This window comes from Cryptomeria japonica, chromosome 3 (genome assembly GCF_030272615.1).
Source record: "Cryptomeria japonica chromosome 3, Sugi_1.0, whole genome shotgun sequence".
Classification (NCBI taxonomy): domain Eukaryota; kingdom Viridiplantae; phylum Streptophyta; class Pinopsida; order Cupressales; family Cupressaceae; genus Cryptomeria; species Cryptomeria japonica.
The window spans coordinates 1005051235-1005123323 of record NC_081407.1 but is presented as its reverse complement, the minus strand read 5'-3'; the positions used below and the strand labels follow the sequence as shown (position 1 = coordinate 1005123323).

General features: G+C 36.3%; 1 protein-coding gene across 1 annotated transcript; it reads right to left on the bottom strand.

Annotated features, from left to right (window-relative positions):
* Nucleotides 1–26779: 26779 nt before the first annotated feature.
* LOC131048478 (heat shock protein 90-5, chloroplastic) lies at nucleotides 26780–60318 on the bottom strand. The gene is made up of 18 exons (XM_057982435.2): nucleotides 59681–60318; nucleotides 59480–59553; nucleotides 32898–33026; nucleotides 32707–32800; nucleotides 32530–32610; nucleotides 32250–32393; nucleotides 32055–32171; nucleotides 31804–31911; nucleotides 31469–31573; nucleotides 31205–31345; nucleotides 30899–30991; nucleotides 30421–30498; nucleotides 29448–29702; nucleotides 29250–29352; nucleotides 28452–28626; nucleotides 28239–28344; nucleotides 27525–27614; nucleotides 26780–27402 (listed from the first exon to the last, which is right to left on the bottom strand). Exons 1-18 carry the CDS (start codon nucleotides 59969–59971, stop codon nucleotides 27205–27207), a joined length of 2382 nt encoding a protein of 793 aa, XP_057838418.1. The 5' UTR covers nucleotides 59972–60318; the 3' UTR covers nucleotides 26780–27204.
* Nucleotides 60319–72089: the final 11771 nt, after the last annotated feature.

Here is a 72089-nt window from a genome sequence, read left to right as displayed (position 1 = left end):
AGTTGATGCTATTGTTGTTACTGATGGGATTATCAGTGTTGTTGATGTTGTTGTTGGGATTATTGGTGTTGTTGGTGCAATTGGTGCTGCAGATGCTACTGATGGGATTATTGTTGTTGTTGATGTTGTTGATGGCTTTGATGCTACTGATGGGATTATCATTTTTGTGGGTGCGGTTAGTGCTATTGATGCTACTGATGGGATTATCAGTTTTGTTGGTGCAGTTGGTATTGTTGGTGCCGTAGATATATTCAAGGATGGCCTCCTTGGAGTAACTGGTTGATACATGGGTTTTCTAGGTTTTCCTTTTAATCTAGGCTTAGGAAGAGATTCCTTTTGAAAACCTACTTCAGTTTTATCTTTGGGTTTCAACTCCGGTTGCAAGGGCTCATGTCGGCCTTGTTTGCAATGCCCCAAAGCACTCTAGCCATTATAGCCCATTATTTGCATGATAGTGAGTCCTTTTCCATATTTATCAGTGGGAAGCTTAGCCTTTGGGCTTTCTGTGTTGATAGGGTCTTTGTAGATCCATTCTGCCAGGTCCTCATCCCGGGTTTCCTCTTCTTGACTTTTACCAAGGATGAATTGCACCAAAGTGCATGCTTGCTTGGCCAATGGTGTTTGAAGCAACTTTTGGGGTTTGCTATAAGTTCTAGGGGAGGTGAGTAATTTCCCAACACAAAAGAGTTGGCTAAGATTATATTCCTCGGGACCTTCCTCAGCCATTTTCATTTTCAACTTCTCTTGCTTTGGTATAGGGGTGATTGAGTTGGAAACTGAGGTTGGATTAACATCTGATGTGGAAGGGATAGTTTCTTTGTTTTTAGGTATACTGATCTCTGGCTGATGGTTAATATTGTTACAATACGCAAATGGATTTGCATTGCCAAAGATTGTGATTTCTACACTGTTATGGGGAAACTTGATACACTGATAATAGGTAGATGGAACGGCTTGCATGGCATGTATCCAAGGTCTTCCTATCAAAACATTATATGGCAAATGAATGTCTAGAACTTGGTAGATGATATGCTTCACCACTGGTCCTACTTTGATAGGTAATACAACATCTCCTCTGGAAGAATGCTCTGCATCATCATAGGCTTTAATGGTTATCTTTTTGCTGGGATCCACTTATTCTACCGCATATCCCAATGTTGTGACCAACTACAAGGTGCATATATTCAAGCCATCTCCATTGTCAATCAAGACTCGCTTGATTCGGTGTTGGTTTACAAATCTGTTGTTGGAATGAAGCATTGTCACTTTCAGAAAAAGTGAGGCATGGTGATGACCTGAGACTACCAACCATGGCTTGAAATTGATCTTTGTTGAGGTTGGCGAGGACTGATGCTTCTTGGAGAGCTTGATCCAAGATTGTTTTGTGTGAAGGGGATAAGCGCAAAAGCTCTAATATGGAAATGAGTGCGGGCGTTTTATCCAATTCTTCCACAAGATTATATTGCTTGGGCAGGTGTGTCGTTCCTTGTGGTACTTCTCGAATGGTAATCTTGCTACAATGCATAACAACATTGCATGCAAGATTTGGAACATTGATGGTGAGAGTTGCAACTTGTTCACTAGCATCATAGAGGTGACTCACAATGTGATTGTATGCAGCTTGTGTATAATTAGTTGTAGTATCAGTGTTTCACCCTGAGGTGGAAGGACCTCTTTGATCATGTGATGGAAGTGGATTCTTGAACATTAGGTGATCGTCATTGGATGTTTTAGGGTCATGTCCTTCTATTTCAATTTCTCCTCTGTCAATAAGATCTTGCACAAGCTCTTTCAGTCGATGGCAATTGCTCGTTTTATGCCTTTTTCCCTGGTGAAATTCACAATGTTCATTATCTCTCCACCATGGAGGTTTGACCTGAGGTTCATAGTTAGATGTTTTCGGTAAGGTCACAGGATTGGAGGGAACCAATTGGTGCGAGATTGTTTCAATGGGTTCCCCTAAAGGTGTGTACGTACGTTTTGGTTTGTAGTTCTGTTATTGTTGTCTTGGTTCCTCTTATGGCACATTGCAACCTTGATTTTGTGGATGACTGATAGAGTTGTTTTTAGGAGGGGGATTTTGTCCTGCAAACCTAACCACAAGTTGTGCAATTTTTTCCGTTCGTGCATCCACTATCTCGTCATTGAAAACGTTCTTGTTCTTGTTCAAGAAATTGGGTTTAACACTATTATAATGTGGATGAGAACCATCTGTGGGTTCATTGTAGATTTTAATAAGTCCCTTTTTGATAAGGGCTCATTCACATTTTAATCCTTGAGTGATCATCTCTTCAAAGAATTATGTACCCTTCATGTCTAAATGGAATTCCATCTCATCATTCAAGTTGGAAATGAATATTTCCACTAGTTTTTGTTCAGACAAATGAAGAGAACATCTACTAGACAGTTGCTTCCACCATTGCAGGAAAGTTGAGAACAACTCCCCTGGTTTTTGTTTGGTACTGCATAAATCTGCCATGGTAACATCTCGTTCTATGTTATGTGCATAATGAGCAATGAATTTTTGATCTAGTTCCTCAAATGTTCTAATGCCACCTGGTAATCGAGAAAACCATTGTGTGGTTGTACCTCCCAAACTCTGAGGAAAAAGGCACATTAGATAGGTATCCTCATAGGCCACCTCTAAAAAAGCTGAGTGGAATTCTCGTAAATGATCTCTAGGGTCTCCTTTGCCCCTATACTTTTCAAACTTGGGTGTTTCAAACCCTCACAGAAAAGGTGGCATATGCATGTTCTCATCAAAAGGATAGGGACAAATATCGTTAAGTGAAAATTGGGTAGTCTTGACACCACTATTGAATTGTTGAACGAGATTTTTTACTTGTTGTCTCAACATGTCTATTTCTGAATGAGGAGGAGGTGGAAGATTCCCTTGATGATTAAGGTCATAGTGGAAGTAATCTCTACCTCTTCCACCATCGTTACAACTATGTCGTTCTGATGTTTGTCATATCTGTGCGGTATCAAAGCTAGAGGGTAGTTTAGCACCCTCTTGAGCAAGTCTCAAAAAATGAGCATCTGCATTGTTTCTAAGGATTTTGTCAAAAAGTCTATTGAACTTGGGATTGTGTTGTGCTATTTCTATATCTTCGGGAGTTGGAGTGCTAGAATCATCATCATTTGTGCCTCCTCCAATGGCTTCTTGAAAATCATTGAGGTTTTCTTCCTCCTTGTCTTCGATCTCTGGTTGTCGATTTCTCATTGATCTTGTTTGAGCCATGTTGTTTGAAAGTTTTGAGGTTGGTGAAGGTGATTATGAGTTGGTGATGAAATGTTTGATGGAAGATAAGTGTTTAGTGAAATGTTTAGAAGATGGATCTCTAACACTGAAGGTTGTATGCCAAATTTCTTTGTGAATTGCTCTTGTGTTTTCAACAATTTTGATGTGATAAGGTATAGCAAGGTTTGAGATGTGTTACAAACCAAGCTACCTAGGAATGAGAGGATGCACTCATAAACTAGTTTTAACCTGTGTAGAAATGCCTCTTAGGATGATTGATCCTAGATGTAGAGACACTCTAAAAGTGATTTGCTAGTTTGATTTAAGCAATATTTAAAAGAACTTAGGACAAGACCTTTTTGTGTTTTGAGAGTTGAATGGTTTTGTGATGTGTGAAGGTGAAAGTGGATAGAATATGGACCTCAATAAAAAAATTACGTTACAAAGGGGGTTTCTACTTCTTCCTCTCTCTCAAGGGTTGGTGGTTCCCCTCGAGCTACATTGTAGATGATACAAATTTTTGGAAAGAAAGCAGGGTTGATCTTGCCTCCTTTGTTTTTTTGATAATCCAAGGCTCTATACTGAGTAAAATCTCTATCTTTCAAAGGCTCTTTGTCGAATTCGTTGGATTTGCCTTCAAGATATAAGTGCATATGGCGCAAGAAGGCTCTATGTGAGAGAAAAATTTGTTTATTGATATAGAAAAACTTCCTTCTTTTGAAAAGAACTTTTAAACTCAATTGTCTCTTTTTCAATGTGGTCTTTTGATGGAGACTCCCTTTTCTCAAAATGTGAGTGATGGTCACACAAATTGATACTTTATTTCACTTTTTGATGTTTTTCGTTTATCAATGTTTGAGGTGGATTGTGTTGGATGAATAGTTGGTTTAAAATTGTTTTGAATTTCATTGACAAGAAAACACAGCAAGCACACAAGCACAATAACCTTTCCCTTTTTCAACAAAAGGCAAAAATAGGTGTGGGTCTAAATCAACCCAATCATGAACTTTATTGACCTTTTTTACAAATTTATCTTATGTTTCCCAAAGCCTGAAGTTGGCTCAAATTGTTACTGGTCTGACACAAGACGAAGATAACTCAAACACTTTTTATCCCTAAGGTCAATGGCCAGTTGTGATAATTTCAGCCCACATCATGATATTTCTTCAACTTTGCTACTACATACCTTATGAATCTTGTCCTGGCAGATAAGGATGTGATATACTAAGTCTTGTGCGAGCATAACAGATAGATGATCCCTATGATGGGGGAGTCACCACTTTTATCAAGCTACAAGTAGCCTTTCAAAAAGACTTGTTTCTACTCAAGGAAATATGTATGGTGAGTATCTTGGGAGAAAAACCATCTATCCTCTTGCACTAAACTTTTTACAAATATCCTCAATCAATCGAATGGGTGGGCTTCTATAATAAAAGGCGTTTAGTAATGTTTGATGTCTTTAGATGTAAGTTCATTCTGCAGTGACTCACTTAAGATCCTTGTAACTTGTGGTGGGCCCATATGCCCTTTCGGCAAGTTACATTGTAGGAACTGCTACTGCTTTCGCTCTCACCTGATTTCTATAACGGCTCGAAGGATTTACCGCGCAAGGTCGTTCCCAAGAGTGATGTGTCTCTTGGCAGACTTCTCTTAAAAAAAAAAAATTTCAAGCGTTATTAACACTTTTCTCTTGCACCTAGGACCACGAGAGCCAAGGGAGAGGATAGTGTGTGTTAGAAATGGGACCAGTCTACAGATTTTTGCACAAGTGTGCCAAACACTGAAAACACTTGTTCTTTTTAACTAGTTTATTGCAATGTGATATATATGTTATTTGGAGATTTTGCTCCAACAAGCATGGTGTTCTTTTTAACTTCATAAGACAATTTGTTTTTTTAACTAGGAAATTGAAAATCCTGGTCAACCAAACTAAAAGAACGTTACTCAAAGTAAAAGCGAGTTTGTAACAAAAACTGGACAAGTTGTTTGTTCTTTTTAACTTGCAAAATAGTTGATTGTGAATTTTATCCTTGTAAGAAATGAAATTTGTTTTGTTTGTTTTAAGCACCAAAATGAAAAATTTGTTCCTAACTTGCAAAAGAAAGCAAATTTTGTTTGTTTGATTTTGTGGTTCTTTTTAACTTTGTAAAATGAAATTCATTTTAAGCCCCAAATTGAAAATTTTGTTTATTTTAGTCCAAAAGGAAAAATGAAGTTGATTTTAGTGCAAAAGGGAAAGTGAATTCTTTTTAATCCTAACTTTAAAAGCAAAGGTTAGAAAGAAAGAAAAAAGAAAATAAACTTTCTAAATCCTTAACTCCTCAAATCCTACAAAACAAGAAGTTCGCAAAACCTGCACAAAAAAAACAAAACAATTAGTGAAAAAGAAAGTTTTTGGTGGGCTTCTACAAGCCCAAAATTTTGATTTTTGGGTTACAATATATTTTTTCACTCTCTGTTACAAAAGCGCTACTTTGTGTAAACACAGAAGCGCTACTTTAATACAGACACGCTAAAAGACTAACAAAAGCGCTAAAAGAACGCCAACAACACTACTATATGAATGGACGCACTAATTAAAACTGTCAAACAAAATGAAATCTCTATCAGACAGAGAGCACAACAGCGCTAAAAGAGTTACAGTAGCGTTATTTAACCAACAATAGCGCTATAACTTAGACAAAGGTGCTACTTCTCTAGCAGAAGCGCCAGAACTCTAACAAAAGCACTAAATCCTCAGCTATCAAAGCCACTAAAATGCGTTCAATAGCACTAAAGTGCAACATGTGTGTGGCAATTTGGCAATTTTACAAAAAAGTTAGTTTGTTTTAATCAGAAGGTTGTGTGTTCGATTCATGTCGGGTTCACCAAATGATGCACTCCAAAAAGGATGTTAGGAACAAGACAAGTCATTCAAATGTTAGTGTTAGTAGTATCAATCATAAACGAAATATAAATGAAACTACAATCCTAAGCATGCATATCAAGAGAGATATCAAACATATTATAGAAAACACACAAAAACGGAAGAAAGACACTAAACCCTCCCAAATGCTCTACAAAATGCTCATAGTTGCTCCTCCCTTGTTCCTCTCCTCTCCAAGTTCCACATGAGTGTAGCCCTCATCTTTTTGCACTAATATGGATATCTTATGGAGATTCAAGATTTATGAATAATGAAGATAAAAGACTATGCACATGCAAACAAACTAGATATGAGAAAATACCTAATTAACCTTTATTGATTTTAGCCAAAATAACAAACTAGATATGATTTGCTCCTAAATTCTCTCTCAATTTTACTATAGGTTAGATGCATACAAGATTTCAAGATTTGGATTAAGAAGGAATGGGCTCTATTTATAGAAAAAACAGGGCAATGGATGGTTGAGATTAAGTAATCTCAAAAAGGGGCAGGATTGATGGGTTTATGATCCACGTGAGGGCTTTCAACCCAATCCCAAGATGACAAATGTCAACATGAGATGGCTTGAGAGGAGAGGGAAGAAGCATTAAATGCTTGAAATGACATGAAGGTTAGCTTGGGAGGTAAGGTTAGGCTTGAGTTGAATGAATAAAGCCTTTTATCCAATGAATAATGCCTTTATCCAATGGATAAACTCTTGTGCAAGAGTTAGTGAGGATAACCATGGTCAAAGCAATAAATGATTGAAGAGACCCATGAGTCAAATGAGGGTTGAGTTAGAGGGAAAGTCTCTAAGCATGTGGGTGAGTTGAGTTTAACCATAAATGGTTATGTAAGAGCCATTAATGATTTGGAAGACTTTAGGGGTTAACTTGTTGAAGACATAAAGCCTTTAATGCATTTCAAAGACTTTGAGGCTTTGAGAAGTGACTCTAAGCTGCTTAGGAATGTGACAATAATTAGGGAGGGTGGTTAGGCTAATTAGGAATGGTTTAGAAGAATCTAGAATGGGTTAGAAGAGTCTAGAATGGGTTAGAAGAGTCTAGTGGGTTTGGTGGGTGAGAGAAAATAGGATTTTATTTAAAATAAAATTCATTATTTCAACTAAAATAGGTTCAACTTGCATTTGTAGGAGAATGCAAGTGGGGGGGATAGTTTAGGGATTTAAATAAATATTATTTACTTAAATGAGGAAAGGGGGTTAAATTAAATAAATGTGCTTTATTTATTTAATTGATTTAGAGTGTGGCTTAATGAATTAGTTTAAATAAATTTAATAATTTATTTAATTAATAGGAGAAGAGGTTGAGGATGAAATTAATTAAATATTAATTTAATTAACTAATTATTGATGGTTAAATAATCAAATAAATAGTAAATATTCATTTAATTAAGTGGACAGATTTATGTGACTACAAATATAATGATGGTTAAATAATCAAATAAATAGTAAATATTCATTTAATTAAGTGGACAGATTTATAAAACTTAAATTAAATTGCGAGGATGGAAGGCGAAAAAAAGTCGAAGAATTCGTAAAATGAAAATCACGGCGAGGATGGAATAGCAGATGCGAAATCTGGCGAAGACAGAAGAGTGATTCAAGTCATAGATTTAAGCGAGGAAACAGAGGAAGATATAGAATTTTTAAAGGACTTAGCGATTATCTGTAGATTTATAGGCCCAAGAGCGGATAGAAAAACAGTACAAAGGTGGATCGAGGATACATGGAAGATGCCACAGATAACAAAGTTTATGCCGAAAGGGTTCTTCATTGTGGTTTTCACTACGGAAGAAGAACGGCAAAAGATATTAGATGGGGGATTATGGACCATGAAAAATAAACCATTATATATACAAAAATGGTATCAAAATTTCAATCCACTCAAAACGAAACCCTATGAGAATCCAATATGGATTCGCCTGAATAATTTGCCGATGGAATACTGGTCGGAAGAAGCCTTAGAAAAGATTGGGAGATCAAAGGGAACCTTAATGGAGATAGACGCAGAAATTGCTACTGGGAATTCATATCTGTATGCAAGGATGAAATTAGCGGCAGTCAGGAGAATCCCACAAGTGATAAAATTGAGAAGTCACGGGTTGGATTGGTTACAAGCAATTGAAATAGAGGAAGATAAACATTTCTGCTCTATTTGTGGAAGGAGAAATCACAACATAGACAAGTGCAGAATTAATAAAAAAGAGAAAAAGATCTAGAGGGCAAAACAAAAATCAGAAAATAACAACCCAGAAGAGCAGCTCCAAATCATGGATAGAGAACATGTAGAAGAAAATCATGGCAATAAACAAAGTATGGAGATACAGAGTGAGGAGGAGGGAAATAATAAAATGAAAATAGATGAGAAATCAAGTAATAAGGAGTCAAACTGCCCAACTGACTTCGGGTTGGAGGAAGGAGGAATTTATGAGGAGGAAGATGATAATGATGAATTAGATATTACCGACACAAGGAATATAGGCCAGTCCATGCTTATACCAATAGAGAAAGGGAATAGAGGCAAGGGGCGGAAATCCAATAAAACACAAAGAGAAGAGGTGGCTGACAAACGCCGAATGTTAAAGCGACATTTGGCCAAGATTGCAAGTGATATTGTAATGATCCAAGAAACTAAATGTAGTATTGATGATAGTGATAAGTTAATTAGGTATTGCAAAGACTGGAAAGGCATCTTTTCACCAGCAACGGGAAGAGTTGGAGGGCTTGGGATACTGTGGAATTCCTCATCGGTAAATATTACTAAAAGTTCTGAAGGGAAACAGTGGTTATCTTGTCAGGTTCAGTATAGACCCAGTATGCTGGAATTGTAACTATGGAATATATACGGCCCTACAAATTCGCAGGAGAAAGCAAAGTTGTGGGAGGAAATCAAGAGCTCTGTATCCTTCAATGGGAATAAGAAACTTATTATTGGTGGAGATTTCAATGTGATATTGGATTTAGCTGATAAACATGGAGGCATAAGGAAAATTACCAAGGACATATTAGATTACAGGAATTTTGTACAGAAAATAGAGGTTGTGGATTGCAAGCTGAATGTTGGATGGTTTACATGGAATAATAGGGGGCAGGGACATGACAATATAGCAGAGAGATTGGATAGGTTTTTTATAAGATCTTACTGGGAGGAAGCAAATATAGCAACTACAATCAAAACATTGCCATACAGCATTTCAGACCATTATCCGGTACAAATAGATATTGGTACAGAGATTCAGGGAGAAAGCGGGTATTTCAAATTTCAAAATATGTGGTGGCGTGACGAAACATTGATAAACAATTTGGAAAAATGGTGGAACCAATGTAACGACATCAAAGGTATGCCTAGCTTTTGGTTTACAAAAAAACTGGCTTACATTAAGAATCAATTAAAAATATGGAACAATAAGGTTTTCAAAAACATCTTTTCTGAGAAGGAAAGAGTTGAGTCCCAATTGGAAGCCCTGAATCTTAAAATTATAAAAGAAGGTATGGATCAAGAAGATTTCCAACAAGAAAAAGTATTAAAGACCAAATTAACAGAGATATTAATTAGAGAAGAGATTTATTGGAAAGACAAAACTAGAGAGCTATGGATTAAGGAGGGTGATAAATATACAAAAAAAATTCATGCATCGGTCAAAGCTAGAAAAGCCCAAAATATAATCAATGAAATCAGAAATGAAGATGGCAAATACTACAAAGATAGAAATAGTATTGGACAGGCTGTTGTAGCTTACTTTAAAGGAATTTTAAACGCTAACAATCGGAGGGAGGAGATATGTTCAAAAAACATGTTAGAAGCTTTGCCTCGGATGGTCACTGATAGGGATAACCAGATGATGTTGGAACCTTTCACAGAAAAGGAAGTCCGAAAGGCAGTCTTGGGCTCCACCCAGATAAAGCACCAGGACCAAACGATATGACTGCAAGATTTTTTCAGAACTGCTGGGAATTCTTAAAAACAGATTTATTGGAAGTAGTGGAGCAGGTTAGGAAGAAAGGCAAATTTGTTAGAGAGATTAATAATACGATTTTGGTGATAATTCCCAAAAAAAAACCAATCCTACTTCATTTGAGGAATATCGGCCTATAGCTTTATGTAATATAGTGTATAAGATAATCAAGAAGGCATTAGCAAATAGGTTGAAAAGAGTATTACCAAATTTGATTTCCTTAGAGCAAAATGGTCTCACACCAGGGAGGGAGATAATCGATAGCATAATCCTTACAACTGAAACTTTACACACAATCATGCAAGATAGAAGGAAAGTGATGGTGATTAAACTTGACATCTCTAAAGCCTACGAAAAAGTAAGATGGGAGTTTTTGATAGAGGTAATGCAGAAAATGGGGTTCGCACAAAAATGGATAGAAATCATAAAGGTATGCATATGCACCCCTCATTTCTTTGTGGCAATTAATGGATCTTTATTTGGTTTCTTTGAAAGTCGGAATGGATTGAGACAGGGAGACCCAATATCTCCTTTTTTGTTCGTTATTATGGCGGAAGCTTTAAGTCGCTATATTGCTAAACTTCGGGAGGAAGAGATCTAGAAGGGGATTAGAATTCATGCAGAATTGAAACCAATTACTCATTCACAGTTTGCCGATGATACCACACTGTTTGGGGAAGCAACTGTATTTGAGGCAAGGATATTTAAAGATGTTATGGATTATTATGCCAATGTAGCAGGACAGTGAATCAATAATAAGAAAACCGAAATTTTTTTCTCTAATACAAAGAAGGATATACAAACAAAAATCTCAAAGTTATTTGGCTGGTCAATTGGCTCATTACCAGCAAAATATTTAGGAGTACTTATGATTGCGGGGAATGCAAAATCAAAAGTATGGGAGGAGTTGATTTCAAAGTGTAGACAAAAAACAGAGGCCTGGAAACATAAATGGCTAGCTCTTCCGGGAAGAATTCTTTTAATTAAAACAGTGTTATCAGCCATGCCGATATATGCAATGTCAATTTTTAAACTATCCTCCAAAGCTATACAGACTCTAGAAAGTTTCTTCAAAAGGTTTCTCTGGGAAGGAGCTAAGTAGGTTAAACAAAATACCACTCATTGGATGGGAGACTGCATGTAGCTTGAAAGAGGAGGGAGGAGCAGGGCTTAGAAATTTAGAAATGCAGAACTTGGCACTTGGAGCCAAATTAATATGGAAAATATACCGCTCGCTTGAGAAATTATGGTGCACAATTATACAAAAGAAATATTTAGATAATGATGATCCAGCTAGAATACTAACAGCTATTGACACCAATGGAGGATCTATGATATGGAAATTCATAAAAGAATGCAGATATATTATAACCGACCATATTTCATGGAAGATTGGGGATGGAAGAAGAGCCAAGTTTTGGGAGGACTCCTGGGACGGACAGGAAAGTATCAACAAAATATTTGGAGATAAGGAGTGGATTATCGAGGCTAAAAGCAAATATGGGGAATATGTGGCAGATTATGCAAGAGAAGTCTCCCCTGGGAGTGGGATATTCGAATGGAAATCCATACAATTGAAAAGTATAGAAGACAGTGATTACAGAAAACTCACTGAAATTTTGATAAGCAGAAGGATTGTTATTAGAGATTAAAAAAGATGAAATTATTTAGTGTGCAGCACAGTCTAGTGAATATTCGGTTAAACTTGGCTACCAAATTCAAGAAGTGGCTAGGAAGAAGTGTGCTTGGCCCTCCATATTATGTTGGAATAAACAAGTAGCCCCGCGGGTAGGCACATTCTTATGGACTGCCCTTCACGAAAGGATTCTAACCAGTGAACGATTGAAGATGTATGATATACAGGGTCCCAGTATATGCATACTATGCAAACAAATTGAGGAATCAATAAATCATCTATTGCTTGACTGCCCCTTTGCCAGACAGTGCTGGAATTGGTTATGCAATAGTCTTGGCTGGGTGTCTGCCAATGAGATCAGTTTTAAAAAATGGATTATCAGCTGGCCTATTTTGTATCAGAAATCTCTATGGGGTTCTTTGTGGATTATTGGCCCATCAATGATAACTTGGCAGATTTGGAAAGAAAGAAACAAAAGAATCTTTGAGGAAAAAGAAAATACGATGGAAAAGGTTATTGAAAAAATAAAACTCAGTATTTGTGAGGTGGCAAGTGCAAAGGCTTACAATAGAAGAATTGAATATATAAATGATTGGGACAAAAAAATACAGACGGTATGGGACTCGTTAATCCCGCCTAACATTAATGTGGTATCAAAACAGGTAAAAAGGGCTAATGCCTTCTGGGAACCTCCAAAGGCTGGATGGTGCAAGCTCAATTTTGACGGTGCTACTAATGGTAATCTCGGATTAGTGGGTTATGGAAGCATCATAAGAAATTAGGACGGAGACATATTGGGAAGTATAGCCGACAACATGGGTTTTGCCTCCAATAATGAGGCTGAAGCATTTGCTATGGTAACGGGTCTCAAATTTTGTGTTGACCAAGGTTATACCAATGTAGAAATTGAAGGCGACTCACAATTAATTATTAATGCAACCAAAAAAGAAGCAACTCCCAATTGGAAATTACAGCGCTATTTGGCCGATATAATACATAACTTAAAGCGATTACAACAGTACAAGATTACACATGTATATCGTGAAGCAAATAGAGTTGCGGATCAACTGGCAAATGAAGGGATTACATTGGGAAAAGGAGCAGAGTTAATCATAACGAATGGTTGGCACAGAGACATAAGTCAGATTGTGAAGGAAGATTATGACATTTTTAGAAAAAAGAGTAGAACAGGAATTGGATAGGCGCCATCAAAGAGTACATGATTGTCTAGTCTTGAAATAGAGATGTCAGGGCTAAGACAATCCGAGGTAGATATTTGTAGGTTAAGGCAGATTAGGCATTGTTGGGTCTGTTATAAGCAATCATATATTAATGAGGAATGAGATGTACAGGAGTTATCCCCCTTGGATAACACTTATTAATTAAAAAAAAAAAAGTGGACAAATTTATGTGACTACAAATATAATGATGGTTAAATAATCAAATAAATAGTAAATATTCATTTAATTAAGTTGACAGATTTATGTGACTACAAATATAATGAGTCAAATTTACAATATAATGAAACAAATAATGTGGAATCAAGTTGACACTATAAGCCCTCAAGTTGACACTATAATGAAGCAAAGAAACTTGAATCAAGTTCACACTATAATGAGTCAAGTTCACACTATAATGAAGCAAATAATTTGGAGTCAAGTTCACACTATAATGAAGCAAATGATTTGGAGTCAAGTTCACACTATAAACCCTCAAGTTCACACTATAATGAAGCAAAGAAAGTGGAGTCAAGTTCACACTATAATGATTAAAAAGCAAATCCATTTCTGCATGTACCAATGAGTACAAATCCATCATTGAAAACCTTTGAACAAAAAAAAAGTGTTGTGTGTGTGTGTCTGTGTGTCTGTGTGTGTGGACAATAATCATATAGGCACATTAAATTGTAAGAGAGCATTGAAATGAAACTGTAAACTACATACAAAGAAATTGTCAATATACAAAGCATAATGCAGCTATGAAGGAGCATAAACCATCATTGGACATCCAATATGGTTGTTATTTACAATGACTATATTGAAAGAAATGTTGGTTTACTGAAAACGGTATAATTTAAATTGAAAGATTTATAACATTTAACATTGACTGCAGAAGGAATTTAGTTATTCAGTGTGTACCAATTTGAATGAGCGCCCTTGAATAAGGAATATGTTGTTGATTACAGCAAGTTTTGTGGCTATATGGTTTTTTTCCATATACACTTACACATTTATATAGACAATAACCATATAGCCACAGAACTCGAAACAACCATCATTATAGAACATATTATGCTATTGTGTGTGTTTCTTCATGTATATATATAGTATATATATACATGAATATATATACATATACATGTGTGTGTGTGTGTGTGTGTGTGTGTGTGTGTGTGTGTGTGTGTGTACATGTATATGTGTGTATATATATGTATGTGTATACATAGATATGGACAATAACCATATAGGCACAAAACTTGAAACTGTATGTGACAAGGAGACAAACTAAAAGCATGAGATGCGGGAGTAAAATATGTAACTAGGATGTGATTGAAAACTGGATATTGTTGATATTCTATTAGATATTGAACAATTCCATCATTGAACATCTTTCAACAAAATAAAAATGCTACTGTGTGTGCTTGTATAAATATATATACAAAGACAGATCATTGAAATGAAACCCTCAATGCCATTGAGATAAATGATGAAAAAACAAATCAATTTATGTAGGACCAATGAGTACAAATCCATCATTGAACATCTTTGAACAAAATAAAATGGTGTTATATATGTGTGTGTGTGTGTGTGTGTGTGTGTAGGGGAAAAAGCGAGACTAGGCTAACATGTCCTAATCCTACCTTTTGACACACATTGCGGAATACGAAAGAGCCTAGAGGTATCACACAATTGGCTACTTCTTTTTGTGAAAGAGAGAGCCACGGGCTACCTATTAGGGTTTCTATTCCTTTGTTGTAATTGAAAGATAAAATGATGCAAGTTCAATTCCTAACCTCAAAGTGCAAGCATGAACTACTAACAAAATTGCAAAATTGAAGTTAAACAATGGAAAGCTATAAACACAAGGACAAGACAAGAATGCAGATGCGTACCCGGAGTTAAAATCTGAGTGAAAATGTTCGAGACGGGGGCGCGAGCACCACTGTCCTGATTCTGCTCCTGAAACTGCACCTAAAACTGCTATTTTGCAACCTGGAAAACTGTCGGAAATGATTTCTGACAGAAGGACCAGGGCGCCCAGCGCCCCTATCCCAGGGACCAGGGTGCCTAACGCCCCTATCCTGGCAAGACCAAGGCACCCCACGCCCCTGTCCTGGTCTTTTGCTCTGAAATTTGGTGTGAAGTTCAGTCTCTGTCTGCTTCCATCGGATCTGCAACTTGCGGCGTCGCCTGAATCCCGAAACCTGCACTTATATCTGAAAAGGTGTTTTGGGCGGCTATATAGGGTTTTGCCTTAGTCAAACCCCCGCTTTGGTGATTTCCACCTCCACGAATAGCCAAGTTGTATTGTAAAAGTAGTGTGTGTGCAGACCTTGTGTGTGTGCAAGATCCTAAAATGCAAGTAAGCAAACTAGAGCAACCTAGAAAGTAAACCCTAATTGCTTGTAAATGATAATGTGAATGCTCCAAACCAAGATGCAAAGTGATCTAAAGCATGAATGCAAATGATATAATGAAGCTTATGCAAAGACATGAAAAACAACATGAAATCATACCCAACCCCAAGGGAGGGGTACAAGCCAATCTTCAGTCGGTGATCCCTTATTGCTCTTCAATGCCTTCAAAGCCCTAAATGGATGAATGAAATCAATGAATGCTTGATGGATGGATGTTGAATGTTGTTGAAGTCTTCAAAGATCTGCTCTTTCGCTGCATAGAAGGTCCCTCAAACCAAAATTCCCCTCCCTTCAAATGAAGAAAGAGAGCTCTTATATATGAAACCCTAGGTCTTAATTTCAACTTTTGGCCGACCTAGAGATTGAATCTCCCGCCAATTTCTTGGGGTTAAGCTTTATTTTATGATTGGATCGCGCTCCTAAAATTTCGGGAAAAATGTCCGGGACCATGTGCACTCCGGGCGCCATGGTCCCGACAACTTTTCACCAAATTTTCAGGGCCGTCGGATATGATGATTTTAGAGAGAATCTCGAAGTTATAGGTGATTTCGAGATGTTTTGACCCCCGAAATCAAGCCCCCAAGTTCAAAATAGGACCTAATTAGGGTTTTTTATTAAATGATGTGTTGGAGGAATAAAATGAAAGGGGCACACTTTAATGAAAGGGCCCAACTTTATGATGTGAGAGATGATAAAATAGAACCTTAGACCTAATTACTTTAATTAATTAAGTGCTAAAGGGGAAATGCAATGCAAAATGCAAAATGCACCAAGGCGGGTGCTAAACTAGGTGTGAAATTGTACTGCTTTAGCAAGTGTGTACAATTTACGACGTTACAATATATGTGTGTGTGTGTGTGTGTGTGTGTGTGTGTGTGTGTGTGTGTGTGGACAATAACCATATAGGTACAGAACTTGAGACATTATATATCAAGCAGAGAAATTAAAAGCACAAGATGCAGGAGTGAAAGATGTAACTGTGATGTGATTAAAAGCTATCTATATTGTTGATATTGTATTAAGATGCAAATTCATTTCTCAAATGACTAATAATTGAATGGTGTTGTTGTATTTCTCATATGAAATTTATTGGAAGTAATATAGTGTATGTTTGATAATATTATTTACAGTGAGTATATCGGAACTAGAATTCCATTCATATGCCTACCGAGGCACCGTCTATCTCATCCCACCCCCCCCTGGAGGGGGTTACACCCATGTACAGCCACCATCATCCCATTTTGATACGCTTATGCCTGTCCTTAAAACTGTGTACTCTCCTTCTGCAATCCCAACTACACCTCCAAACAATTCCCTCATCCGGCCCTCTGCAATAGTTCGAAAAGGGTTATTAACAAATTGAAGGCAGAGAAAACAATGAAAATGCCTCAAAAAATCTTCATTTCCCAAACTTTTTAGGGTAATGTAGTTGGTGGTAATTCGTGCCAAGTGGCCCATAATGTGTATGTGAGAAGGTTGTTATATGTCGACAATAACACACACACGCGTACACACACACACACACACACACACACACACACACACACACACACACACACACACACACACATGAGGACAACAACCTTATAGCCAGTATCAGGCATACACATTATTGTAATGATAAATAATGAAGGTGTTTCAAATAATTATGAACAATAATCATTTTTTTTGCTTTCTCTGTAATTATTTTGGCATTATAAACAAAGAGACACCATTTAACAATGCACCCATAAAATGAAATGATAAATAATTAAGGGGTTTCGAATAAAACAAATAGATAATCTTTTTTTTTGCCATTCTTTGTGAGGATTTTGATATTATTATATTGTAAGGATTTCGGCATTATTAAACTGTAACAGAGCATTGAAATGAAACATCGAATAATTATGAACAATAATCATTTTTTTTTGCATTCTCTGTAATTATTTTGGAATTATAAACAGAGAGACGCCATTTAACAACCCACCCATAAAAAAATGATAAATAATGAAGGGGTTTCGAATAATTATCAACAATAAACAATTTTTTTTGCACTCTCTGTAATTATTTTGGCATTATAAACAAAGAGACACCATTGAACAACGCACCATAAAATAAAATGATAAATAATGAAGGGGTTTCGAATAATTATGAACAATGATCAATTTTTTTTGCATTCTCTATAATTATTTTAGCATTATAAACGGAGAGAACCATTTAACAGCCCACCCATAAAATAAAATGATAAATAAAGAAGGGGTTTCGAATAATTATGAACAATAATCATTTTTTTTTGCATTCTCTGTAATTATTTTGGCATTATAAACAGAGAGGCGCCATTTAACAACCCGCCCATAAAAAATGATAAATAATGAAGGGGTTTCGAATAACTATCAACAATAATCAATTTTTTTTGCACACTCTATAATTATTTTGGCATTATAAACAGAGAGACACCATTGAACAACACACCCATAAAATAAAATGATAAATAATGAAGGGGTTTCGAATAATTATGAACAATAATCAATTTGTTTTGCATTCTTTGTAATTATTTTGGGCTTATAAACGGAGAGAACCATTTAACAGCCCACCGATAAAATAAAATGATAAATAAAGAAGGGGTTTCGAATAATTATGAACAATAATCAATTTTTTTTGCATTCTCTGTAATTATTTTGGCATTATAAACAGAGAGGCGCCATTTAATAGCCCACCCATAAAAAAAGGATAAATAATGAAGGGGTTTCGAATAATTATAAACAATAATCAATTTTTTTTGCACTCTCTATAATTATATTGGCATTATAAACAGAGACACACAATTTAACAACACACCCATAATATGAAATCATAAATAATGAAACCCTAACCATTCTCTGTGAGGATTCCAACAGTAATAAACTGTAACATATCATTGAAATGAAACCCTAACCTGCATACAAAGAAATCATCAATAGACAAAGCATAATGCATCTACGAAGGAGCTAAACCATCATTGGACATCGATAACACATGAAGGAAGAGTGTCGACCGTTACCTGGAGCCGAAAGGAGGCATTGCAGAGATGGAGTTGAGGCGTTGCAAAGACGGAGCGTCGACAACGAGGAGGAGAAACCACGGCAAGGAGGAAAAATCAGACGAAAATCCGCCCTGCAAACTTGTTTTACCTAAGTTTTTAAGGCAATGTAGGTAGCGGTAATTTGTGTCACGTGGGGCCGTGAGCGGTACGCGGGAATGCGGTCATGGGTGGCCAATGAAATATTTGACCACCCATTAAAAACTTTATTATATTCAAACATATTTTTTTAATATTCATTACATATTTTAAAAACGTTTTTTTGTGTGTTGTAAATATATGATAAATATATTATTTATTAGGCATATAATAAACATGTATTGGTGTTTTCATGTGCGGGTATTGGCGCAAAAAGGTGAAGTATCAGTCATCACTTCGAAATGACCACTTTTTGACCTTTCGACGCATAACAACCCATAGAGATCGGATCGTTACTACCCAAAAGCCAGATCAATAGCTTTAAGCAGTTAAGTTGCATATGAAGACAACCAAAAAAAAAATTGAAATCCGATGTACCATTTAGGATCTGTAGGTGCGCGAAGTTAGCTATGACGGCTATTGGTGCTCTTCCCCTATGCATTAAGTGATACAAACAAATTTTAGGTAGTGATGCCACCACATATATTATACATGGTACAACCAATCATTAGTCATGTCAAATATATAATGCATGATGTATGATGGATGGCTCACCAAACCCTAATTTTATTACCATGTTCCAACCAAGGAAGAGAGGATGCTCGGACAATTTTATATTCATTATGATAGATAGAAAGATAACACAACACTAATATCTTTGATTTTGGGTCCATAACAATTCTCAAATACAAGTTATTATAAAGTACCAATTTCTCTTTATTTTATCAAATTCCAAACTGTAGGTGTAGACAACACACCATTTGCTCTTTATTCTATGATAATACTCAGCCATCAAGATAAATTTATGGTTGTCACACATAGGAGCGATTTGTGAATACTTTGGAAAGTTCATGGTTATTGAAATAACCTTAGGCCAATTCATAGTGTACTACTAGGTAAGCTATATACGCAATGTGGGCCATGAGGATTGAAAAAACTACAACTTTTTTTTTAATATTCGAGGTAAGAAAATTGAAAGGAATTTTAATCCTATATTAAACCATTTTTTATGTTTTAATATAATTATTTGGATTGTATTTTCCCTTTTATCCTAGTAGGAGCTAAAAATTATGAATTTCCTCTCCATAAGTTCCTTGCATAATCAAGTTTTAGGACCTAACTAATTTCACCAAAAAAATTACTCAAGTTATACATATGGTAAAGATAGATAAAACTATGTTAATTAAACATTATTGTAATTTGATTTGAATTTTCAAATGTAACTACACAATTTTAAGTGAATATTAATGAGTTGCATTTCATACATTGTCATCCAGACTAACTATATATAACTATGTGATTGTGTGTAGGGATTTCATGCATATCACTCTTGCAAGGATAAACTCTTCTTCCTAGTGATACTCTCTCCCATATGAAATTCAACACTTGTCCTATCGTACTCACAAGGCAAGAACAATAGTTAGTCATTTTCAACTTCAAAATATAATCACATTATTGTAACTTTTATATGAACAAAATATAAAGGCTTAGACATTCTTAAGTTAGTACATGATATCAAATGCATCTCGTGTTTAACATAATCAAGCTCTTATTATTGACACTTGATGGCAAAACGCTCTCTCTCGCTCCCTCCCATGCACTTTGCATTCAAAAATTCTTGTCGCACCTGGGTCAAACCCTTGACTTTTGCCTATTGTTTTATTTCCTACAACACCTCCTACTATGCCCATGTTCAAGATTGGATCTATGGGAGGGGTTCTTAGTGGACGGGATTTTCCCTTTGTGGGTGCATCATTGCCCCCTTTTTTTGACAATGTGGGGGGTTTTGGGTCAGCTCTACCTGCTTCAATTGGTCTCGCTACTTCTAATAAAGGGAGATGTTCTCTTGGTGCTTTTGTTGGGGTCGTAAGTGATCGTGCCCCCCTTTGAGACCTATTACTTTTGGTGGCGATCCTAGCTTTACTCATGTTTCCAATTCTATTGTTATCCTTCTAAGGGGAAACCTTGTACTTTTCTTTGTATCAAACCCTCCCTTATTATGATGTGTGGCCAAGATGTGAAAAATGAGGACTTTTACCAATGTTGTGATTTGGTGTGTACGTTCTTCAATATTTAGCCTTCTCTTTCGAATCTTCATAGTTAGGTGTTTAATTCTTAGAAACCTTAAGTGTTTGGTAAGATTAAACTCTTCCCTTATAATAAGGGCTTTTCATTCCTTTTGCTTCTTTCAAAGATAGAAACTTGATGTTGAATAAGTTGTGGGCTTGGGAAGTACACTTTTTCACCATCAAACCTTGGACAACTTCCAACCCTCTTACTAAACCACTCAATGTGTGTTTGATGTAGCTTCAACTTCCTAATCTTCCCCTCCAATTTTAAGAGGTTTCTTGTTATAAGGCCATCAGCAACTCTGTCAACTATTTCTTGAAGGTCAATGATTCCACTTCCTTCATGAGACATTCTACTTTTGCTCACATTTTGGTAGATATTGACATCTCCAAACCTCTCTATGTGAATGTGGTTTTGATGTTTGGGGATAGGTCGTGAACTCAAATGCTAGATTATGAGGTCCTCCCTTTTCGATGTCATCATTGCTTCTCAACTCGTCACTTGGCCACAGATTGTTCTCTCTTGCGTTGTAAAGGTGTTGTTACTTGGTGGAAGAATGCTAATGGTAATCACTTAACTATCTAGGATTCCATTTCTTCTAATGACTCCTCCCAGGATGATGATGAGCCTCTTGTTGGTGGTGTGGCTTTCCCATGACATGTGGGCCCTGTTAGGGAACCTCTTGTCTCATGCTTACAACCTACATTTCATGTTGCTCATGTTCAACTCCAACCTATGGTGTAGGATGTTCACCTTTTGCCTCATCGGCCTACTACCTCTTTGTGTTCTAATAGCCCCTCTGTGGGGATTTACCCTCTTGCTTCCCCTTGTAATGGTGTTGTAGATGGTATTATTGCTTGGATTGTTGTTATTCAATGAAGGAGAGGTCTTTCTTCCTCCTCTTCCCAAATTCATCCTCAAGTTGTGGGTGAAAGTTTAACCCACTCTTGATGTGGGATTGTTTGTATTTATGTTTATGTGTTGTAAGTGGTATGTTAATTGCCTATGTAACTCTGTAAGTGGTCTATTATTGGCCTATGTAACTTTTCCCTTGGGTTTTTGGTTGCTACAATTTCAGCACCCTAGTTTGCTACTTATTTTTAATCAAAAATATAATCAAGCCCTTATCCATAAGTTAACATAGTGATTATGGTATCCACTTCAAAAATTAACTCCTTATATAAGGTTTATAAAGTGGTAAAAATTAAGTTTGTGACACCTTGCATGATCTTCCTAAGAATGCCATATTAATTTTAGTAACACACTTATTTCCTATCCATGCCCCATTGAGGGACTAGAACTAGGAAGATCCCTACCTTTCTTTTAGCTAACACCCTTCCTAACAAGACCTGCTATATATTGGTTTCAATCCAATCTTGTCCTCTCAAGTTCATCTACCTTTCTAGTGGCGCACTCTCCACTATCTAGCTACAACAGAAGTGGCAACCTAGAGTTGCAACCAAACCTATTATAGATAACTTTAATATAATGAGGTGTGAGGATAGTTATAAAGAGAACCATATTATCACCTAATTGAATGATCAATGATCAATCAAATCTTTTCTTTTCCCGTTGCATTGAGTCTAGACCTACCTTTGAAGAAGTGAGGACCGATAGTGGGTTGCAATCTATTGCCTCCATCTTGAAGAAAATAAGACTACTCCACTCATGATAGTTATGGATCAATTGAAACAAACAAATTTTAGATATTGATGGCATTACATATATATTATACCATGTACAATAAATCTTTAGTCATATCAAATATATGACGGATGGTGTATGATGGATGGCTCACCAAACCCCAATTTTATTACCATGCACCAAGAAAGGAAATGAGAATGATCAAATAATGTTTATTTTCATTATGATAGCCAAAAGGATAGAACAACACCAATTTCTTTTATCGTGAATCTATAATAATTCCCAAATACTATGATAGCATACGAATTTTTGTTTATTTCATGAAATTCCAAGTTGTAGGTGTGGACAACACATTGTTTGCTCTTTATTCGATGATAATACTCAACCATCAAGGTAAATTTATGGTTGTTAGACATAGGAGTAGTTTATGAATACTTTAGAAAGTTCATGGTTATTGAAATAACCTTATGCCCATTTACAGCATATATAGGTGGGCTATACATGCAAGGTGGACCATAAGGACTACAAAAATACAATTTTCATTTTAATATTCAAGGTAGAAAATTTGAAAAAAGGAATATTAAATCATACATTAAATCATATTTTTTTAATTGTATTTCCCTTTTATCCAATTAGGAGCTAAGAATTATGAAATTGCTCTCTACAAGTACCTTGCATAATCAATTTTTAGGATCTTGCAAATTTTACAATATTTTTTACTCAAGTTATGCATATGGTAAAGGATAACAAAACTATGTTAATTAAACATTACTGTAATTTCATTTAAATTTATAAATGTAACTACACAATTTAAGTAAATATTAATGAGTTGCATATCTACATACAATGTCATGGAACCTAACTATATGCAACTATGTGATTGTGTAGGGGTTTCATGAAAGTCACCCTTGGAATGCTAGTCTTATTCTTGATGATAGTCTCTCCCATATGAAATAACACCTGTCCTGTTGTACTCACAAGGCAAGAATTATTTTGAATTTAAAATATAATCAAAATATTGCAACTTTAATATCAGCCAAAGAAAAAAGGCTTAAACTATCTTATATTAGTACATAATATCAAATACATCTCATATTTACCAGAATTAAGCACTTATCCATAAATTAAGGTATTCACTTCAAAACGTAATCCCATATACTTGATGTTTATATAATAGTGAAAATTAAGGTTGTAACACCTTACATGATCTTCGTACGAATGTCATATTAATTTTATGGATCCCTAGTAACGCACTCATTTCCTATCGCAACCCTATTGAGCGAATGGAAGTAGGAAGGACCTTACCTTTATTTTGGCTAGCACCCTACCTAATAAGACCTACTATATATAGGTTTCAATCCAATCTTGTCCTCTCAAGTTCATCTACCTTTCTAGTTGTACTACTCTCCATTATCTAGCTACAATAGAGACAATAGAGGTGGCAATCCAAAGTTGCATATAGCTAAGTTTAATGTAATGAGGAGTGGAGGTAGTTATAAAGGGATCCACATTGTCACCTAATTGAATGATCCAATGATCGATCAACCATTTTCTTGTCCCACTACATCGAGTCTAGACCTACCTTTGAAAAAATGAGGACCAATATTGGGTTGCAATTCCTTGCCTCTTCCTTGAAGAAAACAAGACTACTCCACTCATGATGGGTATTGATCAAGTAATATGAATTTTAGATAGTGATGCCATCACATATACTATACATGGGACAATCAATCATTAGTTATATTAAATTTATAATTGATGATGTATGATGGATGGCTCACCAACCCCCATTTTATTACCATGCACCAAGCAAGGACAAAAGAATGCTCAAATATTATTTTTATTATGATAGCTAACAAGACAACACAAAACCAATTTCTTTGATTTTGAATCTATAACAATTCCTAAATACAAGTTATGATAGCATGCCAATTTCTCTTTATTTCATAAAATTCCAAGTTGTATGTCTGGACAACACACCATTTACTCTTTATTCTATGATAAAACTCAACCATCATGGTAAATTTATGGTTGTCAAACATAGGAGTTTCTGAATACTTTGGAAAGTTCATGGTTATTGAAATAACCTTAGGCTCATTCATAGCATACTAATAGGTGGGCTATAAGGACTTAAAAAGGACAAATTCATTCAATATTCGAGGTAAAAATTCTGAAAAATGAATATTAAATTATATATTAAACCATTTTTTTTTTAAATATATATAATTTTTTGGATTGTATTTGCCCTTTTATCCTAAAAGGAGCTAAAAATTATGAAATCTCTCCACAAGTTCTTTGCAATCAATTCTTAGGATCTTACAAATTTTACAATGTCTCTTACTCAAGTTATACATATGGTAAAGGTAGAGAAAACTATGTTAATAAAACATTATTGTAATTTTATTTGAATTTTCAAATGCAACTACACATTCTTTAGTAAATAATGAGTTGAATATCTACATACAATGTCATGCCTGTAGAAGTTGATGATCAACCACAAGAGTCAAGAATCATCTGCAAGCAAACCACCTATCACACAAAAGAGATCAAGCAAATATTGTATGCTCTATAACAACCACATAATTTTGCATTATTGCACAAAAGAATTGAAGATTCAATATTGAAGGTACAATTACAATGAATGAATGACTTGCTTTGTAGTTAGCAAGAGATGCCCTAATCTTAAAATTAGAAGAACTAAAGCAATGCAAAGTAGGAACTAAATTAAGCTCAACTACAAGCTAAAAAAACTAACTAGAAATGTATCTAAGTAAACTCAGACTAAAACAGCATAACACCTAGATAAAATAAAGCACCTAAATTTAGCTTAAGTGAAAAAATAATTAAAAGACTTAATTAATAAATAATTAGATAATTGTCCTAAAATTAATCCAACAATGCAATCCAACCATATGCAACTATGTGATTTTGTACAAGGATTTCATCCATGTCACTCTTGGAAGGCTAAACTCTTCTTCTTGGTGATACTTTCTCCCATACAAGAGAACATTTGTCCTCTTGTACTCACAAGGCAACCATAGTAGTTATTCATTTTTCAAATTTAAAATATAAAATATAATTACATTATTGCAACTTCAATATCGACAAAAAATTGGCTTAAACTATCTTATATTAGTACATAATATCATCTCATGTTTAGCATAATTAAGCACTTATCCATAAATTAATATAGTAATTAAGGTATTCGCTTCAAAACATAATCCCATATACAATGTTTATATAATAGTGAAAAGGAAGGTTGGGACACCTTATATGATCTTGAGAATGTCATATTAATTTTGTGGATCCTTAGTAACAGAATCCTTTCCTATTCCCACCCTATTGAATGATCAACCCTACTATAACTAACTATAATGTAACGAGGAGTGGGGTAATAATGTAACGAGGAGTGGGGTAAGTTACAAGAGGATCCACATTGTCACCTTATTGAATGATCAATGATCAATTGACCTTTTCTTGTCCCCCTACGTTGTGTCTAGAATTACCTTTGAAGAATTACCTTTGAAGAATTGAGGACCAATAGTGAGTTGCAATACCTTGTCTCCTTGAAGAAAACAAAACTACACCCATCACGATTGTCATGGATCAAAGCATACAAACAAATTTGTGCCATTATATATTATACATGATGCAACCAACCATTAATCATATCAAATATATAACATATAATAGATGATATACGATGGATGGCTCACCAAATCCCAATAATACTATCTCCCCTCCCCTATTTGAAGGATGAGAGCACACCCTCTCCATTATTGGGATAAGGAACTCGAGGTTCTTTGTAACCATTCAATCAACATTATCACATTCAAACATTATCAACTTGCATTAATATCTAATGCATATTTTAAATGAGTAACCTAACATATTTGATCTTTGATCAAGTTAATATAATGGTCCATCCAAGATTTAAACCAAATGGGCTCTCAAACAATTTTTATTAATAGCACCTTGTTCAAACACCATTTACTAACAGTAGGATGAACGAATTCCCACCAATAAACTCTATCGAAATAATCTCCACTTAAAATAATCACCCTATTCTACCATCATATAATATCAAGAATCACACAATCCGAACATCCATCCTATTTCCAATAACATCTAAGAATAAGAAATTCTTACAATTGAAAAATTTAATCATACAATGACCAACTATCTATGACTAACGAAATAAACTACAATATGTCACAACTTCAAATTAAATTAGATTATATTCGTTAATTCTATGTTTTAAAAGTTTATCAAGGTCCAAACTAAATCTCTCTTCAACTGAAATCCCAAAACAAATAAATCCATTCCATAAAACGCTTCGATAACCCACAAAAAAACATTTTATTTCTTCACAACCACTACAGATAATTTAAATAAGTACTTACATCTATACACCAACTTTTGATCTCATTCATTCTCATAATATCTTGACAAGCCCACCAATTTTCCCGTCATGTTAAAAATATTGCACAATTTTCTTTGTCATTGATAAACCTGCAAACTAGAAGACCGTACTGATGAAATGCAGAATACAGATTCAAGAGACTCATAAAAGATCAAGCGAAAAATCTTTTAGAAGCTTTGAGATGTCTGTTAACAAGATTATTGATTAGATCACAAGTTAAGGCCTGAAATTTTTACCAGACCAATTTAAACCTTCAGCCTAGCAATTGAATCCTATACCTGCCCCAACCTTTCCCTCAAATGAATTATCATCTAACAAAATTCCTCGATGGATACAGATGCCACTCAATAAAGCTGCTTCCAGAAACTCTCAAGATTTTAACCCTTGCAAGGTGAACAAATCATTTTCTACACTAGTAAAATTGCATCTAAAGCGTATAACATCTCCTTCCCAGTATGTTTAGGAAGATTCTTCTTAATCCTTCCAAGGATCACTCTCAGTTAACACTTCAGATGGCTCAACAACCTCTGTTTCTGGAGCTTCAGAATCTCCAGTTGCAGGGGAAGGCTCAACTTCCTCTGACTCAACTTTTTCTGTATTTTTCCATCTTCCGCCAAGTGCCATTGCCATCATCTCGTATATTTTACCACCTAACTCAGCTGGATTCTCAGGCTGTTAAATCGCCATAAAAAGGAATCAATTATCAGGCTCAATTAGACGTGTTATCCCATCCCACTACTGATACATCATGTCCCTTCAAAATGTTAAATGAGAAAAAAAAATTCAGAACTTACAGCAAATCCACTCGATATCAATGCAGTATCATATAAAAGGTCAACTGCCCTGTGCGCTTCGGAGTTGTCAGGATCATCTTTGCATGCGGACTGGAGAGAGATTTGAAGGAAAAAAATACAGTGAACATAAGTAAAATTTGAATGGCATACTTTTTCAATATTAAAAAAATTAATGGGATTACAAGCTACATCCAAGGCTGCGGTGAACACAAGTAAAATATTCATGCCACACTTTCTCAACGTAAGAAAAAAATCTATAGAATTGCAACCTACATCAAGGCTCCAAGAGTATTAAGCACCAAGTTATTGGCAAACCAATTTTCCATTAAGCGCGTTGAATTCATCGACTCTTCCTTATTGCATAAAAATTCGATCGTTTTCATAGAAGCAACAAAAATTAATGAAACAGAGTTCTGATTTAAACTGAGAGTTCTTCCAATTTCTCATTTCCTGTTCTAAACCACTCCATCCCTCCTTTATTCAGACCTAGATCTACAAGCCGCCTCTCTTTTGCTCTCTTCATTATTATAAGGAATCATGTAGTGAGATCCAAAATGTAGATCACAAAAATACATAATTTAAACCAGCAGCACTAAGATTCACTATTATAGACTGGAAACATCATATCTTTAACCAAAATTAATGTTTGCAGTCAAAAACTGAATGTGCAAAAAGTTTTCACAACAAAAAGTAAATTCCACCAAACAGTCTTACATTGAGATCTTGAATGATTGGATGATCTGGGTTGATCTCCAAGATTCGCCTCCCACGCATGAACTCGAGAGTAGATGTATCCCCAAGTGTCTGTGCTTTCATAAGCCTTCAGAAACAACTCAGGTTGTCAGTGTCCGTTATACATGCGATTCTGTCCATAAAAAATAACATAAGGTAAAAAGCACAATGATTATCAAATATTCAAATAATTACCTTTCCATATTTGCTGACCATCCAAATTTGCCTGCAACAAGCACACATGGAGACGAGCTCAAGCGTTTTGATACTTGAACTTTTGCTACTTTCTCCCCCAGTTGCTGCTTCATCCAGTCACAAAGGGCCACATATTTCTTTTCATCTTCTCTTTCTTTCAGTTCATCTTTATCACCTATTACCAAGTTCAACAAATTGCATAAGCAAATTAGTTTATGCTCTATATTCAAGCAAACCAGATTGCATTAGAGAATTGAAAAATATTGCTTAAATCATGTCTGCATATGCATTTTATGTAAAACCCCTCAAAAATTCCACCATCACATGAACCAATAACATGAAAGTGCTCTTAAAAGTGAGTGAAACACACAAACAATTGCTAGGCAACTTTAGTTCAAGGCATACAATATGTAGCAAAGATAGATGACTGTATTCAGCAATCAACGAGAAATGATAAAAACATCCACAAGAATTTTCACACATAAATAGAAGTTAACATCAAATTTGATCTCTTTTGATGTTGAAGCCCTAGTCGCTAAACTTATCCATACCAATGTGGACAGACATTATTGCTACACTCAGGATAGTGTCAGCAGATTTCATTTTCTCAAGGTGATAGTTTTGAATCCCAGATACACACTTCTAAGTAACATATCATTTTCCATCAAACAAATTTCTCACTTAATTTGGTGCTCCTTCCACAACTAATATAAATTGGTTTTATCAAAAAAAGAACACTTATCAATATTGCAGTTAAAGCGGGTTTCTTTCCATTTTAAGAAATGAAACAATACTTACCCAGGTCTAAATCTTCTTTACTAATATCAACAAATTTCTTTTCTTTGTAACTCTGAAGATTTTGAATAGCAACCTCATCAATGGGGTCCACGAGAAAAAGAACCTGAATGGGCAAAAAGGTAGGATTACACACATTAAAATCTCTGGATTAATCCTCAAGTAGATGGCAACAAGTAAGTTTCTGGCAGAAATGTGTACCTCAATATCTTTTTGGACAAGCTTTTCCAAAAATGGAGTACTCTTGGCACTTAAGATACTGTCCGATGCAATATAATAAATGGCATTTTGACTTTCTTTCATGTTTTCAATATAATCATCCAGGCTAATCAGCTCATCTTCATTAGTTGAGGAGAAGAAACGTAAAAGCGGAGCAATACGCTTGTGATTGTTTGAATCCTCAATGCAGCCTAATTTAATATACTTTCCAAAGTTCTCCCAGAATTTTTTATAATCCTGCATCAAAAGTTTCAGAAAAAAAATGTTAAACAGCACAAATCCAGTTGTTGAAGTGATTTCTTCTCAGTTGATGAAGATGAGTTAGCAAGCTTTTGGAATTAAATCTCCAATTCTCAGAAATGTAAAAAAACTTTTAAAGAATTAATTCCAAAAGCTCACTGAATCTCACACACACAATTAATTCCAAAAGCTCACTCACTCACCAATGCAATTATCAAAAAAACATCAAGCATAGTTCAGCGTAATTGTCAGTGAAACCCCACAAAATTATGGATTGAATATTCAAGAAATTTAACATCAAACAAAGGTTAATAATAATCTCTAGAGAGACCACTCAGCCAAATAATTATTTATATCAGAGAAAATCATTTCAGCTTTTCCAAGACATCAAGCCAAGCAGCTCATGTGTATGCAATTTGTATACCACTGAAAATTAGAGTTTTAGTTTTTATTAAAGCAAAGAAAACACATGGGTACAAAAATATTTACAGAGGATATAAAGTTATAAACAGAATAGGCTGATGTATAGAAGGTCTCTTCTGAAACTATGAAAAACATCCAATCCACTCTGAAAATTAAGAAAACAACCATTTCTTTGATTTTTAACCTCCCCAAATAGGTAGCAATTGATGAGCAACTAATTTTTGTCATAAAACATGTATACAACTACACCAATGCCATTGTCCCTGTAGATCTATTTTTCCAACAGCCTTACCTCTTTATTTTCCCGTTGTGCAATATCCTGAATCATATCAAATGTCTTTCGGACAAGTCTCTTCTTCATAATACGAACCTGGCATACAAAGTAGAAGTTTCAGATCACAATCAAATACAACCAAGGTCCAAAATATAAGGAATGCTAGAATGGAAAAAATCAGTCAAATCATTTATTCTTTAGGAACATAATGGAGAATTAGGACCACTAAACTGAGATCACAGAAAATTTAAATTCTAAACATTATGTTCACCAGAATGCTGTAGATTATATGTTACATGACTGATGTCAACTAGTCACCATTTACAGCTACAACAAAAATGAGATCTCCATCCTTTTTCGGTCAAGTTTAAAAACGGTATTTATGTAATTTCTACAGGCCTCCTTTTCATCCAGCATAGTTTGAATACCAATAATTAACATTTGAAACATTTTAATCAGAAAGAGTCAAATACACAGATCTAAAGAAGAAACTTACAATACGGCTTTCTTGAAGGATCTCTCTGGAGACATTAAGAGGAAGATCATTTGAGTCCACAACACCCTTAACAAAGCCCAAGTAGCGTGGAAACTACACAATTACAGCAAATTAATTTAAAAGCAAATACAGCTGATCTTCTATAAATATTTCATTTTCTCACACACACAAACATGTCTACAAAATTATATGGGATAAACATGTCTACAAAAATATATGGGATTCTGTATATATTGAATAAAAAACATGTGCAAGCGATACATGCTTCACAGAAACACAAAACTACACAACACTAATAGGTCTTACCAATTCACCATCGAAGTCATCAGAAATAAAAACTCGCTTTACATATAGACGGATGTTTTTAGTCTTGGGTTGCATTACTTCATCCGAGCTAAGAGGAGCCATACCAGGGATGTAGACAACACTTCTGAACTCAACTTCACCCTGTTTAAGACAGGACAAGACCAATTTGCATATTAATCTGAGTATACTAGTTACCTCAACCCCAAAAATATTAAAAACTTCATGGTAATTATCTCTAAAATTACTGGCATGTCCAAGGTATACCTCAGTTGTAAAATGAGAATATGCCAGAGGATCCAAAAAGTCATTGAATGTCTTTTTATAAAATTCATTGTACTCTTCTCCTGGGACATCTTTTGCATTGCGCATCTAGAGAGATAAAGTAATAGACATGAGACTAAGCACCACAAAAGACAATAAACAAGGTATGCTCTTCTCCTCTAAAGAAGAACAAAAATGTAGCATATATGCAACATTGAAATATGAAATTGAACCAAAATGTTTCCAATCTACAAGAAATATCAAGCCAGATAAATCCCTGTGCGAATCATGACACATAAAACTTGATTCTTGGTAGCCATAATGTACATAAAGTTTACCCAAATAGGCTTCGTTTCATTTGCCAACTCCCAGTCCCAGTATTTTTCTGTGACTGTCTTAGTTTTCTTCTCCTCCCCTTCTTTAACTTCCACAGTATCGTCCTCAACCTTCAGGACAATCCCAAATTGATTCAGAAAACAAATCAAACTCACCAAAAACAGTTTTTTGCGTATACATAATTAGAAAAGTAAGAAAGTTCAACCTCCTCATCAAAAGAAACTGCAAAATATATATAACAAATCCCAGTTACCTCTTTTGTCTGAGATTTTTCCTGCCATGTGTATATTGGGAAAGAAACAAACTGTGAATAATTTTTTACAAGCTTCTGAATCCTTTGAGGATCCGCATAGTCAAACTTGTCATCCGGCTGCATGAGAAGAAAAATGGACATCAATACAAGTTTATAAAGGTATTTAACAGCCAATCACAGTTATTAATACTTTACCTTTAAATAAAGAGTAATCTTAGTCCCTCTAAGGATAAGATTTTCTGGATCTACCTCCTCTTTTATTAGGTAGGAGCTAGCATCTGCTGCAGCCTCCCACACATATTGCTTGTCAGATTTTGGGCTTTTTGTGGAAACAACCACCTGACAATGGACAAATGCCAAAATTACTTGTTTGCATGCTCTTTAAACTATCCTCAAACAACTGGTAATAAATAATATCAAAGATTTTTTCCATGAATGACCTTCAAAGAATTGTTGAGAAATTTCAAAACAATACCTTTTCAGCAACAAGAAAGGCAGAGTAAAACCCTACACCAAATTGTCCAATCAAGTTATTGTCAGGACCGGCCTTGTTTTCCTGTAACATAACATGCAAACAAGTGTATTTAGATGAGTGTATTATGTTGAGAACACAACTTGTCATGGAGTGTATATAAGCACAAGACCATCCAACCTTCAAAGCTTGTAAGAACTTTTTGGTTCCACTCTGAGCTATAGTTCCAAGACAGTCAATTAGTTCTTCTTTGGTCATGCCAATGCCATTATCCCTGTGAATAAGAACAATAAGCATGTTTCAACCAAATGTTACAACTTACAAGTAACAAGCAGATGTTTATTTGCAATTTTTGTTCATAGAATATTTACATTATAGTAACGGTTCCATTCTCTGGGTCTGGTTTGATACGAATTTCCAAGTCACCACCCCCTTCTGCAAGTAACTCTGGCTCGGTTACACTCAAAAAACGCAGCTTATCAAGAGCATCACTTGCATTACTGTCAGAGAACAGACAAATAACCATTTTATTAGCTTAGCGACTAATGATATAATTAGATGATAAATAAACAGATGCAGTCAAGATTCCAGGAACAACTTCTACTTATGTACGTGCAAGTTAATTCAGCTGAAACCTATGAACTTTTATATGATCTTAGAATGCACCACATGGTAGTTCAATGGAAAGGACTAACAATTATATTTCTACCAGTAATCCTGGGCGAGTTTACTAATTTCTCAAATGCGAAATATAGGATTTCCAACATAAACAAGAGTTGCTGCAATAAGGGTAAAAATTCCTAGCTGTTATTAGTGAAGGATACTGAAGATATGCCACAGCATGGTTAATTTGCAAATTTGATCCTAATTAAATTATTTATCTCACATTCATAACCTTTCATATTTTTTTTATTTATATCTTGGGAATTTTTAGCCTGATTCAAGCCAATTAGGCCAAAAACAGGGTGGTTCATTCCTAAACAGAATCATTTCAGCCACTAAGAACCAACATAACCAGCTAATCCACTTCATCAACCTTATGTATCAGTTTTAGGATTTGAACTTGGGTCTTCACAATGAGAACCAAACACTTTCACCAATGAGTTCAACCCCTTTGGTTATATCCTATATTAGCATGTAGAGAAGTCTAGGATTGAATCACCTGGATAATGTCCAATTTTGTGTTATATCTGTCTAATTGTTTGTAATCCCTGCCCATATAGGCAGAGCAATTGCATTCCCTTCAATTGTTTTGGTCTCTATATTCTAAGTCAATTTTCAACTATCTGTTGCTATAATCAATTAATTGGCACTTGTTAAGCTAAAAAGGTGAAATAGTACGCTAATATTATTTCCCTTGTGGAGTACAGGAGTGAGGAAGGGTGCAACAGTTTTCAACCCATTCATTATTCAATATTTGTTATTTGCCTACAACATTAAATAATTTAAATATGGGTTCTTATAGTGTGTGGGTGTATATTTATGCATTTAAGCATGACGTTCAATCATAAAATAAAATAAAAGATACAATAATTTAGTAATATAGAAAACTATAGAATTATATGATAAATACATCTATATTCAAACTGATAGTGTTATAAAAATATATTTACAATAATTTTGTGACATATCAAACTATAGAATCAAAGAGCATACCCTCCCTTCCTCCAAAGATCCTCTCGGCCCCTTTCTCAACTCAGGAGTCTACAAAGTTGTTTGTTCCTGTGGCCTCCCCTACATTGGTGAAACAGGTTGTTCTGTTGGAACCAGAATCAAAGAGCATAGTGCTGACTTAAGACATGGGCATGTCCTTAAATCAGCCCTTGCTGAACACTCTGCCAAAGCCAAACAACATATCCCTTTAGAAAATCTTGGTCAAAGAGAACAACTTCTTCAAGAGAAGAGCATAGTGCTGTCTTAAAACATGAACATGTCCTTAAGTCAGCCCTTGCTGAACACTCTGCCAAAACCATACACCATATCCCATTAGAAAACACTAAAATCTTGGTCAAAGAGAACAACTTCTTCAAGAGGAAACTTAAAGAGGCCATTGAAATCATCAATCACCCTGCTAACCTCAATCTGTAATAGTGGTTAGAATCTTAGCTGCATGTGGCACCCCCTTTAAACCACCTGAAGACCAACCCCCATCCACCTCTCTGACCTTCCTTCCCCTTACCCTATCCCTTCCTTTTGATTCCCTTTTTATCCTTCTCTCTCTTCCCTTCCGTTCTGGTGGTTCGTTGTTTCCCTAGTTTTTCCTCCTTTCGCTTCCTTCCAGTTGATCTTGTTGTTTGTCTTGTCTTTCTCTCTCTTGCTTACCTGTTAGACTCAATCCTCTGCCTCTATATCTCTCTTTCATTGGTTTTATATTTTAGTTGGCTTTAATTTCTAGTTGCATCTCTGTTCTTTGTTGTAATTTGCTTAGATTTAATAATTTTCTGTAGTTTATTACTATTTTTACACACATATATACACACACAATAAACTCATATTTTTTGTGTTTTTTTTTTTGTTTATATTAAGTATATTGTATTTTGTTTACAACTTGTATTAAATGTTATCATATAAGTATGTATTAATATTCGCAGGCTGGAGGCAACAAGGAGGAAAGTTGTGAGGAAGCCAGAATTGGGTGGAATTTTCTTAAGGATTATGTCGCACAGAAGGTTCAAGAAAGGGCAAAACAAATGGACACAGAGATGATTCCTGCTCGCAGGAAGCTTAAGTTCTCAGAGGACTACTGGATGAGGCAGCCAAGCATGAAGAAATGAGGTGATACGGGTCTCCAACCTGCAATTTTGGTTTTTTTGTAATTTTGTAAAGATTTTCTTGGGTCAAGGCCTAAATTTTGGATGGACTGGGTTTCTTTTTGTAAACCTGTTAACTGAAGGTAGGGTTTCAGTTCTGAGCCCTGAAATTTTGTTTTTGATAGGTATTGTTCTGGGGATGTTGCTGTAATATCATGGCCATGGGCCATTTTGTAGCTCGTTAGGTTGGTCAGGGTGCTTAGTTGTTTTTTCAGGATATGGATGGTGTATGGAATGCTCATTTATCATACAGCCAGCTCAGATGGTCTGGCAGCCATGGTCCCATTAATGGTTAGAAATTATACGATATGTAAATCGGATGATGTAATTGCTACTTATTATCAATAAAATATACAAATCTTTAATCAATCAAAAAAAAAAATGATTTCCAAAACATTAAGAAATAATATAAGCTGAACCTTTACTGTCATTTTACATTAAATATTATTTTAATATGATTAATTTAATTTTCCAAAATATTTGTAAGTAAAAGCAGCTACATCTTTAGTGTCATTTTGCTTTATTATTCTAATAGCATGTATATTTTCCAATACCAACATTGCACTCCTAAAGGAATTAATGAATAAACTAAAAATACAAAATATTAATTAGGCATAGAATTCTGACAACCTATCACTTGTTATTGCTCGCTTTCCTTTATCATGTTTGTAAGTGTTTAAATATTTCCTATTGGGTGACTTAAATACCAAGTAGACAATTTGTTCTATCTATTTGGTTTTAAAACTTTGCAACTTCAGCATATTTTACTTGATTATTTCAACTATAGCTTGCCTAAGACTGAAAGAAAATATCATGCCAAAACTTAGGTTGTGAGCAACACCTAAGAGACTATCATAGGCACATGTGAGATTACTATCCACTGACATCTATTAAATAACAAAACATGAACGGACAGCCACCAGGAGACGATTTTAAATACAAGATAATTTGCAGGAATCAGAAAGATTTTGTTGAAATACACAATTTCCAAATATGTTTCACGATGCAATGTCTCTAAGGTTCAAAACCTAACAAGACCAACATCAACTATCAAGACGGGAATTTAAGTTGTACCCATCTAAACATCAAAAAGACAGTGGGAAATAAATTAGTTTGACAAAGATCTACTGGCATGCCAGACAAGCATCCAATGATAAATGAATAAATGCTATATAACACTTTAGTAGCGTTGATTAACAGAGAATGGAATTTTTGAAGCAATGCTCTTAACAAGTCATAGGCAATCTAATTACAAAGGTTGAAGAGAAAGCCACCATGAGTTGTGTGATAAAAATGATCCTTATGCATCTAAAATTGTAGCTAAGGGAAATTTGACAAATTCTATAGATATTTATGAGATTAGAAAGACGATACCAAGTTATCAACAGAACTAATGAAAAGAGGTCAATAATCTGCTGTACAGCTACTAAAAGTCTGAACTGTCACAGAAAAATATGACAGAAAGAATTTTTACTATGTTCATAAACAACAAAAGCAAGTTAATGAGGCTGGAAAGTGCACTAAATTACATTAGGAAACTACTAATGTTGTAAAGAAATGCTTTCTGAAAGTAACTAGGCACTAATGCACTTAAATATTTGAGAAACGTTAATTTAACTCAAGGGAGGAAAAAATGCAAATAAGACCCCCATACATGTGGACAATGTAAAGAGAAGAAACCCTCAATGTTACAGGTACCCAATGGAACGAGAAGTCAAAGCTGGAGATCAAAAGCAGAAATCAGCATTGTCACATGTTTGTGGCAAAGGCTCACTAGAAAAAGCCAATAGCATCTAATCAACTAAATTGAGAGGGTCAATGCAAGATTTGACAAAACCCACCAGAGGAATATCTGGCACTAAAAGGGGCCATCTAGACAATTCTATGATACAAGGACTAAAATTTAAATATATTTTTTCATTAGTTCAGGCTAATTTTTTACTGTACTCTAATAACACTAAAGCACGTGAGGCTGTACAAGTGGTAAACAAAGGCCTACACATACACACCCATCATTGTGTGCTCTTGTTTCTGAAATGAAACATATCTATGTCAACTACAATAAATGTGGGAGGGTCAGAGCACTTTGCTAGTAGTACAAAAAGATGAACATTTAATAAGTAACTAGAGCTTTTGCAGTTAAATGTTCTTTAGAGAATTTTGATTATAGAAAATGTTTAAACCAACAAAGTATCTAATGCTCAAGCCATTCTTGGATTCCCTAATGACCATTCACTCATGTACATTGAAGATAATAACATTGTCTCACTAATTTGTCCTTATCTATGTCTGAATTGGTGAACCCAAAGAACATCTACTGCCTTCAACATTACTGATGGATTAAAAGGAGTGAGCACAATGGATCCATGACCTGAAAGTTATAGTCTTTCTGACCAAAAGGGATAGTGTAGTAGCTATTGAATACGGCAAACATCCTAACAGTCTCAACTGAGATGATGGTTTTAAGCTTATGCTTAATGCTTTATGGAGACTGATTGTTTAATTGCTCAAAAACAAACAATAGTTAAATTAATTACTTGACAAATTCAATGCATTATGTTTTTAATTCAACACTGTTTTATTTATCTAATATTGTAATAGGGGTCCCCTATAAATGGGGTGTTTCCTAATTATTCTCAGTGGATTGTATAATTGAAACTGCTTAAGGAAGGCTTTTGAAACTGAACTTTGATGGAGTAGCAAAGGTAATCCAACTCAAGCTGGTGCAGATGTTGCAATATTTCCCCCTCTACGTCTTTTATTGGAGGAAGCTTCTTTTATATAGGAGCCAAGTCAAACAACAACATGGAAGCTTTGGCTTTTCTAGGAGGCTTCAGAAAAGCTTTGGCAATTCTAGAAGGCCTCAAGATGGCTATCACCTTGAGTGTTGCGAAGGGTGTTGTACACCTTGCATAAAATATTAAACCTTGTAAAGTTATGTTCTACAATGAAGTGGGGTGCTGCACTTTGGGCAGTGCAATAATTTCCTAGGTAGTTGTTATAACATTAGAAATGTGTTTAATTATATTCATATAAAATGTATTTAATGTTGGATCACAGAAAGCAAGTCATTTTGAACACTTAAATTGGGAGAGCATTTTAGGTTTGCCTTGGAGGTTGCAATGACTCTTGGGTGTAAAGTTAAAGTTGACTGCCTACCTTGGGAAATATCAATCAGGTGCATTGATTAGTAAACTTCATAATTTATTGTTAATTTTTGTTATAGATATATGTGCTTAGGATGAAGAAGGAAGGTAATTGAAAAATAGAACATGCTGCTAAAATAGCTCCAGGAAGTGAGTTAAAATCTACTTGATAGATTGAGCAAATTCTCACATGTATTGTAATTTTCTTATTATGAATACATAAAAAGTGGTGCTACCATTTGTTGGATTTTTTTTCTTCCCCACGAAAAACCTTGTGTTATGTGTTTCTGCTTCTGTTGCATTATTTAGATTTTGTTTTACCATTCAAGTATCCTTACATTAAGATTGGTATTATTTGCTATATTGATAATACAGTTAGTTTCAATTTGTTTGATCGTGACAAAAAGGGTAATTTTGGCCCTATATTAATCATTTTTTCAATTTACATATATTTTGTAAAGGTGAGTTTTATCAGGTTTGCAAAGGTCGCTAGCACTTCTAGAAAAATGGAGATTGAAAAATTTCATCGACATTTTGAGTTTAAAGGACTCAAAATGAAAGACCTATCGGTGAATCAAGATCAATGAATTGCAAATACTAGTTTTATTCCTCAAGGTATAGATCTAGACAACTATGCTAATCTTGATCGAAAGTCTAGATCTATTTGTTTATGCTTTTCAAATTCATTACCCATGAATGTTTACAGAGAGGATGCAGTGCAAAAACTGTGGAACAAAATTGGTAATAATTATCAAACAAAATCCCTAATTAAAAAATTGTTCCAAAGGAAAAAGTTATATTTTTTGAAAATGGCTGATAGAGATTCATTAACTGAGCATTTGAATCATAGTTACAAGCCTCAGACTCGCCTTTGTTGATGGATAGAGTCGATTGGATTCTCGGAGCCGACTTTACCATCAAATGTGTGAATGACCTTTTCGGTCTTACACATTTAATCAAAGTCAATATATTGCCAACTTTTATATTGAAACGGTTTGTTAAATAAAATATAACTAATATGTATATTGAAACAGGTTCTACTTGCGTTGTTTATCTCGAATGCACTTTCGAGTGCTTTGAACATATGGTAGGCAGTCTCATGCTTTGTTATTATTGGCATAATGTGATTTCTCACTCCATCGACTATGATCTTCATGGCTTTTTCATTTCCCTCAATCCATGTCGATTTGTCAGGTTCATTCTCTGGTTCTTTAGATTCAACTCTTACAAATGATTCAACTTTATTCTCTTTTAGAATCATCTTAATTTTGAACTTCCATGCTGAGAAATTATCGCCTCCTTCAAGTCTGTCCTCAAATATGATTGCAAAAGCCATGGAAAATGTGATGTTTATATCTTCGATTTGTGTTAATGCATGGTAGCTTATGCAAGATAAGATCTTCCTAACCTTCTTGTTCTGTTATTCATCTACATGCTTCATATCTGATTTATATTACATATGATTATCAAATTGTACTAACATTGCTTATCATTAAGTTATCGGGTTAAATTAGCCGATACATACTTGCTATCGGATGCATAAACATTGGCACCGATTCACATCTGTTATCGGGCTTAATTATATCGAGCATATTTGTTATCGGGTTTAATGAATACACCGCTTCATTTGGCATTAAACATTGGTTAACAAATGCACCGGTTGGATTATATTCATCGTGCACTTTGAATCATCGATGTTTATCTGAACCGACTCATTAAATAGATCAGTCATTATATTATGATATTACAATATGCTATCGGGGGTTTTTGAATCGATAATCAGCATTGTGTTAATGGTATAAATGTAAAGGCACCGATCAATGGGTGCATTGATCGGTCATGCCTCACCCATTGATTGGTCATGCCTAAAAGGCATGACCGGTCAATACACCAATTGACCGGTTGCCTAAATGATATATATGCCAATTGAATTCATTTGGAGAAGACATAGAAAATATTAAATGATCTCTCTCCTTCAGACCTGCAGATAAAAATCAGAATTATTAGACATTGACATAATTCCTCATATCCATATATAGCATACATAGTTCATAACTTGTTCTTTAATTGAAATTGAAATAACTTTACATGGTATCAAAGCCAAGGTAATCGAACCTTAGGCTATTCAATTTTGATAAAATTCAAGGACTAAGTTACAAACTACATCACATTTCCATAATGGCCAACGCTATCAGATTCAAAGATAGACTCGGAGGTAGCGAAGATTTTTCAGCTTGGAAGTTTAGAATCAAAATGATTTTAAGAGAAAACAAAGTTGATTCATATGTCCAAACTGAAAGTGCACAACCAGAAGATGAAACCGAGAAATCCACATGGATCGAGGGAAATGATAAGGCTATTAAAATAATAGTGGATGGGGTAAGAAATAATATAATGCCCATCATTAGAAAGCAGGAGACGGCTTATAAAATGTTCAAGGCACTTGAAAAGACATTTGAGATATCAAATGCAAGTCGTACTCTAGCACTAAAACGAGAAATAAATCATATCACCATGAACAAAGGGGAGACAATCAACGCCTACTTCATGCAGATATCAGTTCTAAAAGATGAACTTGCAACTCTCGACTACGAGATCCGAGGCAAAGAACTAACACTCATTGCTTTAGATGGGTTGCCTAGTGAATGGAGCACATTCGTCCAAGGCATCAGTGCAAGGTCCAAATATCCTAAGTTTGAAAGACTAAGAGATGACTGTCTACAAGAAGAATCCCGATTGAACAAGGTAGGAATAAAACAGAAGAATATAGATGAAGACTTGCAAGTCCTAAATTCAAACATCAATAAAAAGTACAAAAAGAAGCAATTCAGGAAAAGAAAAGCTAAACAAGGCAAGAACACTTCTAAGAAAGACCTATCACATGTTCAATGTTATAGGTGTGACAAATTCAGACACTATGTTGCAAACTGTCCGGAGAAAGGGAAGCAAGCCACATTTGCAAAAGTGACGAAATCTAGAAAAGAAAATGACTCCGAGAACTATGTCCTCTACTCAGCACTTACAAGCCATACTTCAAACAAATCTAACTCATGGGTGATCGACACTGGTTCATCCAGACACATCACCGGCTCTAGAGAAATACTAGACTCCATGATAGAGAAAGATGATGAGGAAGTAACCATCGGAGACGATTCTTCACATCCAGTCAGAGGAATTGGAACCTGCACCATCAAACTGAAGTCAGGCATGTCACTACGACTTGAAGAAGTACTATATGTTCCAGGCATCAAAAGAAATCTAATCTCCATATCAGCACTAGAAGATCAAGGATACACAGTGACCTTCATGGAAAACAAGGTGTTCGCTTGGCCAGAGAGATCCTCCATCAAAGACGCTAAGGTCATTGGTCGAAGACAAGGCTATTTGTATGAGCTATGTATAGAGCCCAATCTAGCATTGATCCATGAAGCAACTAATGCAAATGAAGTATGGCACAAGAGATTAGGCCATCTGAATTATAGAGCTTTGTCAACCATGGGAAACCTTGTCATAGGTCTACCTAAGTTGAAGCAATATCATTCAGAGGCATGCAAAGGGTGTGCCTTAGGTAAAAATACCAAAAATGCATTTCAGAATAGTACTAGGAAAACTAGCAAAGTTTTGGAGTTAATTCATTCTGATGTATGTGGACCTATATCCGTACCCTCGCTAGGGGGATTTTTGTACTATGTAATTTTTGTTGATGACTACTCTAGGAAGACGTGGATCTACTTTCTGAAATGTAAAGAATCAGAAGAGATCCTAAGTAGGTTCAAAGAGTTTAAAACATTAACAGAAAATCTCTCTGAAAACAAAATTAAAACCTTAAGCACTGACAATGGGGGGGAATACACATCAGAACTATTTAAAGACTTTTGTAGAAATTCTGGGATTAAGAGGGAGTTGACAATACCTTACAATCCACAACAAAATGGAGTAGCTGAAAGGAAAAATAGGACCATAGTAGAAGCTGCCAAAGCCATGATACTAGATCAAAATCTAAACTTGAACCTTTGGGTAGAAGCAACTAACACTGCTGTGTACATACAAAATAGATGTCCTCATTCACACCTTGAAGATAAAACTCCTGAGGAAGTCTTTACCAAGACAAAACCAGATATCAACCATCTTAGGATATTTGGGTGTCCGGTCTATATTCATGTACCTAAAGAGAAAAGACTAAAACTAGAACCCTCTGGAAAAAGGGGAATACTTGTAGGATACAGTGAAACTTCTAAAGCCTACAGAATCTATGTACAAGGGCAGAGAAATATTGAACTCAGTAGGGATGTAATCTTCGAAGAAGACTTAGCCTTCAAAAGGGCCCAAAATACAATAGAACCTGAAATTCATAATCCTACTCCTAACCTAGAAGAAGAACCTACTCCTGAGCTTCAGAGGGAGTATCTTGAAAAAACTATAAGTGAAACACAAGACCCACCTATAGATAATCGCAAGAAAAGACCACTATGGGCCACCAAAACTATAGCAGAAGCTCAGAAGTTCGCTGCTCCTTCAGGAACCTTCAGGGAAAGCAAGAGGCCTAATAAATTCATCAACTATGTTGCACTTATGAATGATCTCTCTAAAGCTGAACCTAACAATGTTTCAGATGCACTCAAACATCAAGTATGGATAGATGCCATGACTGAAGAATATCAGTCCATTATGAAGAATGATGTTTGGGAGATTGTTCCTAGGCCAACCAAGAAGTCTGTCGTGTCTTCTAAATGGTTGTTTAAAATCAAGCATGCTACAGATGGCAGTATTGAAAAACACAAGGCCAGATTTGTAGCTAGAGGGTTCTCACAGAAGGAAGGAATAGATTACGAAGAAACATTTGCACCTGTTGCCAGGTACACATCAATAAGAGCTGTCCTAGCCATTGCAGCAGCAAAGGGGTGGAAGGTACATCAGATGGATGTTAAGACAGCATTCCTAAATGGCGAGATCATGGAAGAAGTCTACTTAGAGCAACCTAAAGGGTTTGAAATTCATGATGCAAAGTCTCATGTGTGTAGACTCAAGAAAGCTCTTTATGGGCTCAAACAGGCTCCCAGAGTTTGGTATGAAAGAATTGACACCTATCTCTCAAAGCTGGGTTTCTCTAAGAATGATGCAGATCCTAATCTCTACCTCAAAAGAAATAAAGGTGATATGTTAATATTAATTTTATATGTTGCTGACTTATTACTTACAGGAGATGATCACCTAATAGATCAATGCAAGAAAGATCTATCCACAGAATTTGATATGAAAGACTTGGGGCTTCTTCATTACTTCCTAGGATTGGAAGTATGGTAGAATTATGATAATATTGTACTGAACCAAGGGAAGTACACCTTGGACATATTGACAAGATTTGGAATGCTAAACTGCAGACCCATGACCTCTCCTATGGAAACCAACTTCCATAAACTTAAAGAAGCAGCAGCAGAATCAAGACCTACTGACCCCACTCAATACAGGCAGATGATTGGATCCCTGATGTATCTAGTAAATACAAGGCCAGATATCTGCTATGCTGTTAATGCCTTAAGTCAGTTCATGTGTGAACCTAAGGAGATACACTTGGTTGCAGTAAAGCATATAATGAGATATCTACATGGTACCCTAAAGCTTGGTCTCAAATATGAAAAGGTTGACATAGATCTACATGGATTTACAGATTCAGATTGGGCTGGCAGTGTGACTGACAGAAAGAGCACTTCAGGGTGCTGCTTTAGTTTAGGGTCAGCCATGATATCCTGGATCAGCAGAAAACAATCTTCAGTAGCTCAGAGTTCCACAGAGGCTGAATATATTGCAGCTTCAATGGCTGCCCGAGAAGTAGTATGGCTAAGGAAATTGCTCGTGGGATTATTTGGAGAACCTATGAAACCTACAGTCATTCAGTGTGATAATCAAAGCTGTATAAAACTTTCTGTAAATCCAGTATTTCATGACAGGTCCAAACATATTGAGATTCCATATCACTATGTACGAGATATGGTTGACAGGAATGTGATAAAGTTAGAATATGTGTGTACAGGAGATCAGACTGCAGATATTTTGACCAAACCACTTTCCGGAGTGAAGGTTGATCACTTCAGAAAGGGTTTAGGTATGATAGATAGATAATCTACTTTGTAATCTATACTTACATATATTTAAGATGTTTAAGGTGTAAACTTCTTTGTCATGTTTGGACTATCTCTTGGCTTCTTGCCACCTGTGTTCATATCTAAGAGGTGACGATCTCTCAGATACTGAACACTTGTATGTAGACATCATAAGGTGACGATCTTATGATAGTCAAACCAGTAATCATGTTGGATCACTGGTAAGTCATGGATGTGCCATGACTATGTTGTGATACAACATTTGTACAAATGTTATTGCATTATCACAACTTGGATATGATGAGAACTTAGCACTTCTCATATGGTTATCCTTGTGTTGCATGTTAGGCAATACTGATATCACGTGTAGGTGATATCTCAACCATTGATCATGTTGGATCTCTGGTAAGTCATGGATGTGCCATGACTATGTTGTGATAAACATTTATAAATGTTATTGCACTTATCACAACTTGGATATGATGAGAAACTAACCTTTCTCATAGACTTATCCTTAAGTATTGCGTGTTAGGCAATACTGATATCATGTGTTAAGTGATATCTTGATGAATCTTACAGATCACATGTTTTGGTGATTTCTCTCATGATCAGGTGATGATTCTCTTACTTTTATCACATGTTAAAATAATACTTTATGTCACATGCTCAAGTGATGTTCTTCTATTTTGTATGATATGTCTTGATGGTACTTCTCATGTATAAATGATTTTTGCTGACTGACATTATCTTAGTTATGAAAAGGAAATGTGATGCAGGTTGCCTTATCTATCTTCCAAAGCTAAGAGGGAGTGTTAATGCATGGTAGCTTATGCAAGATAAGATCTTCCTAACCTTCCTGTTCTGTTATTCATCTACATGCTTCATGTCTGATTTATATTACATATGATTATCGGATTGTACTAACATTGCTTATCATTAAGTTATCGGGTTAAATTAGCCGATACATACTTGCTATCGGATGCATAAACATTGGCACCGATTCACATCTGTTATTGGGCTTAATTATATCGAGCATATTTGTTATCGGGTTTAATGAATACACCGCTTCATTTGGCATTAAACATTGGTTAACAAATGCAACGGTTGGATTATATTCATCGAGCACTTTGAATCATCGATGTTTATCTGAACCGACTCATTAAATAGATCAGTCATTATATTATGATATTACAATATTCTATCGGGGGTTTTTGAACCGATAATCAGCAGTGTTAATGGTATAAATGTAAAGGCACCGATCAATGGGTGCATTGATCGGTCATGCCTAAAAGGCATGACTGGTCAATACACCAATTGACCGGTTGCCTAAATGATATATATGCCAATTGAATTCATTTGGAGAAGACATAGAAAATATTAAATGATCTCTCTCCTTCAGACCTGCAGATAAAAATCAGAATTATTAGACATTGACATAATTCCTCATATCCATATATAGCATACATAGTTCATAACTTGTTCTTTAATTGAAATTGAAATAACTTTACAATTTGAACTTCTCAAATTTGAATGCCTTAGATTCGATCAGCGTGGCTCTGATACCATGTGAATGATATTCAAATTTATGTTCAAATCTAAGTTGTAGGAGGTTTGATATTCTTTTACTGTAATTGATTGTTGTTTCTTATATTTCAAATTGTTGTAGATGACATTGATTAATTTCTATTTATCTACACCACTTCACACAGCATCTACTTATATGTGATGCCCACCGATCAAGGCATGCCTTGACCAGACATGTCTCTTGACATGCTCGATCAAGACATGTCTTGATCGGTTTATAGGCATCGCTTCAATAAAGCGCTTTACCGATAACTATTGAGTTTGAAACAAATGTTATTTAATGTTTAACAACCGATACCAAATCGGTTCACGTTGAATGCTATTATCATTAACAACCGATAACAAATCGATATGATGGAATTAATACGATAACTATTTATAGTTATCATATGATAACATCAATCGATGCTATCATATGATAACTATGATAGTTATTATAAATTCGATCTGCTCTATTGCAATCACAGCATATGGCACGATCGATTACATTTGGTAATGATGTCCACATATCGAACTGTGCAATCCGATTATGGAATGCACATAATCATGAAGTCTACCATTAGCTTGTAGTTATATCGATAAGGTAGATGATTGAATGAGAGATAAATGAAGTCTCTCATTCAATCATTTATCATACCGAAGCTACTTATTTTCAACAGATAATATAGTTAGTTTCAATTTGTTTGATAGTGACAAAAAGGGTAATTTTGGCCCTATATTAATCATTTTTTCAATTTACATATATTTTGTAAAAGTGAGTTTTTATCAAGTTTGCAAAGGTTGCTAGTACTTCTAGGAAAAATGGAGATTGAAAAATTTCATCGACATTTTGAGTTTAAAGGACTCAAAATGAAAGACCTATCAGTGAATCAAGATCAATGAATTGCAAATACTAGTTTTATTCCTCAAGGTATAGATCTAGACAACTATGCTAATCTTGATCGAAAGTCTAGATCTATTTGTTTATGCTTTTCAAATTCATTACCCATGAATGTTTACAGAGAGGATGCAGTGCAAAAACTGTGGAACAAAATTGGTAATAATTATCAAACAAAATCCCTAATTAAAAAATTGTTCCAAAGGAAAAAGTTATATTTTTTGAAAATGGCTGATAGAGATTCACTAACTGAGCATTTGAATCATAGTTACAAGCCTCAGACTCACCTCTGTTGATGGATAGAATCGGTCAGATTCTCGGAGCCAACTTTACCATCAAATGTGTGAATGACCTTTTCGGTCTTACACATTTAAACTTTTATATTGAAACGGTTTGTTAAATAAAATATAACTAATATGTATAATCCCGCCATCTTTTGTGAAAAGTCGGGTCTATTAAAAGAGGTGTGTTGGTTGGTGAAAAGTCAACTCTTGGCATAAGTCGTGTTGCTAGACCTTAACATAATGGAGTATATATATCTAAGCACTTCATCTCCCTTGGCAATTACGGATAACAAGCAAATTGAATCTTCAACAGACTTACATTTCCTCCTCAGTGAATCATACTCCAGCAGATCGTGAGAATTGTGTATCTCCATCAAGGTCATCTACAGCAAATAGAAGACTATGTACAGCAGCTTGAGAATTAACCAAGGAAGATCAAGTGTATAAAGTATAAACAGATCGTATATTCTCTATAGTGATTTGTTGCCATTCACATATTTGTATAGCTTCAAGGGTGAAGCAAAATCTTTGTAAAGTCTCTTGGCATCATTGAGATAATAAAAGACATTTCATTGCTGGGTTTTTCACCTTCAAGAGGAAGGTTTTCCTAGGATATATATTGTGTAATTGTGTGTGATTCTTTTCTTTATCTAATCTGATCTAAACTTAACATGGTATCAGAGCCACGGCGAAAGAAGATCGTGATCAGATTCTCTACAACTTATCAGTTTTCCCTTCTCTCTCCCTCCTTCGAGAAGTATCCTCTAAGTCTCGAAAATGGTCAACGGCCTTAAAGTTGAAGATAGGCTTGAAGGCGCATCTAACTTCACCTCATGGAAGTTTAGAGTGCTCAATGCACTTGAAGAAAATGATCTTCTTCAATTCGTGGAGGAAAAGGATTTATCCGAACCTGAAGATCATGAGGAGAAGCTTCAATTCAAGAAAAATGCCATCAAAGCAAAGAAGATATTAATCGACTCCGTGAGGGATCACTTGGTGCCTCTCATATCCAAGATGACAACTGCGAGAGATATGTTCAAAACCTTGGAAGATTTATATGAGATTAATAACATAAGTAGGGGTCTTGCCTTGAGACAGCAACTCCACCAAGTGAAGATGGCAAAAGGAGATTCTGTCATCACCTACTTCATTAAAAAATTCAAGAATTGAGAAATCAACTAAGCGCAATTGGAGATCAAATGATTGATAAAGACCTTGTCATGCTAGCCTTGAATGGTCTGCCTCATTCATGGGAGCCATTTATCCAAAGCATAAGTGGAAGATCCAAATTACCTAAGTTTGATTGACTTCGTGCAAATTGTATTCAAGAAGAATTAAGATTGATCGCTAGAAGAATTGTCAAGAGTTCTCAAAATGAAGATACACATGTTCTTGCCATTCAATCTACCAAGAAACGTAAGTATTGGAAGAAGGGCAAGTTCAAAAAGAATAGAGATTTCAAATCAGATTTTGCACCTGATTCTAGGAAGAGGAAGAAAGATCTCTCTCGCATTCAGTGTTTTAAGGGTGACAAGTTTGGTCACTTTGCAAAGGATTGTTTGACAAGACCTAATCATCAAGGAGCAAAAATCAATGAAGTCTCATCTCAGAAGGAGGTTGAAGATAACTCCAATGGTTTTCTTTTCATATCAGCATTATCAAGCAATGTTCCTACGAACAGCGATACATGGTTAATTGATAGTGGAGCCTCTCGACATATCACCGGTTATCGAGAGCACCTTTCTGATCTAGTAGAGAAAGAGTCACATCTCCAAGTTATTATTGGGGATGATGCACGCTATGTTGTAAGAGGAGTTGGTGCTACATCTCTAAACCTTGAATCTAGAGTTTCTCTACACCTAAGTGATGTATTGTTCGTGCCAGGGATCAAGAGAAACCTTGTGTCTATTTCAGCCTTGGAGGATAAGGGCTATCAATTGCATTTTCTGAAGGAAGAGTTCTTGCTTGGCCTAAGAACTCCAGCATCAAGATTGCTCATGTGATCAGAAATCAACATGAGAGTTTATATAAACTCTCCACTCTCCCTATTCAAGCTCTTATTCATGATCCTTCTAGTTCCAACGAACTCTGGCATAGAAGACTTGGACATTTTCACTTCAGGGCTCTTCCAGTAGAAGATGGTAAAAGGTATTCCTAAACTTATTCATGTAAATGATGGTACTTGTAAAGGTTGTGCTATTGGCAAAAATATTAAAAGTCCTTTTCATAGCAGTGAAAGTAGGTCTAAAGAAATACTAGAGCTTGTACATTCATATTTATGTGGTCCAATGTCAATTCCATCCCTAAGTGGATGTTTGTATTATGTAATTTTTATAGATGACTACTATAGGAAGACTTGGATTTATTTCTTAAGGTCTAAAGAGTCTGATGAAGTCCTAGGTAGGTTTAAAGAGTTTAAAGCTCTTGTAGAAAATTTATCTGGAAAGAAAATAAAAATTTTAAGGTCTGATAAGGGAGATGAGTACACCTCGGGTAGCTTTCGTGATTTCTGTATTGAGGCAAGGATCAAGAGGGAGTTTTGTGTTCCTTACAACCCTCAACAAAATGGGGTTGCTGAAACGAAGAACAGATCTATTGTTGAAGCTGCAAAAGCTATGATTCATGATCAAGACCTTCAGATTTTTATATGGGCAGAAGCCTCTAGAACAGCAGTGTATGTTCAAAATAGATGTCCTCATCGGATATTACAAAATATGACTCCTAAAGAAGCCTTTTCAAGTATCAAGCCCGATATCAGCCACCTGAGAATATTTGGTCGTCCTGTGTATGTTCATATTCTCAAGGACAAGAGAACCAAGTTAGAGCCTTCTGGCAAGAGAAGAATATTTGTGGGCTATAGTGAAACCTCCAAATCCTACCATATTTAAATCCCTGGTCAGAAGCAAAAAGGAAGTTAGCAAGGATGTCACATTTGAGGAAGATTTGCATTCAGGAAATCAAAGGGCTCATGCATGGAGATAGATGATGAGACCCCTCAAGACATGTATGTTGATCATGCTCCTAAGATTCAGAGGGAGACTACAGAACCTGATATGAGTAATGACCCAATTGAACCTTTGGATCTCACTGATGGGCCTAGAGATATCGTTGTGTCTCGAAAGAGACCTCTTTGGGCGCGAAACATTATGCAAGAAGCAGAACAATTTGCCACTCATAGAGGCACATTCAGAGAAAGCCAAAGACCACAAAGATTTTTTGGTTATGTTGCATTAATGTGTAATCTTATTGAGTCTGAACCTTCTAGTGTAGAGGAAGCCGCAAAACAACAAGTTTGGAAAGATGCAATGGATGAGGAGTATCAATCCATTATTAAGAACAATGTGTGGGATATTGTGCCTAGACCAAAAGGGAAGTCTGTTGTATCTTCCAAGCGGTTGTACAAGATAAAACATGCAGCCGATGGCAGCATTGAAAAGTACAAGGCTAGATTTGTGGCTCGTGGCTTCTCTTTGTAAAGCGGAAAATCGCGATCGAACCCTAGTTGCTCTCCCCTCTTCCAACTCCAAGGAGAGAGAAGGGAGGTCGCTAGGGTTGATGGTTTTCACTTGGGAGACTTTACATTCAAAAGAGGGGTTGAAACCCACAAGATCCAATCCCACGCAATGCAAGATTGGATGCTAAATGAGTTTCAAGGGTTATGACAGCAAGGCTACCCTCTTTTGTAAAGAATGTGCATAGAAGAATTAAGCTAGGAATGCATAGAAAGTGAGAAAGATTCGCTTATAAACTAAGATAAGAATACAGTATGAAGCTGCGGACCTGGAATTAGCAGTAAAATGTCGATACGGCGCTGTCCTGCAAATTTGAGCGAAAGTTGCCGGGACGATGGCGCCCGAGCGCCACGGTCCTCCGAAAAATCTGCGAAACGAAGGGGGATCTGTTCGTCTCTGCACAAGGATTCCAGATCTTCAATTTCAGCCGCGTACCTGCAACCTACACACAAAAAAGCGAAGACGATTGGGGGGTTAGGGATTAGGGGTTTGCCTTTAGGTCAAACCCCGGTTTTGGAATTAACCAAGAAATGAGCAATGCTGTAAATGTAAATGTCTGTAATGTAAAACAAGTACTAATACCTTGTTGTAAGGATGTTTGTATCCTTATGTGCGAAGGTATAGATGTTGTATGTTGTATGTTGTAGTAGTATGTTGTAAGTGATCTCCTCTTCAATGGTTGAATCCTTGTCTTGAATGCAACCCTTAGCCTTGAATGGAGACTTGAAATGATCAATTGCTTGAAGGAATGCTTGAATGCTTGAATGCTTGAGTATAGTTTCCACGCTTGTACACATATGACCCTCTTACCTAAATGGGAGAGGAAAATGTAGTTTATATACTTGCCAATTAGGGTTAAAAGACTGATTTTTCCGACCTTAGGCCGACCAGGAAATATTATTTCCAATTTGCAAACAAAAAGACCCGAAGTCCCATAGGAGACCGGGCCCAAAATAGGGCCAGGGACCAAGGCGCTGGGCGCCATGGTCCTTCAGGACCAGGGCGCTGCCAATTAGGGTTAAAAGACTGATTTTTCCGACCTTAGGCCGACCAGGAAATATTATTTCCAATTTGCAAACAAAAAGACCCGAAGTCCCATAGGAGACCGGGCCCAAAATAGGGCCAGGGACCAAGGCGCTGGGCGCCCTGGTCCTGAAGGACCAGGGCGCTGGGCGCTCTGGTCCCACCTCCCGGGACAGCAGGGTGCAAAGGAGGTTCAGGCCAGGGTGCTTGAAAATGCAGTTTTTGGTGTCGTGGACAAGTTTCGGGGTCTCCATTCAGGTTCCGTGTTGCGTCGCCATCGTGAAGACCGAAATGCAGTCGAAATTGCAAGTGTCGCAATTTTAGGACGCTACACTCTCAACAAGAGGGAATAGACTACGAAGAAAAATTTGCTCCTGTTACTCGCTATACTTCCATTAGAACCATCATTGCCATTGCAGCAGCTAAGGGATGGAAGTTGCATCAGATGGATGTGAAGACTGCCTTTCTCAGTGGTGTATTGAAGAAGAAGTCTACATCGAGCAACCTGAGGGGTTTGTGATTCATGGGAAAGAGTCTCATGTGTGTAAATTGAAGAAAGCCCTATATGGTCTTAAACAGGCTCCTCGGGCTTGGTACTAAAGAATTGACAGATACTTAGTGGGTTTGGGTTTCTACAAGAATGATGCTGATCCAAACCTTTACTTCAAGGTATTCAATGGTGATATGTTGATCTTGGTACTTTATGTTGATGACCTATTTGTTACCAAAGAAGATCATCTCATTGATAAATGTAAGGAGTTGACTTCCGAATTAGAGATGAAGGAATTAGGACTCATGCACTTCTTTCTAGGGTTGGAAGTTTGGCAGAGGCCCAATGGGATTATCCTAAGTCAAGGAAAATACACCATCGATATCTTGAAGAGATTTGGAATGACAGATTTACAATCTATGTCCACACCAATGAAAACTAACTTGAAGAAATTAAGGGAAGCTGCAACTAGTTCAGATCTTGTGGACCCTACTATGTACAGGCAATTGATTGGGTCCTTGATGTATCTAGTTAACACTAGACCAGATATTTGTTATGCAGTTAGTGCACTTAGCCAGTTCATGAGTGAACCTAGACAGATACATCTAGTTGCAGTCAAGCATATCTTGAGATACTTGTGTGGCACAATTGGATATGGCTTGAAATACTCTTCTAGTGTGGACCTGATTCTTGAAAGATATTCAGATTCTGATTGAGCATGGAGTGTTACTGATCGGAAGAGTACCTCTGGTTGCTGTTTTAGCTTGGGATCTGCTATGATTTCCTAGTGTAGCAAGAAGCAGTCTTCAATAGCTCTAAGCACTGTAGAGGTAGAATACATTGCAGCATGTGTGGCAACTCGCGAAGCAGTGTGGCTTCAAAAGCTCCTTGCAGGATTGTTTGGACAAACATTGGAGCCTACTACCATATATTGTGATAACCAAAGTTGTGTGAAGCTTTCAGTCAATCCAATATTTCATGACAGAACAAAGCATGTAGAGATTCAATACCACTATATCAAAGATATGGTACAAAGGAATGTTGTTCAGTTGAGATACATTTGTACTGAGGAACAGACGATTGACATTTTCACCAAGCCTCTTGCGAAAGTAAAATTTGTGCATTTTCAAGACAAGCTTGGAATTGTGGAAAATGAAGCCCTTGCTGAGAGGGAGTCTCAGCATTAGTGATTACTTGATATGTACTATAATGCATTCTTCTCTGTGAGAGAAGTTTGAGGTGCAAGCCCTTGTCATGTATTCTTCTTTGTGAGAGAAGTTTGAGGTATCAGCCCTTGTTGAGCATTCTTCTCTGTGAGAGAAGTTTGAGGTATTAGCCCTTGTTATGCAATCTTATATGAGAGGAGTTTGAAGTATTAGCCCTTGTTGTGCATTCTTCTCTGTGAGAGAAGTTTGAGGTTCCAGTCCTTGTTCCACCCTCTGCGAGTAGGTATGGTGGATGTCATGTGAAAGGTTTCATGACTTAGCACTTGTGCTTATTCACCCTCTGGGAATAGCCATGGTGGATGTCACTATGTGACTCAGATATTGAGAAGGATTCCTCCCTAGCTAAGAGGTAGTGTTGATGGATAGCGTCGGTTAGATTCTCAGAGCCGACCTTACCATCAAATGTGTCAAGGACCTTTTCGGCTTACACATTTAATCAAAGTCAATATATTGCCAACTTTTATATTGTAACGGTTTTAAATAAAATATAACTGATATATATAATCCCGCCATCTTTTGTGAAAAGTCGGGTCTATTAAAAGTGGCGTGTTGGTTGATGAAAAGCCGACTCTTGGTATAAGTCGTGTTGCTTGACCTTAACATAATGGAGTATATATATTGAAGCACTTCATCTCCCTTGGCAATTACGGATAACAAGCAGATCGAATCTTTAGCAGACTTACATTTCCTCCTCAGCGAATCATACTCCAGTAGATCATGAGAATTGTGTATCTCCATCAAGGTCATCTACAACAAATAGAAGACTATGTACAGCAGCAGCTTGAGAATTAACCAAAGAAGATCGAGTGTATAAACAGATCGTATATTCTCTATAGTGGTTTGTTGCCATTCACATATTTTGTATAGCTTCATGGGTGAAGCAAAATCTTTGTAAAGTCTCTTAGCATCATTGAGATAATAAAAGACATTTCATTGTTGGGTTTTTCACCTTCAAGAGGAAGGTTTTCCCAGGATATATATTGTGTAATTGCGTGTGATTATTTTCTTTATCTAATCTGATCTAAACTTAACAGCCTCGGACTCGGCAAGCTGATTTTGGACTCAGACTCGGCCTCGGCACCCAGACTCGGCAATTTGAAAAACCCAAGAAATTCAAAGATTTTTAACGATTTTAAACTTCTTTCATGCATTTTTTAATAAATTAACATTAAAGACACAATAATCTAATCAAATAGAAGCACATACACAAGTTTACATTGATCACATAAGTATAAATGCAAATTTTAGGCTTGCGCTGAAGGAAATAAGCTAAACTAAATAACACATTAGAAATATAGATAGTGTCAAATGTCAACAATATACATGGAATATGAAATCCATGTCATCAAAAATTCAAAACATATATCAACATAAAAGCTAGAGCCTAGAGGCTAGAAGTCTAAAGCTCAGAGGAGCCAATATCAGTGATCGCTCGACTCTGTAATTCGAGGCCCAATGCTCACACTCACTACCACAGACCACTACTTCCAGATCCAAGAAATGGAGGTCGAGGATTTGAAGAAGCCTCTCCACCAATGGCTGCCATTTCTTCCATTTGCTTCCTTTTTAATTCTTTTTTCTCTTTAAATTCCTCTATTGAGCTTGCACTTCACGTATAGCTGTTGGTGTTGGAAGTAAGCCACACTCGGATCGACGATGGACTGGTCCAAGAGGGGCCAGTAACTCAATGGTAGAGCACTCCAGCAGCGTATGGAAGGTCCTAGGTTCGAGTCCTAGCTGGTCCATGTCTCATCATGGTATCAGAGCCAGGTCCAAGCTAGGAGCCCCAAGCACACGAGAGGTGTGGCTTAAAGGGGGGTGTTGGTGTTGGAAATAAGCCACACCCAGATCAACGATGGACTGGTCCAAGAGGGGCCAATAGCTCAGTGGTAGAGCACTCCAACAACGTATGGAAGGTCCTAGGTTCGAGTCCTAGCTGGTCCATGTCTCATCAATAGCCCCAAGGGGTGCTTTTTTGCATGGGTTTGCATCATGGCATTCTATTTGTGCAATGTGATATTTCAACCGGTTAATACCTCCCCCATTATATTTTGTTTTGCAATAAATACATGTTACTTCTCCTTTTTTTGATCCATGGATGTCATGTTTGCAAGACTTATCCTGTCTAACTGGGGCACCACTTCCACTACCGGTAGGCTGAGACATTATGCTGCAATATATTATAAATGAAAACAATCAACATAATGTCTCTTATTCTAAATAAATTAAAACCTAAAAATAAATAATAGAAAGAAAAAACAAAACTAGGGTTTCAACTTTCATATTTTTTCCATCAATATAAAATATAACAAAAACAAAACAAATGTACAAAAAAATGGAAATATGAAAGTAAGAAAATCAAAAAAATAACAAAAAAATGGTACTTACCTCTATAAATTTGCTTGAAAACCTCTTCCAAATCCTTCTTAAAACATTCAAATGCTTGAATGCAAGCTACAAACTTGCACAAACAATCAACAATCCTTATCTCCTCTTCAATCTATCTATTGGTCTGCTCTTCAATGCCTCTATTTTTTGCTCAAAACTCTCTTTTTCTCTCCTCCTTGTGCTTGCAAACAACAAAAATGACTTTTTAGGGTGTGGAAGAAAACATATAAACCTTTTATTTCATTTAAAACTATGGCATTTTATTTTTTTTTAACTTTTTTTGTTTTCACTGGGCAGCAGAGTCCGACCCACGGAACTCAGCGAGTTTACCAAGTTTGACAAACTCAGCGAGTCTGCCAAAACTCGACCAGACTCGGCCAAGGCCGAGTCCAGAGGCTCTAGGCCTTGAGGAGGGCGACCCGCCTCTAGACTCTACGAGTCTTGCCTAGACTCAGAGAGTCTTGTAACTCTGATTTGAATGTTTGATACCCTTACCAGTCAGCTGTTATCAGTATATGCCAAGATAAATGAGGAAAATAAGCACATTCGTTTATGTTGTTAATTGTCGGATTTGTGGTTGATGTGGCAATTACTAGGACCACTTCTACGTTGAAACTTGAAAAGGTGTTTACTGTCTTGCTGTTATATAACGGAAACCAATGGAGTCTGCTAAAGAGGTTTTGATTGGTTGTTCAAAGAAAATGGGCAATAACAGGAACAAAGGCGGGTGATGTGGAAAGCTGTCTATTGAAAACCACCTAAGGCAGGCTTATTAAAACTGAACTTTGTTGAAGCAGCCAAAACTAATCCAACTCAAGTTGGTGCAAGTGCTTTCATTCACTCCCCCTCTGGTTGTCTCATCAAAGCATCCGACTCGAGCAATCCTTTTATCTTGGAGCCAAACTGAACAATGAAGTGGATGCTTTAGTGATTCTAGGTGGTCTCAAGATGACTATCACCTTAAGTTGTAGAAAAACTGGTAGTGGAAGAAGACTATATAATAGTTATTCAAGGTTTGGAAATAACTCCATCAAAGGTTGGAGATCACAGAATATTCTAGAAGCGGTGAGCATGTTAGATCAAAGCTTTGAGAAAACTTCAATTGGTCATTAGTACAATTTCAAACTTGGGCATTGCAGCCAAGAATATTCACTTGGGCATTGATATAGAGAATGCAATCATGTTGTGGATCAACTCGCAATTGATAGCATTGATCAATTCTCGTAAAATCAGTTGCCTCCCAAATGAATGGGAGATAATTTCTTTGCTCACAGAAAAAATGGTTTTGCATTCTTTTCAATCTCCGACCCCAGTTAAAGATTGGGTGATCTTGAATTTCTGTTATTAAGAAGGATTGAGCCTTGGCATGTACACCATTCCCACAAACGCTTTCCTCCTGTTTCCTTTTATCATTGTGGATTTCATGAAGCCATGCAGTCCAACACGCGGGCAGACACATTTAACCAGCTTTCACTTTTGGTTTTAAAGTCACTGCACTGCATCTTGACTTTGTTATATTATTTACTGTCTGATGGTTGCAAGGTTTCGAATGCAGCAATAATATTTGTCCAGATATTCTCCTTATGGCAGAGCAGTCCCAAACTACCACCTCCAGAGAACCTTCTGCCTTCACAGTGCAGCCTCTCTCAACATTCTCAAAAAGATTTTGGTGCATGAGGACTTCAAGATTAAGTGCTAACATCCCTGATGAAGCTACCACAAGCTGGGTCCTCAACCGTATTATTCCCATTAATGATGATGGTGTTTTCCTTGGCAACTACTCAGAATTCGGAAAACCAGAGACAGTGAAAACCACTGTGTTGTCAAAGGAGGCAGAGGAAATTAAAGATTGGGCCTGTATTTCTCAGTCATGAGTTATAAAGTAATCTGATTTAGCTTTATATTTATCATTGGAATTAACGATCTCTACTCTTCATTGTAATCTGGATTATCTATCGAACAAGTTCTAATATGTTTAATAATCACCACTCTGATGCCAAGCCACACTCTGTGGTTCAAATGTTCTTTTAATTTTTCTGTAAACAATTTTTCTGGAAGCTGTCTTCTTAAACATTGAGTTATTTATCATATAAAGGAAGTTTCTTGTTTATATTATAACATTAAAAATTATATTCCCCCTGTACAAAAGCACCCAATGCTTCAAAGTATCATTGCATCTACAGCCAATTTCATTAACAAAAAGCGCTAGTTTAGCTATTACCCTGAAAAACAAATCTCGTAAGGCAGAAACAACTTGATAGCTAGACATTTAATAAATAGCATTTTAAATATAACAAAGCAGTCCACCAATAAGAGTCAAGACAAGCAATGGCTAGCTTGCATGAGTTAATTTTCCATTCCCTGCAAGGATGCTAAATCTCTTAGTTACTAGGACTTGAACTCGCTCATCTTGAACATTGGGACTCAATTTTCCTTCTTCCAACCTATGTATATTGCGAGAATGCAACAGATTAACACTCTTTCGTGTTTTATATGCCTGCAAACCATCTGCAATGTGAATGGCAATTGTGGAAGGGAATTTTGTTTTGTTTTACAAAATGAACTAGCAGATTTTGGCAAAACTTTATCTTCCCTAAATTATTGATGATCCTTTGAAATGTAGTTCAACTTAGCCCTGTCCTCCTAGGATTCCAAAGGCCTCCCACATTAGACTCACCTTCCACAACTGTATTAAAAAATTCATTTCTTTTCTAATATATTTAAAAAAAATAAAGTGGCCACTGATGATCCCTATAATGATAATTGGAGAGATTGACCAGATTAAGAATATGACATCCTGGACTTTTCCACATGAGATTAAATTTCAATTCTGAGTAATTTTATCATTTCATTTTTCGTTGTTAGACTAGGATGACCTTAAGGCATTGTGGATGTACACATTTACGTGTTAAATTAGAGGCATTCATCAACTTATAAGTGCAGGCAAGTAGAAGTAGGGGGTGAAAATTTAGGTAAGAGGTATCTCTTATTTAACAGAATTGATTGATGAAAGTTAAAATGAAGTGATTTATTCATTCTATATAGATATATTATATAAAAACATAATATTTGTAATATTTAGGGTTAGAATAGTCAACCTCAGACATAAATATGCCCATAATCATAATTTTGGTGGACTTTTAGGTTTAATTACAACAAAAAAAAAAAAAAATTAGAAAAATGTAAAGAATATGAATGTGAGATTAAACTGTCTCTTATCCGTAACCTCATCCACCAATGTTTTCAATCACTTTGCCGTTTCCGTTGTATTTCAGATTTACATAGCTTCCAACAATATGTGTTAAAAGCTTTAGTGTAATAATACAAATTTAAATATATTCTAGTGTCGCACTGGTCTACAAATATTAAGGATTCCTTCAAAGCTTATCCCACATACCCATTGAATGTGACCAGTAACCTCACCCAAGATTTACGTAAAAAAATAAAAATACTTCATTGTCCATCTGAAATGAAATTTCATCATGCTCAATATTCAAAATACCAATACTAACCTGACAAGTTCCCGAAGGAAAACTTCTTTGTGGCTGTACAAACTGTGAACAATCAAATCCAGCAGCCTACTGACCTGCAGTCCAATTTTAAGCAAATAACGGTTTACACCATTAATCAAAGTATTCAATTTTATGCAAAACTTGTTACATTAAATAGTATTCTGTTCAAAAACTCTTTCCTCCGATACGATACTAAGTTACCTCAGCTTGATATTCATGCTTCTCAACGGGAGTATGAAGTGTTTCATTTTCTACTACGGTCGCCTCGCATCTAACGTTGCCAGCTATGAGTCTTCTTGACAACGAAGTTCTAGCAAAACCCAGGCTAAATCGATTGCAACCAGTTGAAGTGCCACTTCTAAACCCGTTTTTGGATACAGAGGCCACGCAAAAGCCACGCCTTTGAGATGTTTTAGAAATTCCCGGTCGACTAAGAGTTGCAAGACGAATGGAAGGTGAAGAAGAAGCAACACTAGAAGCAGAGGCCAACATCTCTGACTAGTGTCACTGTTCTCAAACTACAAAAGAATAAATATTCTGTCTGAAATAAAAACGCTACAAATTTAGCCAAGCGACCTCTGGGTAAGAGGTCCTTAACCTTAAAAAAAAAAGGTGCTTGGAAACCAAATTTGTTCACAGGATGCTATGCAGGAGCTCTTTTCTGGAGCAAATTACCCACCCTATGAAATTGAAAACCTACAAACAATTTGGGGCTAAACCTCTAGAATGAATGAATTTATTTCAGAGATCGAGGGTTTTAGTGGAAGAGGGTTCTAGAATCTGTTTATTGGTGTAATCATTCATTCGGGGGGGCTTATCCGAGATAACGTATTTGACTGCTGCGACCTAATTTGTAGGGCCTTGATTCAGCCATGTCAACATTTGCTTGTTTTTTTTGTGGGAAATATTAGGTATTTAGATTCTAGTTTCTACGTTGTCTTCTAGGGTCTTCAAAAGAGGGCCTCATATTAAGTATTTAGATTCTCTTAGTGACTTCAATTTGTCTTTACCCAACAAATCCATAATTAGGAAATTTGCATGTTTCGATTTTATTTAGAGACGTGTGTTGAATTTTATTTCATTTTTCTAAATTCAAATTTAATAAATCAATTTGTAAAGGAAAAATCAAAATTCAAATAAATATAAATTTGTAAAATATATTGTCGCGTTTTTATATTTATAGGTATTTAATACATTTATTTTACACACCTACAATTTGAAAAAATTATTTGACTAACATTGACTTTACACGTTTCAATTGGTTCGCTAAAAGTAATATATTTTGAGTTTATGTTTCTCTTGACACATCGGCAACCTACCAAAGTATTTATAAATATTACCAATCTATTAGATGTTAGAAAATGCAAAGAGAAACAACACGAATAAGGTGAAGTGAGAGAACAAAAGTCCATGTACCGCAATACAAGTTCATAATCACATAATCTTCCTTAAGTCTTAGTCTCATCCTTGCATGAAGTCAACTGAATATTCCGATTCAAATGTAATTACACTATTGTTTTAGATTAAGCAAAAACGGGTTTTGAGAGGACCTGAAACCCCTTACATCAAAGAGTTAAAGATAAAGCATTATACTATCATAAAAGAACCTAGGTCTAAGAAACAAAATTGGCTACAAACCATAAGCAATACAACCCAACAGCCACAGAAAGACCAGCAAAAGGCCAGCGAGATGCTGGCAATAACAGCAAACATAAACCACCTACTTAAAAATGTCTAAGGCCTGGGAGGCCTCCTTCTCAAGCAGCAGCATAGCCTTGGCAGCTTCCTTAAGGTCCAACAGGTCTTATGGAAGAGACACTTCCACCAGTTTAGTGTTATGTCTAGTTCTCCTAGTAGTGCGAGGAGTCATCTTCAAGCTCGAGGCCTCGACTTCATTTTCCAGATCCATAATATTCTTCTCATTATGAATTCTCTCCAACCTAGAAACTAGAGCGTTCATATTGACCGCATAAACTTTCATCATAGCAGCACTATTCTCCATAATTTTCTTCATACCTTCCTCAATTTGCATCATCTTCTGGCTGATCTCATTGTTCTTCTAATCATATATGCTCTTAAAAATTCAACTGCCTCACCATTCTTCTTTAAAATCTCTAACATCATACTTTTTTCCCCCACAGTCCAAGTAGCATAATCTTTTGTATCCTAGGTCGCCCTCTTATTATTCACCATATGTCTATCTTTATGCTACTTAAGTTCACCCTCTTCAATTTTGGCATTTGTGGCTCTTAATTTTAAGTGTGGAGTCTTAATTTCATGGAAAGTCCACCTGTTGAAACGGTAAAGATCAATCGAAGAGCTCCTAGTAGTGCCCAATATGTCAATCATGGATTTTGGCTTGTCCTGTAAATCCTCTGAGTCTAAATCCATCGGCTCAGAATCTTGGGCTTCATACTCATGCGGAGATGACTTACCCTCCTCCTAAGGATCAGACATATGGGCCATGGAATTAGCCCCCGACCTAGGAGGTTGAAATGGACACCCCCTATTCGGCACTAAATTTATGTCCTGTTTACTTAGTGTAATTTTGTCAAACAGTTGGCTTGCAAGCTGACTACTGGATTTTTTGGTTCTTGATTTGCAATAGGATAAATTGGATAAGCTGATATATTATTGTAAAGCTTTCAAAGTTTATTCAATATAAACACAACCAGACATATCAAATACCAAAAACAAGAAGATTAATGTTGATGGTATTTATTTAATTCCAACTTCAAGCATACAAATCAGATCTGAAGAGCATTACAGACTATATGATAATAAACAAATTCAAACCTGAACTCCACAAGTATAGAACCTGCTGAAACACTGTTCACACACTGTAGCTGCACTATTCACGGCACTATAGCATTTTTACTATTCACGCAGCACTGTAGCAAAACACTATTCACGTGACACTGTAGCAAAACACTATTCACACGGCACTGTAGCAAAAACACTATTCACTCGGTACTGTAGCAAAAACACTATTCACGCGGTACTGTAGCAAAATCACTATCTTCAAATCTGCACTTTCAAACCCCTGTAAAAACTTCATGCGAGAGCACCAGATGAAGCCCAATGTGTTTCCTGAATGAAAACACCATTAATCCTCCTGACTGTGTCTTTCAACAGTGAAGAGAATGCTAGCAAAGAGGGATTCCGTCCTCCAAGCCCAATAATCAGATCTCTACGAAATCCAACAGCATAACATTAATCTCATCCCAGCATACCCCAAAAGAGAGCTCTCAACCTCCATTTATATCTTCTTCCTGGATGCAAAACACTTCATTTCCTAAATGTGGGATAATACATTTTAGAATAAAATATTATTTCCCACAATGTACACATTAAAGGGAACTTTTAATATTTTAAACATTACTTTATATTCCCAACCTTATAATATAACGATAAAGTTAAATATTTACACTTTATCGTTAAATATTAAAACATTGTTGATAATCTCTTTAAATCATTGTCGCCTTCAAACATTTTTACTGATAATTATGCCAACCAGGGAAACACTAAAAATTTCAAGTCACTGCTTGGGGACTAACTTACTATAAATAGTAAGTGTCTAGAAACCTTGTCAGAGCAGCACCGATTGGCCTGAAACTGAAAACACCTAGGCCAAAACACCTCAGGATCCCACCAATGTCCTTGTTAGCCTTCGGGACCATGTCAGAATAGGCTAACGACACCCCATATCATGTTGCGCTAAAAAGGGGACATCACAGAGGTGAACTGGCATTCTCCTCCTCCTCAGAGTCAAACTCCCCAGGGTCATCACTTGGTTCATACTCCTTATCATCACCAAAGTCATTTTGAATTTGCTTAGCCCTAACCTTACAATACTCTTAAATCAGGAGGATAAGACCTTGATGGGCAAGAGGGCTAGCTTTAGGATTTTTAATGAAATCTGCCACATTATCATTCAAAGAACAGGCGAGATAATAAGGGACAAAAATCTTAATGCCATGGCGAAAATGGTTTAAAAGGACAAAATGATAGCTGTAGATTTTTGTAAACCTACCATCGATAGTGACATACTCCATAATTGCTCTAAGCATTTTCCTCCAAAAAAGTTTAATTTGAAAAGGGGTAAAGTAAGATTTGTTTAAATTTACCAGATTATTCCTCTCCACATCAGATTTAGGGAAGATCTTCACGGCACTGTCAGATAGTTTTCGATCCTTAAAGAACTTCATGCCTTCCATGGACATACCCATCATCTTTGCAATTGACTCCTCGTCCAATTTGATAGTTTGGCCGAACAGGGTGATTTTCTTCTTAGACCATCCCTTGACAAAGGCTTTGGAGGCATGATCCTTCTTACCATGCAGCTTCTCCATGAAACTAGACACTCCTCCCTTCTATAGTCTCCTCCGGATTTTTTTTCCTTCTTCCAAGCCTGGCAACTCGGGGGTTCAATCATGTTGATATTGCCTCCCATGGTGATGACCAACCCAAATATATCAATCACAATCACAAACTGAAAGCCTTGATAGTGAAAATAGGGGAAATGAACATTAAGAGACTCGGCAAAGAAATCAACACAAAAAGCGTGCGAAAGGAGCCAAATCATCCCACCTAGAAGCTTCCCCCTATTGGTATAATAATTTCCATTCCTGTTCTCGTTAGGTGTAATCACTATTAGATAAGGAGGAATTGATACCATTAATTCGATCAAAAAATAAGTGCCCCTTCACCTCAAAAGGTAATGATCCTTCATTTTGCCACAAAAAAGAGGCAATGGAGCTAACTCCAAAGTTAGCAAAGAAGTCCGCACACATGTTGGCTTCTCTAAAAATATGAGTTATAATACACTCCTCAAAGTCATCAATAATCTTAAGGGAATTAAGAATAATATTCTTAATATTCCAAGAGGGCTTGGCCAATCTTTTGAGACATCTAATAATATTTAATGAGTCCCCTTCAATCCAAACTTTATTATTTTTTAATTGTCTAGCAACTTTGAGAATTTCCAAAACTTCCATGGCCTCCGCTATATGATTGGAATGTATCCCCAAAGGAGAAGCGATAGCAGCCACACAAATCTCATTAGAATCTCTTATAACACCCCCACATCCTACCCTATCAGGGTTCCCCTCAGCAGCACCATCAAAGTTAATTTTCATCCATCCTTCCGGAGGATAGTACCAGACAATACCATCCCTACTCTTTTTAACTTTGTAGTTTCTGATGTCAAATTGAAGTCCCCAATTCCTAGCAACAATCTCATCCTCCTCCTTGACATAGGAAGAAGAAATAGGCCCAACATCACCAATAGACAGGTTCAAGTTCTCTCTAGCACCTCTGCAAATTTTCTCAAAAACAATCTCAAAAGAACAAGTCACATTTCTAAATATACGATTGTTTCTTTCTTTCCACACCTGCCAAGACAAAAGGCAATAACAAAGACCAAAGATTTTTCAAAAAGGGGTTAGAAGAGGGGCACTTCCATTGAGTATAAAAATCTTCCACCTTCTCAGGAAAGACCCAATCAATACTCCAGAGATAAAGGATTTTTCTCCATATATCAAAGGTAAAAGGACAATGGAGAGCAAGATGTGAAATAGATTCACTATCATTAAGGCACAAAAAACACCTATTCGGTAATTGAAAACCTCTCCTCATGAGGTTATCTAGAGTAAGGATTTTATTTTGAAGTAGCCAAAAAAAGATGTTGATTTTTGGAATAAGAATCTTAGACCAGGCTTTGGCCCACATAGGAGGATGAGGAATGGGAGGACTCATAACCTTGATGGCAGAAGCAACTGAGAATGAACCATCAGAAGACATCTTCCAAGTTAAAAAATCATCATGATCCCGATCCACAAAAAAGGATAGCAAAGCTTGCTGGAGAGGAGAAAAGACAGCATCAATATCCTCTAGCCTAACCCAAGAAGATTGTTGCTAATGATGACTAACCAGATAGCCAAATCTTTCTTTACAAATCTCCATAAAAGGTACCAAATTATCATCACAGCATAGGGGTCTATCAAACAACCAAACATCTTCCCAAAACCTGATATTGTTACCTTTGCCAAGAACCCACCCAACACCGGCAGCAGCAACATGTTTAGCCTTGAGGATGCTTTTTCAAATAGCTAAACCCTTGGGGATGTGGTTGGATTGAAGGAAGGAGGCTATATTCGGAACATCCTGAAGATACTTACTGAACCAAACCAAGTTCCAGTCCTTATTGTCACCAAAATACCTCCAAATTTGTTTAGCTAAGAGAGCATTATTAAAGTCTTTTATGGTCCTTAAGCCAAGGCCACCATAACACTTAGGATTGTAGACCCTTTCCCAAGCAACCAAAGGAGGTCTTTTTTTCTCATCTACCCCAGTCCATAAAAATATTTTATGAATTTTTTCTATAGCATCAACAAACTTAGAGGCGATCTTAAAAAGACTTAGAGCATAGACATGAAGATTTTGAAGAGAGGCCTTCAGAAGCTACAACTTCCCTACTTGACTCAATAAAGCCCCTTTCCACCCAGCCAATTTCTTAAAAAACATGTCCATAATAGAACTCCAAAAGGAATCAAGATGAGAGACCCCTAAAGGTAGTCCCAAATAGATCGAGGGAAAGAAATCAATAGAACATCCAATAATATCTACAATCTTTCTCTGCCTGCAAAGGGGAGTGTCAATGAAAAAAATAGATGTCTTGTTCCAATTGATCAGTTGGCTAGAGGCCCTGGAATAAGTTTTAAGAGCACTTTTAAAGGATCTAGCTTCAAGAATAGAGGCAGCACCAAGGAGGATAGTATCATCCACAAATTGTTGATGGGAACAAACCATATTGGATTATGAAGGCCTAAGACCCTTAATATATCCCGATATCACCATCTTCTGCAATAACCAACTCAAGCTTTCAGCCAAAATGGTGAACAAAATTAGGGAGATAGGATGCCCCTACCTGACACCCCTGGTCGGCTTGAAAAATGAAGAGGGAGATCCATTGGTAATAATAGACATAGAAGGAGTGGAGATAAGCTGCCAAATGATATCTAAAAATTTACCATCAAAATCGAAACCCCAAAGAATTATTTTCAAAAGGAACCAATCCACTCTATCATAAGCCTTGGCAAGGTCAATCTTAACAAGGAAACCATCTTTTTTAGAAGCAATAAGAGAATGAATGTTCTCATGAACCAAAATTATATAATCCAAAATTTGCCTTCCTGGCACAAATCCATTCTAATGCGAGGAAATAAGCGAAGGGAGAATAGTGATCAATCTAGAGGTCACAACCTTTGAGATAATTTTATAAAGAGAATTACAGAGACTTATAGATCTGAACTTATTCATAGAGTCCACACCGAGTTGCTTAGGAATAAAAACCAAAAAAGTAGAATTTACCTCCTTAAGCAACAATTTAGTTCCAAAAAATTCTTTCACAACTTGAACAATATCCTTCCCAAGAATATGCCAGAAGTGATGAAAAAAGAACATGGGGTACCCATCTGGCCCAGGAGATTTATATCCTTGGAAAGAAAAAACAACCCTTATAATCTCATCATAAGAGGGAATGGCACATAACACCTTATTATGCTCCAGTCTAATAACCTTCAGAATATTCCCCAATAAGGAATCTTGATCTTCTCTACAGAGGTTAGATTCAGCAGATAGGAGATCAGAAAAAAGTGGGCAGCCTCCTTAGCAGTATTGTCATTTCCTTTAATGATATTGTCGTCCACCACTAACTGGGAAATCCTGTTGGCAGCTTTGTGTCTAACTGTGGACATATGAAAATATTTAGTATTCTTATCTCCAACCGAAAGCCAAAGAGCCCTCGATCTTTGTCTCCAAAAGTCTTCTTCATTGGCTATGATTTTATGATATTTAGCAAGGATCTCATTCTCTTTATCCCTTGAAATAGAGTTATAGCCATATTTTTGGATAGTATCTTGGATGAATTTTAACTCTGTTTTTAAAGAATTTTTCATAACAAATATATCTCCAAAAACTTCCTTGTTCCAAACCCTAACTCTGTCCTTAACATGCCTAAGTTTCTTAACAACTCTAAACATAGCAGATCCTTCCACCTGAATGCCCCACCATAGTCTGATATTCTTTTCCAGGGTTGGGTGGGATAACCACATTTTCTCAAATATAAAAGGGAAGCATCATCTTCTAACAAGAGGTTCAACCACAAAAGAAATAGGGAAATAGTTTGATCCAATTATATTGATGACAGATAAAGTGTTGTTGTACTTAGTGAACCAATCATTGGAGATTAACGCTCTATCCAATCTTACCTGAATCAGCTCATCACCATCCCGCCTGTTTGACTAGGTGAAGGTTGCCTCACACATCTCCACATCAAAAAGAGTCATGTTAGTAATGAAGTTCATAAAATCAATTTTGCTATCCAAAATCTAATTTGAGATCCTCCATACTTTTTAGAATCATATAGGGGAGTATTAAAGTCACCCATCATCAGCCAAGGATCTTGTTGAAAGCCTTTTTTGTTCTCCTCCACAACTTTCCAAAATTTAGATCTGGCAAATTTAGTATTTGGAGCATAGATGTTGGAAAGGACCCAATTAAAATCATCCCTAATATGCTTAAATCTGATGCTTATTAGGTTACCTTCAGCTTGGATCACATCACCCTCCATAACCTTCTTATTTAAGAAGATAACAACACCTCCTGAATCCCCTTCAGAGCTACTACCAACAACCCCTCCAAAAGCAAAAACATTGTTTTTTTCCACTTTTTATTTACTCATCTTAGTTTCTTGAATTAAGACAACATCTGGTTTATGGTCTCTAGCCAAATTCCTTAATATGTCATGTTTATGGGGGGCATTTAGACCCCTTATGTTCCAAGATATCACCTTCATTTAGACAGGGGAGGACAGGTCTCCAAGATGGTTCATTGACTTCCATCAACTATGTTCTGTTTACTTTCATTTTCTCTGTGCCACCTAGTCAATTTTCTGCCCGGGGAAGATTTGGAATTGCCAACATCAGCCTTAGCTCTTGTCCTGGTTTGGATACCCATGGCATTCCCTGTTTTCTTATTCTTCTTTTTTCCCACTGTAAGGGAGTTCCCATCCCCATCATCATCCTTGAAGTCTTTCATATTTTGATTCTTCAGCTGGTGAAAGTTCGGGGTACTTATATTATCTTTTAAAATATTCAAATCTCCCTGGCTAACCGAATCCTGAGAATATGAACTTAATACCATGGGACTAATGGGATCCTCATCTTTTTCATGATCAGTTTCAGGCACCTCAGAGTAATCCATACTATCATTGTTCGCCTTTTCTTCCTTTGAAGGTACCTCCCCATTTGCCACCGATTCATCTATCTCTCCTTCTTCCAGCTACAATTTCTGACTATCGCCACTGGGTTGCAGCTCAACATTATTAGGATCCACCCAAGCATTCTCACTAGGTTCTCCTTCTGTATTTACCTTAGTCCCAGCAATGGGGATCTCGGAAGCCTACAGCCTCGAACCATTAGACCCCCCTTCATCTTTACCTGGTTTCTCTTTCTAAATTTTCTTCTAAGCCCCAATGTTATTAGAAGTGTTCTTCGGATTGTTCGGACATCCTTTGGCCCAATGTCCAGTTTTTTTTCAATGAAACCACACAAAAGGAAAGATTCATATTCGATAGGCTGCTCCCATCTCCTGAGTTTTGAGAGGATATCAATGGACGAAGGGAGATCCAAGTTATGGCATACATTCACATAGATTCTAGCATAGACTAACCTTTTCCTTGCAGTTGTCATGGGATCCATAGCAATAAGTTCCCCAAAAGAACTAGCTACCCCTTTGAACACATCTTCAAACCAAAACTCCAAAGGCAAACCAGGCAATCTAACCCCAACCAGAGTCGAATCAAAAAAAGGATGAATCTTTTAACTCCAGCTTCGGGGACCATTTTCTTAAAGTCAAGGAGGTTTTACCAAACATCCATGGGCCTCCACAGAGAACCCCCTCTAAATCTTCCGAATGAGAGAATTTAAAAGCAAAAAATCCTTTGGTCAAAGCTAAAATATCTACTTGACCTTTCAGGTGCCATTTATTTTTAGTAAAGACCTAACATTCTCAATATTAGGCCTTGGACCAACAAATTTACCCACCAAAGTGAAAGCCATTAAGGATATATTATGATCAATCACAACATCTGGAATAAAGATGGCAAACTTGCCCTCTATCTTATTTGAAATATCTTTCACCTTAGGAAAGGCAAACTTACTTGTAGGTTTCGTACCAAATAAGCCACCCCAAGATTTTGGGGGGCCTTAGAAAATCACATTCTCCTCCAGCTCAATTTCCCCTCTCGAAGAACCTTTTCCACAAGAAACGAGGACTCGTGAATTCTGGCCTTCCTCCAGATCAAAAGGAGGGTCCATAGGATGAGGGTCCCCATCCGTGTTGCAATCCCCATCCTCATTATCACCCGTAGATTTATCTGAAGCATGCAGTTCGTGCGCAGAGATTCCTGATCGAGCCCCAACATCTTTCTCGCTCAGCTAACTCCCAACTAGCTCCATTTCAAAAAAAATCATGAGTTGATTGTATTTCTTACTTGTTCCTAGCCTATTAGATTTTATGATTTTGTTGGTTATAAGGTTAACTATTGTTGTATAGATTTATATTTTCTACATTTAATAATTGTTGTAGATATTAGTATTATCATTATAATTAATTAGTCTAGGATAATTATGGTTGTGTGCATGCATGTTATCAGATTAGCCTAGATAAAATTTAGGGAAAGTTTACGTTCCTTCACATTTTGGTCAACTAAATTTATTCTACACAATCTACTTTGTCTCCCATGGTTCCTTATTACTATCGGGGTTTGCAAATCTACATTTTCTTAATTCCTCTTTGTTAGGTAAATAGCGTCTCAACCTTGCAATAATAAAAAGGTATTATTAATAAAAGGTTATTGTTGATACATGCACAATGGGGGTTTAGGGGCTTGCCCTCAACTACGAGGATTCAGGGGCAATGCTTCCGACTATGGGGGGTTGCAAGGAGGTCACCACTTGTCCCTTGTCTTATGATTAACTGGGGGTCTAAGGGGTAGCATGCTTCGGTGGGGTTTTTGAGGGCAATGCCCCCGAAATAAAATCATTTATAATTTATCATTTTAAATCATAACTGTTTATCATTGGGCATAAGTCTAACAATAGATATTATATGCATTTTTTTGCCCTAGAAAGCAACCCTATTTTATGAGAGCATTGCATTATGGTTGTGTATTGTGATGTATTTGAAGAGTCTGATAGTTGTTGATCTGCCTCTAGATCTTTGTTGATAATACTCTTGTGACAAGCTTGCCACCTTAAAGGTAGAAGAGACATTGGTATGAATGATGCAGAATCCTGGAAGATTGCCATGGATGAAGATATGACAGCTTTGAAAAAGAATGATACATGGGATCTTGTACCATTGCCAGAAGGAAAGAAACCTATTGGTTGGAATGGGTGTTCAATAAAAATATTGGTGGAAATGGAGGTAATGAGAAGTATAAAGCAAGGTTGGTTGAAAAAAGGCTACTCTCATGTGGAGGGTGTTGATTATGGTGAGATATTTTCTCCTGTTGCAAAAATGACACCCATTGGATTTTTGGCTTCTATTGCTGCTACTTGTGATTGATTGAACAAATGTATGTGAAAATTCATTTCCTTCATAGTGATTTGGAGGAAGATATTTAATGACACAAAAAGAGCACTATGTGTTAAAAGGTAAATGTAATCTGGTTTGTAAATTGAAGAAACCTTTGTATGGCCTCAAATGTCTTAGGATGTGGTACCAAAAATTTGATACATGTGTTAAGCTTGGGATTTGAGCATTCTAAATCAAATCATTATGTTTAATATAAATCTCATGGTGATCATTTATTGTACATTTCACTGTATGTTGATGATATGTTATTAATTGGTGAAGGGAAAGGTATGATTTTAGAACTAAAGTCTCAACTTGTTGTTAAATTTGAGATGAAAGATATTGGTGTAGTGAAACACATTCTTGGGATGAAAATTATAAGAGATAGAGTGAACAAAAATATTTGGCTAGGCCAGAGTAAGTATGTGAATTTAATTTTACAAAGGTTTAACGTGTAGGATTGTAGACCATTATGTGTTCCCTTTACAGTTGGAACAAAGTTATCTATTTCAGATTGTCCTACATCCTCATCAAAGATGGAAGACATGAGAGTAGTACCTTACCATATTGCAGTTGGAAGTTTGACCTATGTTATGGTCTATACTATACTAGACATTGCCCAAGCAGTGGGAGTTTTCTTTTCAGATATATGTCTAATCTTGGCATTTGAATGGTACCTCAGAGTATTATTCGTGTTATCATGGTAATTTGATAGGAGACAAGATTTCCCTAGATATTCATGGTTATGTGGATTCATACTAGGCAAGTGATGTTGATAATAGAACATCCACCAATGCTTATTTGTTTGCTTTATTTGGTGGTGCAATTAGTTGGATGAGTAAGCAACTGGCTATGGTTGCTTTATCCACTATTGAAGCTCAGTAATGGCAACTAGTCATGCTTGTAAATAAGCCATTTGGCTTAAGAGATTGTATTTAGATATTGGAATAAAGCCAGGAGTGGTGATAAT

Coding starts and splice junctions, on each gene's coding strand:
- LOC131048478 (XM_057982435.2), bottom strand. CDS start 59,971: ATGTTGGCCTCTGCTTCTAGTGTTGCTTCTTCTTCACCTTCCATTCGT. Junction 59,554..59,680: donor AGCATGAATATCAAGCTGAG/GTAACTTAGTAT, acceptor ATTGGACTGCAG/GTCAGTAGGCTGCTGGATTT. Junction 27,403..27,524: donor TGATATCGAGTGGATTTGCT/GTAAGTTCTGAA, acceptor GCGATTTAACAG/CCTGAGAATCCAGCTGAGTT.